This window comes from Tasmannia lanceolata, unplaced genomic scaffold (assembly GCF_043159265.1).
Source record: "Tasmannia lanceolata isolate RefF3 unplaced genomic scaffold, GAP_Taslan_0.1 ptg000008l, whole genome shotgun sequence".
In the NCBI taxonomy this organism is placed as follows: Eukaryota; Viridiplantae; Streptophyta; class Magnoliopsida; order Canellales; family Winteraceae; genus Tasmannia; species Tasmannia lanceolata.
In genome coordinates this window covers 39,885,380-39,957,468 of record NW_027518685.1, presented here as the reverse complement: position 1 = coordinate 39,957,468, position 72,089 = coordinate 39,885,380, and the positions used below count along the sequence as shown (strand labels likewise).

Sequence of the window (72,089 nt, the reverse complement as noted above, 5' to 3'; positions counted from 1 at the left end):
AGAGAGTAACAGAGTCGCCACCTAGATGAGGGATCTAGGACCCATAATTGACCAAAAATCTAGACTCATTACCTGGTTACGAGAATGGAAGGTATGGGGAGTTACCACCACATGCACTATTCCTATCCGATAATCGGTCTTCAATTCCAAAAGTTAACTCTTTTGAATTTCTTTTAAATGGCTCATTTAACTCTATATTAATGTGCAAACTACATGACATGCATCCTAAGATCTAATTTTAGTATAATTCCTAAATGTGTATCTTGATTTTCTTAATTTGTTTGAATTCAATCTAAGTGAAAGTTCTCCTAAAGTTCTAATTTCATAGAAAGTCCTAAGTGATTTAATTACTTTTAATTTAAGGATTAATGTACAAAACCCCACCACTTATGTGTGGAGCCGACTTGTGATTGGTATGCCATCAAGCATCCAAGCTGCCTACGTACCCAAGCCTCACTGGGATCAGAGTCGACATAGTTCGGTGCACCTAAGCTAAGCTACTTATGCCTAACTCATCTAAGACACCGATCTAGACTGAATTGACTGTTTCAACAGTTTTAAGAAAAGGTATTTAATTCAAGTTGAAGATTTTATTATCCTAGGACTTCATCTAAGATGCTATATGGTCTTATCTAAATGCAAGACACCTCCTAGACTAATGCAGGTGAACCTACATCCTTGGTAACTAGGCTTATCCTATGAGAAAAGAAGGTAACTAGTGTAACTAGATCTATGGCACGGTTGCTATCCGTAGCAAACGTCCGTGATGAGGCTGGACGCTTAACTCTAGGACTCCCTAAAACCTAGGACACGACATGACGTAAGTGTTCCTAAATGGGGCTCTAATGGGTCTTACGATGAAAAACGCAATCCAACGGTTCCGAAAGACACGAGGTAAACTGATTCAATTTGTTGAAGTTAAAGATTTTCAGATTTCAAGGATTTCCGATTTCTAAACCTCTATGGAATACCAAAGGCTCTATAGTTCGCAAGTTTTAGCCTTGAATCGCAACCATGGAAGGGAATCGTGCTCTCAACCCTCGTATAATTTAGCATGTAAGTTATGGTATCTTATTGCCTGGCATATTTCTCAGGATTTCCATGGACAGTGGACCTCGGAGCCAATAACATACTATAATTTACACACTCTAATTATGCTGGATTGATCGCAATTAGTATACGATTATGGTTACGATCTCGGCATCTAAATTATCCTAGCATGACCATTTTACAAAGGAAATCTAAGATTCCTAAGATTTCTGTTTCAGCGGCTTAAGAAATGAATACGTGACAGAAAATTAAAGTTCCCTAGAAGTTTTCATAATGATTTTGGTTAATTTTAATTTTTAATAGATTTTATCAATTTCAGATCACATGGATGATTTTACAAATGAACTCATTGTAAACGAATTCAAAATAAGTTGAAATTTCTACAGTAACAATATATGAATGAATATAGTCTACTGTAATAATTTCATGAATTTTAAATACGATTTAATATCAATTTCAGATTTTTAAAAGTTCAGATCAGATTATGAATTTACACAGTATCCCCTAGGAAACAAATTCCAAATCAATTGAAAATTTCACAGTAACATAATATTTGTAATATAAGACTACTGTAAAATGTTTGAAAATTTTAATTATGATTTGATATTAATAAAAAACCTCACAAAATCTGGTTGTTTCAAAAGAAAATATCAAACGATATACCAAATAGAATCCTAAAATCATTAAAATTCATGGCAGAATATATCAGCATCATATTATTTTACTACAAAATTGCATTAATTTTAGAACTTATTTGGTATATTTTCCATTTTTCTTCTTCAAAAAGATGTCTTTTAAGAGTTCTCTATTTTTTTAAACATGATTTTTGAGAAAATTATGACTTTGAAAGATGTCCTTTAACATTGCTCTGATATGATGAACATAAGAAAATTATAATATTCCAAGAAACAGATCATCCTAAGGTAGCTATTTTTTCCAATTTCCTAATATTCCGGTCATTATTTCAAATTAAATTTCAAACTTCATTCAAATTCTAGAAATCCATAGATCCAACGTTTGATCCAATCCGATAGTTCTTTTAGTCCCATTAAATAGATCATTGCATTAAATTTTGAGACGAATCGGACTTTGAAACACTCATGTATATCCGATTTTGAGCCAACCCATATATTATTGAATTAAATGAGCGTAAATACTAAAACCATGCAAAAATACGTAAAAAAAATACGGAATAATTCTAGAAAAATCAGAGAAGAATGAACCTACCTTTGGTCGCGTTCCTCGTCTCTAGGGTGCGTAAATCCGAGGTATACGCTTCGTTGCACCCTTTTATATGCTATAGAAAATCCGAATCGCCGGAAGAGATAAACCGCTTTGGTGACGATCCGATCCGCGTCCTAGAGAATTTACCGACACAGAGATAACCGCGAGGGAAGAGGAATAAAACTCGAGTTCGTCAATGGAAGAAAGAGAGATGATATAGAGAGAGAAATAGAGAGAGAGAGAGAGAGAGAGACTTGAGTTTGCCTTGGCTCTTGGGATGAAAGACCTGCCTCCTTTTTCTCTTGTTGCTCTTGAATGTACTTATAGGAAAAAGTAACCTCTAGGAAATAAGAACAAAGGAGTGTTGGGTCTATCAATTTGTTGAGAGAGGTCGGCAATAAAAACTGTAGTGAAATATCTTTCACCGAAGTGTTGGTATATGGGTTTCAAGAAGTCAACACCAAAAGAGATAAAGGATGAGAAGGATCTCCCATGAAACAAGTGAAGATGATTCTGTGTCTCTTTTTTCACCGAGTGGGCTGCTAGTCTCTCTTTTTTTTAACGTTATTTTTTTCACCCCCAGAGAAAGAACTTGCTCTCTCCTTTTTATTCCTTTAGCTGCTGCTATTTTTTTTTATCCCCCCAGTTGAGGCTTTCCAAATCGAAAAATATAGGATCGATTATTCTTTCCAAATCTAAGAGAAATTCCACACCATTTTAGAAACGTGAGATAAGGAGGAATCAAAGTTGCGCAAATCTCGTTTAGAAATAAGAGAGAGAGTGTGTCTGTTATATTTAGAGAGGGAGAGCAAGATTGCGACAAATCTAAGAATTGGAAGGATTCTAAAAGTGACCACCTACTTTGTTAACTTTTCATAGATTTTTTTCTTCTTAGAATCCTTCTATAGTTAGGACTAAAACAAATCACTTCAATGACCCTAGACTTTCTATCCAATGGTTGGATGAGAACCCTCTTACATTTTAGGATAACTCCAAAGTGGCTGCAAATAACCTTTTTGAAAGAAACTTCTAATTTGAGAATTAGAATTTGAGCAAAGGAAAGTTCCATTCCTATTTGAATCAATATACACCCCAAGTGGGTCCCACTAGTGTCACCACAATAGTAACCGGCCATGGGTCTCCCATTGTTTGTATGTTAAGAATCCCAAAAAACAACTCTGTTAGAGTAGGTTCTAGACAAAGAGACACATCAAAATTCACAAGTGGGTCCCACTAAAATTAATCACGCCCCCCTAGATGATCCAAAATGTCCAACTTGTGGCTTACAATGTAAATCAGCCACGCCTCACTAAATCCCCTCCATTGGATGGTCCTGAACCGCTTAATTGGATGGGCTATATTGTACATAGGATGTGAACCCAAATCATTTCCGTAATCAGTTCCATAGGGTGAGCCGATCTTATCCCTAAATCATCTTCATGGGATGATCCAAGCAGTTCATTGGATTGGGCTAAAACCAAATTGGTTATGCCCCAAATTATTTCCTTGGTTTGATCTGAATCGTCCATTGGATCAGCCATGGCATAAATAGATTGTACCTCTAGAAATTAACACCCTGTGACGATCCAATCCATCCAACTGATGGCCCATCGAGTGAGTGTCTTAGATCATCATAATGTGGGCCCCATTCTATGTTGGACGAACTTATTTTTTCTGTAGAATTTGATCTTTGACAACGATAGTGAACTTTACGGATGACTCGAATGCTTCTTACATGGGCCGACCTGCTCGGCCTAAATCTAATCAAAATGCTCAATGCGGGCCTACCAAATGGGTCCAAATTCTCTTTGGTTTCGATTATTACAAATAACCCTTCTCAACCCTTGGCGGAAAAATGCAAAACATGGCGAATGACCAAAAAGATTGTGAAAATGTAAGAGACGGACACGAAAATGGAAAACAGTAGAAAACCGATAGAAAAATACTAACTTCTTTGTTAATTAAAGGGGAGCAAAATGGGGTGTCTACAGTTCTACACTCACATTTCCACAGTTACAGGTTTGAAGCATGCTCCACAAAACCATAAGTACCCCAATTGATCCTCATTTTCATCGACCTATCATGACTATCCACTAACATAAACTAGGCATTCTACACATCATGCACCGAGACCAACACTACAAAGAGTCCCTGAATAAACAATTGTCCATGCCTACTTCTACACCATGTGGCCCCTACCATCAACAAAACAAAAATCTGATGATGATTTCAGATCATCATACAAACATATTCTCAGCTCAATATGGTTCAAATAAAACATTTGGCCTATAAAAGAAAAAAAAACTGCAAGGGTTTGTACTCTACATTATAAACGTCATCAGACATATTCATGTCCTGATTAATTTTCAAACCTTTCACCCCCTTTTCAACCCCCGCTCTAAGGTCAGAGCTACAGAAAATAAAGCAAAGCCTTTCACTTTGCACCTTCACTATAAGAAATTCAGATGAAGATGATAACATCAAAGTAGTAGGGGGCTGTACATATCAAAATGAGGTAGTTGCCGATATCAAATGAGAGTATGGGCTGCCAATATCCAAAGAAAGTGGGCTTTGCTAGGGAAATTTTCATGGGAGAGCATTTCACAGCCAACCCTTCACACAAGAGAGCAGCCATATAGACCACCCTCTAGTGGATTTTACCTTGTTCATTTAATTCATGTCATGTGATGTTTAGAATTTGGACATGAGTAACTTTTAATCATATACAGCCATGAGAGTTTAATTTCCTATAAGGATAAATGAAAATTTAGAAGATGACCATAGACCAAGCACAGCTTATGTACTAAGAATGCAGGCACATACAGGGATTTCCAAACATAGTAGAATTTAGACACTTTTCTTGTTAATAATGACTTAATTTCGAATGTCTGAATTTCTAAACTATGAACAGAAGCAAAAGACAACCGATTTCCTACCGAAATTCCATGGGAGGTAATCGTAGAAGCCCACTCACTCCCGGCTTGACTGACACTCTACTTTTAAATACGCCAAAACTGAAATAAGTATTTTTTTTTTGCAATTTCCAACTTTGAAATCAATGATACCATGGATTCTTAACCTGACCCTGACTTAGCAAAACCCATCTGTCAACCTTATGCCATGAACTTGTTAGTTCAAAATTGTCACAACAGACCATAGGCCCTGAAATACAAATGGACTAAAGACAAAGAAGCCATGCCATTTTAAAAAGAAAACATTTTATACAAATCATTCTAAGATCAACCTTACAGCATACAAACGAATAGATTCAGATTTTTCTCTTCGTCATAGCACTAAGCATGACTGAACCAAACAACCACCAAAATTATAGAATCTATAAAGGAAGGACTAAACTACTTTGAGCTATACTAAAACAGAGCTGAACCTGCACAACAACATGGCTGAGACAAGGATTGAACTAGAGACTAATATTATGCAAAAACTGGGCTGAAATAGGGACTAAAATAGAGATTTGATTGTAATAGTAAGGGCTGAATTGTGTCGAAAATAGGGAGCATAACCATTGACAGAATTGTGCCAAAACAGGGGCAGCAATGGGCGGAATTGTGCCAAACAAGGGGCTGAATTGTGTCAAACACAGGGAGCATAACCATTCAAAGAATTGTGCCAAAAATAGGGCAGCAATGGGCTGAATTGTGCAAGAACTGGGTTGAAATGTGCTTAAAAACAGGGGCTGACTTGTGCTTCAAACAAGGGCTGAAATGCATTGAATAGGCTGATTTGTTATCATGGAAGACATGGGCCGACCTGTAAGTGAATGGACTAATTTCGTAGCATGAAAAACATAACTGAATTGTGAGTGAATGGGCAGACTTTGTATTACACAAAATAGGAGACTAAATCAGGGACTTGCACTATGTGAAACAAGGACTGAATCACGTTTTGATACCACAATGAGAGCTGTTATGGAGAGGGCTGCTATGGACACATACATACACTCACATGTATACATTCACACATATGCTAAAATTTGAATGTACTGAGACCACGAGTCAATTTTATCATGGCAATAATATCACTACAGCCCTGTTTCTAACATTGAACCAACTCAACCTAACTTTTAATATTCAAAAGGGGTATCTAGACAACAGAACTTCATTGCTAAACTCATAGGGCCTGTAGGTGAATTCGAGGCCACAAACTCATCACATTGGAATTAAGTGAGCAAATCCTAATTTTTATTCTCCAAATGAACCCATTAAAGAAACAAATGATGCAATCAACAAGAAGTAAGATGATGGCTTTTACAACCATCTCATCCAAATGATATTCCACATATACATTATGTACAACTTCCCTTGTGGGAATTCATCTGTTATGCCATCAAGTAACAAATCATTCAAGTATCTCAACACATTTTTAAGTACAAGCCATTGAAATATAATTATGTTAACACCCTGAAACCAAGATTTGATATTCAGTCCTTGAAGAAATAAGCATTGGTGAAAACATGACCATAAAGGAAGTGACTACACAGTTTTGGTGTCTATATTAAAGCCAACTTGTCTTTTAATATTTGGATGACCCTTAAAGATTAAAAAAAAAACAAGGAAAAGCTATGATCATACATTCATACAACGTAACATATCAACAAAATGGACATACATACATACAACAAAATACCCTTGAGCTATTGTCATTTTCCTGAAAGATTGGGATAAATCATTTAGATAAAAATGATGAGAAGTGCAGAAATCCTCCTAGGCATTTAATCAAACGGATCACGGGCATATATAAAGCATTTACTTGTCACCTTATAGGATTGAAACAGAATAGTAATCACATCCAAACAAAAGCATGCAAGAGACTACAAGTATAAGAAAGAGAAACACCTGAAATGAGGTGAAATTGCCAAAGAGCTAAATCGGTCAAGAGTTGCAGGTGGGCTGTCGGATTCCAGCGAGGGAATGCCCGGAATCAATGGAGCTGTTGTTGGGGTTATGTTAGGGGATGAAAATGATGGTGGTGGAGTTAAAGAAGCTGGGACATGGAGAAAATGGGGATTATAGTGGCTGCAATAGAAGAGGTGGAAGATGGGGTAAATCCGGTAGGAGGTTGCAGTAGGTTTGGAAAAAGGGGTTAGAGAAGAAGAAGGTGGAAGTGGTCGGATGTGTTTTATATGAAAGAAGGTGAGATGGGTTTTGGGTTTCAATAAAAATAGGGTTTATAGATATGGGTTTGGAAGTGGTGAGCTTGGAGGTGGGGAAGTGGGCTTTCTGGGTTGGAAAATGATGGAGATGGAATGGGTTTAGGGAAATGGGAATGGGGTGGTAGCAGAGGTCGGCAATGGAGGTTTTGGTGGCTGAAAAATGGTGTTGGAGCTGAAAAAAAAGATTGATAGTGGCAAGGGCGGATGGGGTATTGACGGATTCCGGTTGGAGGTTGAGCCTCCCTCTCAAATTTCTTTTTCTTTTGTAAATGAGCCTCCCAAACCCTAAATCCATGGGGGTTTTGATAGGAAAAAAGATAGATTCGACCCCCCATCCTTTCTTTGGACAGCTCACTCTAGTGTATTTTTTAAAAAATTCTTATTCTACAAATGGGTGGCCCAAGTAGAAAAGGGAAATGATATATTCACAACTTCCATTCTTGTTCTAGACAACCCCCCTCTTAGTGTATTTTTTATAACTTTTAACCTATAGGGGGGGCCCAAGTAGAAAACAGGGGGAAAAAAATCTTTGCAAAATATCTTCTCTTTTTTTTTATCCCAACCCTTCAAATTGCCTTTATGAATAAAGAGTTGAGATCAAAAGCTTTTAAACCTCCAAGGAAGCTTCCAAGGAAGCTTCATAATATTCTTTCCCAACTAATCCTAGCTTTAAACTTCATTAGCCCATGATTAGGCCTAATTGCAAATTGGAAAGAAAGAAAAGAATCTTCCTATTTACCAAACTGCCCTGCTCTCTGATAATGCACCCCCTAATTATGATACACATTAATCTGCATGCCTGCATATCCTCTTGGACAGCCCATTGCAGCAAATTTGAACTGGCTTTCCAGGTTCAAGCGCTCCCTCTTTTCTGCTAAATCGCCACCCTTATTCCTACACTACAAACTTTGTTCGTTTGCTAGGCAAACCGCAACGGATTCGGACGAAATTTTACGGGGACCTAAATGAGACCCTAACCTGTTCTAAGAACAAATTGGGGACACTAAAACACTAGTTTGATAGGGCTTCTATCCCAACGACGCTATTATTAGGGTTCGGTCAAAATGGGGTGTCTACAGATGCCCCTCTTTGGCAAAGCGTGTGTAATGCGCGAATGCTAAAGCTGAACAGACTGCATTTTGGCTGACCCGAAAGCAAAGCAACTTTTTGGGTTTTGGGTTCTAAAATGGTAGTCACAAAGGTAAAACAACAAAATAACACTACGAGACTCAAAGACTGTAAACAAAATGGAGATAACCTCTCACTGACCTTTAACTTGGCAATTATGACACCTCAATGAGACAGCCTCTCTCTAATACTCACAACTCAACTATGTAAACCAATACGCAAAGACTCTATTAAAGTAAGCAAACACAAAACACAAACATACGCTTTTATCTTTAAAACAATATTTTATGAAAACGAACACAATGAAATTACTCAAAGAATGTAAACCATTATTCACTCAAATACAAATCAATCACTCAAACAAATGTGAACCAATCACATAAAGAATATCAAATCAATCACTCAAAGAGTCTGCAACACTCAGAGAGTCTCATATCAAATACTCAAAGAGTCTGTAACACTCAAAGAGTCTAAAACACACACAAAAACCTTTATACTCAAAGAGCCTCAACTACCCGAAGAGTCTGTAACACTCAAAGGGTCTCAACTACTCAAAGAGTCTCAAACACACACAAAAACCTTTGTAGTCAAAGAGCCTCAACTACCCGAAGAGTTTGTAACACTCAAAGGGTCTCAACTACTCAAAGAGTCTCAAACACACACAAAAACCTTTATACTCAGAAAGTCTCAACTACCCGAAGAGTCTGTAACACTCAAAGGGTCTCAACTACTCAAAGAGTATCAAACACACACAAAAACCTTTATACTCAAAGAGCCTCAACTACCCGAAGAATCTGTAACACTCAAAGGGTCTCAACTACTCAAAGAATCTCAAACACACACAAAAACCTTTATTGAAATAAAGGGTCTTTAGAACCAAGAGGGGGTGAATTGGTTTTATCAAAATTTATACCAATTTAAATTTTAAGTATTAATCCTAATTTGATTTATTCTTCTCTTGATTAGATTTTGGTTAATTCAAATAATATCAAATCAAAAAGGAAATGCCAAACCAAACAAAAATGAAAGTGCAAGACAAGGAAGGAACACACCGATATATAGTGGTTCGGGCAAAGCCCTACTCCACTCTTCTTGAGATCGTCCTCAAGGATTTCTACTATGTGAGACCTCCACGATGCCCGGCTCCGAGGCGATTACACTCTCAAGGGGTATTAAATGAGGATGCCCTTGACACCTTTACACCGACTCTCCTTCTACGCCGAGTTCTAAGCGTTACTCCTTAGGGTATTAAAAATGGGATCCCCTAGCCACATTTACAATGAATGGAAGATGACGATTGCTTGGCTTCTCTTGAAAGCTTGATGCACAATGAAGTTTCCTTGAGTGCTCTCCACAATAGGTTGCAAATGAAAGCCCTAAATCCAAACTCAAATGATTTGCAACTACAAGGCAAGTTTGGTGGAGAAGAAAAACAAAATCTCAAGCTAAAAGGGGTTTGCAAGTTCTTTGATTGCTTAAGGATGTTTTTTTAAAATATTCAAGAGAGGAAGATAATCCTTTTGAATGTGTATTTATAGCACCATGAGAAGATATGACCGTTTGGGGGTGTAAGTATCAAAAGACAAAAAAAAAAATTTAATTTTAAACCCAACGGCTCTTTTCTGTGCTGTCGCAACGTTCTCGGAGCTCCGAGACAAATTCTCGGAGTTTCGAGAGAATGGCCAGAAGTTGAAAAATACTACTGGACCATTTCTCGGAGTTCCGAGAGAATGGCCAGAAGTTGGAAAATACTACTGGACCATTTCTCGGAGTTCCGAGAAGCCTAAAATCAGCAGACTTTTCTGTTTTTGTTGCTATTTGACTTTGGGCTTTTGGAACTCAAATCTTATGATAATTTTGGAATGTTATGAGGGTCCCAACATGTTGGTCCACCACATAACCATTCACTTAACCAATTAATTTTAAGACAGGGGAGTGTGGTTAGTTTTGAAAAATACATTTGAAAGATTTTGCCTTGACTTAGATATCAAAGAGAGAGGATGAACAACAAGTCTAAATATGGTTACGCTCCTCTTTGATCTTGGTCTTCATAGATCTTCTATGGTGTGCTTGCATTGCTTGAGTGTGTTGAGTTGAGCTCCACATTGATTGTTCTTCCAAGGTGAGTTGTCTCATGTGCTCTCTAGCTCCTTTGACTCTTGTGTGGTACATCTTCAAGCATGACAAAGTGATGTGATGGTTCCTTCTATGATCACCCTACTTTATCACAATACTTCAAGGTAAATTGATTAGTATTCAAGAACATAATCAATTATGTTTAGAATCATCAAAACAAGATAGGAGAGTAGACCCTTGGGCTTACATTTATACTCAAAGAGCCTCAACTACCCAAAGAGTCTGTAACACTCAAAAGGTCTCAACTACTCAAAGAGTCTCAAACACACACAAAAACCTTTATACTCAGAGAGTCTCAACTACCCGAACAGTCTGTAACACTCAAAGGGTCTCAACTACTCAAAGAGTCTCAAACACACACAAAAACCTTTATACTCAAAGAGCCTCAACTACGCGAAGAGTCTGTAACACTCAAAGGGTCTCAACTACTCAAAGAGTCTCAAACACACACAAAAACCTTTATACTCAAAGAGCCTCAACTACCCGAAGAGTCTGTAACACTCAAAGGGTCTCAACTACTCAAAGAGTCTTAAACACACACGAAAACATTTATACTCAAAGAGTCTCAACTACCCGAAGAGTCTGTAACACTGAAAGGGTCTCAATTACTCAAAGAGTCTCAAACACACTAAGAAACCTTTATACTCAAAGAGCCTCAACCACCCGAAGAGTCTGTAACACTCAAAGGGTCTCAACTACTCAAAGAGTCTCAAACACACACAAAAACCTTTATACTCAAAGAGTCTCAACTACCCGAAGAGTCTGTAACACTCAAAGGGTCTGAACTACTCAAAGAATCTCAAACACACTAAGAAACCTTTATACTCAAAGAGTCTCAACAACCCGAAGAGTCTGTAACATTCAAAGGGTCTCAACTACTCAAAGAGTCTCAAACATACAAAGAAGCTGCTAAATTGTCCCATATGAACCCAGATTTATATGCCCGTGATGTAATACGGTTCCATATAAATTCAGATTTGTATGTCCGTCTTGCAACACGGATCCATACAAATCTCCTTGCAGATATGCCTGACTCCTAACTTGTTAGGTAGGGACACATTGCGGATACTCAAAGAGTCTGAAACACTTAGAGAGTCCCTAATCAATCACTCAAAGAGTCTGTAACACTCCATGAGTCTCCACCACTCCATGAGTCTGCAACACTCAAAGAGTCCCTCCTTTTTTAGAAATTGAGGCTTACCAAAGTGTGGACCCCGATCCGAAGGAGACAGCGAGGAAACGAGTTCCCCCTGTCGGTCCTTTGGGTTCATCTATGTGAAGGAGAGCTCTACCAAGGAACTCTCGAAACAAACAAAACTCAGAGTCGCCATCCATGGTATACGGCCATGGATCCTAAAAAAATATGCTCTGTATACCATGGATAATCAGAGATGAATGGGTTCATTCCTGATTACGAATGGGGAAGGTCTGAAGAGCACCCCCAATTCGTTCGAGTGCAAGCACTTGGTCTCTTATGCCATTTATTATTAGCTCCAAAGAATTTTGGGTAAAATCATATGAAATGGCAACAAATATCCCTGAGTGAACGTCTACCTAATCATGCATGACTCAGGGATGAAATAATAAGCATACATAAAGTTAGATAAAAGATGTGTCACCTAATGACAACTAGGTTGTGAGTGACATGCCTAACTGATGTCTAAGTTCTAGTGGACATACACATGCAAGCTACAGCTAAAGGTATAGGATCAGTACAAGAAAGTAAGAAAACACATTAAAACATACAATAACAACACAACAAATCCTAAGACTCTAAACAATTTGACCTGAGTCTTCGGATGGTCTGATGTTCATCCAAAGAAGCCTACGTATCTCCGCCTCCAGAAGAATCAGAGTCACGTAGTTCTTCGTGCCTATTCTAAGCTATGATGCCTAAGACACATAAACCTCTATCCTTGACTCAATCTAAAAGACCAGACTAGTTATTAAAGTTTCTTATACGATTATTTAAATTCCAGTGAATTGTGGATTTTAGGACACCCTATATGACCTAACTAAATGCAGGTTAACCCTAAGCTAATGCAGCTGATTCCTACAACCTATGTGTAGCTAGGCTGTGTGTCCTAAGGAAAACAATAGGATCACTAACGTATCCAAGATCTAGTCATCAGTCGGTGATGTGAATCACCAACTGACCTGACGGAGGCCTTCCTATAACTCTAGGACAGACCCCTAACTCTAAAACAAGCACACAACAATCAAACAATCAAACACCCTATCAAAAAGAAAAAACCTAACTCTAAAACTCTTTATCTAGGAAAAACTCCTAACTCTAGAGGAAAATCTTTTGAAAAAAAAGGTTTTAAAGGTTTTTAAAGAAGATTTAAAACAATATTTACAAAAAGTTTGGCTGGACTTGGGATATGGATCCCAAGGTGCACTGCGTACCTCGTGGGAGAGGATCAAGCCAACGTAGCTCGGAATATATTCCGAGATAAAGATGCTAGACAAGTAAACATGTATGATTCACAAACAAGTAAACAAGCGTGCTCATAAACAGGTACACCAGCGTGGTCACAAACAAGTAAACTAGCATGATCACAAACAAGTGAAACGTCAATCAGATAAAATATGTCTAAAGAAGGGGATACCCCTAAAACAAATGAGACAAAGCATGTCTCCTATGGCTGACTCTTTTAATGAGACAAAACTTGTCTCCTAATGTATGACCTCTCTAATGAGACAAAGCTTGTCTTTTTTTAAAAAAATTATTAACTCTCGTGAGACAAAGTATGTCCTCTATTGAGGGTTCCAACTATAACTACTCTCAAATATGAGAGATATAACCATCCCTAGCCGATTTGGTTATTATCAACATGACTTACACTATCCTTTAATAAAGACTTTAAAGCTATTAAATTTATTTAACTATCCTAAGGATTCCAATTTTAATATTTGGACAAAATATAGTACCAAACTGAATTCTTTTAATTATAACAGTTTCATAACATTGTAATGTTCGAATAAAATTTAAGATCTATGAATCACATATGATGGATTAAAATCAGATTCTACAAATTCCACTTAATCAACAGATTGTAAGTACATAATAGATAAAGATTCTAAACAAAAGACAAGGTCGTATTCAATAAATTCAAGTCCCAAAGTGAACAAATTATACATTTATGATAAATAAATAAAAAACTGATAAATTGTATATACATTGCTATATTTAATGCCATGTTCAATGAAGGATTAATAATCAACAACAAACAGGAATGAGTTCAAATTATAGATTTTTAAGAATTTTTTAATTATTTTACCAATCAGTTAACATATACAAGCTAGAATATATAGGAAAACTTAAGTTGTTAAACTAACCCTCATTTTCCAAAGAGCACTGACAAACCTGGATTCCCAAAGAACCAAAATCATATGAAACAACACAATAATACTGACTAAAATTTATTTTTCCTATGGTGTTCTTTGCTGGCAGGAATTCAAACGCAGTAACAAACATAACTAGTATAACCTAGATGAGACCAAAGAAATTAATACATTAATACTATTGAGTAAAGCTAAGTAGCGGAATTTAATCTTATACAATATAATGGTGTACATATCAAAATTAGTATAGCAAGGATAAAATAAGGTGAAACATTTAACTCATCCTACGTGTTATCAAGACACAAATTTAAAATTTAAAATAGAGACAAGGCTTGAATAGTAAGCTGGACAATATAAAGAACAAATGATACAAAACCACTAGGTATTAATATCAACTCCTGATAATGGTTATCTCCAAACACTTGCATTACAGTGTTTTTTTCTAAAAAAAAATGATCATTCTCCTCACATAACTATCACTGACTCATTCAATTAGAAGAGAATAGAATGTATTAATTTAAACCATAACCGAAGCCCAAATAAGAAAGCCATCTAATTTCTCCTAAATGAATTATATCTTTGAGATTTATAACATGAGACACGTTTAAATTAGTCCACGAGCACCTGAACAGGGAATTAAAAGAATCCTCTATTTATCTATTATGACATTAGACATTCTAAAGTCACGGCTCATTTAGCAACAACATGAAATGCAAGTGGATAAGCTGACTTTACAAAACATGGACTAAACCATTCACAAAACAGGAACAGAACTGAAAATAGATTTGTATTATGCAAAAACATAGTAAATCGTGGACTAGACTGTGCATAAAATAGGGGCTGAATTGTGCATAAAACAGGGGCTGTTTTGTGCAAAAAACTGGGGCTAAATTGTGGACTGAAATGTGCGTAAAACAGGGGCTGAATTGTGCAAAAAACTGGGGCTGTTTTGTGCAAAAAACTGGGGCTAAATTGTAGACTGAAATGTGCATAAAACAGGGGCTGAATTGTGCAAAAAACTGGGGCTGTCTTTTGGTTTTCTAAAGTACTGATAGTTACAGGAAATGCAGAGACAACACTAGTTATCAAAGGAAAGTCAAAATCTGACGAAAGAAAAATACTGATTACTGACTTTTGCAGGGGGGCTTGCTGGCAACCATGCCCTTTCATCTTAACTTAAACAGATGCTGAGACAAGTTAGGAAAGCTATGGATAATACCCAATCTGCTCAGACCGAAATCAGCAAGCAAAGTTTTGGCCTCAATATGATAGTGTCATAATATTGAATTCGACACACAAGAAGATGTTATGGGAAACTATCATACACTTATCTATATTTATTTCATGAACTTAATCAACCATCAGTATTTTCAAACATCAGCCCATATCATTTCTAAGTTATGCTAACCATCAAAAGCAATACAAGTTCATTCAATGGAATTATCAAGGTAAAAATAGTAAGTGTCACACACCTGTTAAAGAAATTATTATTTTTAACTTAATGGATGATATAAATCTTTTTTTTATAGTCTACAGAAAATATCTCATCAGATACTACAATGATATCCTCGACAAGTAAAGAACACGAAAAGGAAAGAGCTCTACATACAGTTCTTTTAAGCATTATATTGACAACCATTCAGGGTCTACTTCTAAGACCCCTTTATAAGGAATGCAATGTATAGTATATGACTCACGTAATGCAGTTACAGATTCATAAACATACATAATTTCAATAATTCCAAATATCAAATGAAAGTCCATGAGAGAAATAAAAGCATAAGCAGCAGCCCTAACTTGTTGTCCTTATGTTAAATCAAAATTATGTTTTCCTCCAATACTACAATAAGAGCATATGTCTGCAGGAAACATATTCCCATTTGTCTCCAACATTTTCATATATCAGCTACGATTCTTGAATTGAAAGAACAATGAAAAATAACTTGGCATTATGACATTGAGCGTCAGGATAAGGCAAAACACACATTATTTTTTTCAAGTTAAAATCATTTACCAAAATAAGCCTACTTCCATCATTAATAAAAATCTGCTTTGAGGACATAAACCATTATGCATACAGATACTGATGTCATCCTTACAAAGATGCCATGGTCAGTAGCTAGTGAAGTCCTCAATGACACCTCTCAAATATTTCAATGACACCTTCCAAATCTCTCTTTGTCAATTAAACATGATGATATATGATGCATGTAATACTGGCATAAATTTCCTATAATGACTAAATATAAATGAAGGTTCACGTAAAGCCATCATCAGCTATTCAATTTCTGGATTTCTACACAAAATTTTCTAACTGATTCTCACACATTCAAATATCAATTAAGGACAATGAGATCAATAGTAGACTACAACCAATGATGGACTGACTGCTATACTCATGATATTATTCAATCAACAAGGAAACGTACATATAGAATTTGTCACACACTAAAATTAATGTAGAAACTATCAAAACAGTAGTATAAATCAATAAGGCAACTCATGTTCTGAGGTTACTAAAATAAGTCAGTTTAACACATATTTCTAAAAATAAAAAATAAAAAAATATGTGTGCTTTCCACTACAAATCATCTATAACCAGAGCTTCATAAAAGGAGTCTTCCTCATTGACCTATTTTAATAAAATCCTACAGGACAGAGGCTTTGAACCAATCATGACACTATAAGATCAACCTTATAACTACAAGAGCATGATGATATTTTCAAGATAAACATTCCAGACTGTCTGCTACTAAAAGTTTCGGCAACTCTACTTCTTCTATTTTTTTCAAACAATATCCATAAAACCTTCATAAAAAGAAATTAAAAAAAATCTGTAGTTTCCTGTAGTTAGTTTTCTTTTGTAAAATTTAAGATCCAAACAAAACATGAGCGAAATATCACCATGACACTCCAACAGAAATCAAACAGAGCATATCAACGTAAAAGTCTTGTTCGAAAGCAATCATTCTAAAGTAAATCTACAGCTACTCTAGGTTAAACAAAGAGAACAAGACACACATTTAAACAAGTAATTTTTAGAAAGAAAAGAATATAAATGTACCTGAATTTAACAAATTGCCCTTGTTAATGATGAATAACAGAAGTAGAGCTTCAGATTTTGCCGAATTTTGTCTCTCTAGAACTTTCGCTGGATTTTGGGGGAAAATAAAAGCCCTAACTTCCTTGAGTTTTCTTCGATCTTTTATCCTAACTACAAACAAACTTCTTTTCCTTTTCTAATGTCCGTAATTATAACAGATGGAAGATCAAACAAATTGGAAAGCAGATCCAATTCCTTTTTTTTTATTTCACTATCCCTTCCAGCTTTCAAATCTTAAGAATATCACCGAATCCGTAGTTGGGCCACCAGAAACAATCGGATTTAAGATGAGATGGCCGGAGGTTTGGCCGGATTCTGATATGGCTCGCCAGAGAAAAAAGGAGTTGAGTTAGGGTTCTATTTTGTGTTGGATCTAGGTTTTTCCAGAGAAATGAATGGAAAAGAAAATAACAAAAGGTGAAACAATCACAAGGAGGAGCTCAATCGACACTCCTGTAGGACGGCCGGAGAAGAAAATCAGAGAAGAAGGCCGGAGAAAATGGAAACGAGCTAGGGTTTGAGGGATGAGATCTAGTTTCTCTCTCTATATTTTCTCTAACTCTCTCTCACTAAAAAAAGTTTAGAAAAACCTAATCCTCTAAAATGAGGGCCCTTGCCTTCTATTTATAGATGTTTAGCTTAATTTCTGCCCTTCTAAGCTACATGGACACCCTCTTTTAGAATTTTTCAACTTGGTTTAGTTTTGAATGGGGTGGTCCACAAAAAAATGGTGTAAGGAAAAATTAGAAAATAAATTCGTGCCCCTTTTAAATGTCCAGGGACACCCTCCTGCTGCTATTTAGACAACAAATTACTCTGACAAGATAGCCCCCAGACTGGATAAACTACCCCCCTTGTGCTACACTATTTTACACTAAGCTACCTACCTCGCTTGTTCGCTAAGCAAACCACGACGGATTTTTCTGAAATTTTAGAGGGACCTAAATGGGACCCTACCCTACCTTGAGGCACAATTTGGGACTCTAGAACACTTGTTCACTAGGGTTTCTAATCAACCAATGCTATTAGGGTTCGATCAAAATGGGGTGTCTACAGATGCCCCTCTTTGGCAAAGTGTGTTTATCGCGCAAATGCCAAAGCTGAACAGACAACACATTTTGGCCGACCCGAAAACAAGGTAAAACAGATTTTTGAGTTTTTGGGTTCTAAAATGGTATTCACAAAGATAAAATAGCAAATGACTTTGTAACAAAACTCAAACACCGCAAACGTTGGGAGATGGTATCTCTCTAATACCTTAATTGTGTAATCCCCAACATTTAACAAGAGCTTTTATTGAAAACAAATATGCACGAAACACTTCTCCCCTTTTTTTTTTACTGGTAAACCAAAAATCTGGTAAAACACAAATCGAATCACTCAAAGAATAGAGTCACACTACAACACACACTTGTATCGATGAATAAGGATTTTTGCTGACAATTAGACCAAATATCACTTGGTCCATTGCCAAAAATGATATCATTAAAAAGGATGAGCAAATCTTAACGATCAGACCAAATATTGCTTGGTCAGTCGTCAAAACTAACTCAAAACAAAAGGACGATAACTACACAGACCATTGCTGAAAATCCGTCTGTTTAGCCATCCAGATAATCCTGACTCCTCTCATTCAAGGTAGCGAGTCATCTAAGATTGATATGGTCCTGTGAAAAGGGTTCCATATAAATCCATCCAGATATACCTGACTCCCAATGTTAGTAGGTAGTGGTACATTGCGAAGTGACGATCAAACAGGCCAAAATTTGGCATTTCACTGCTAAGCGTCACGAGCGAAGAAGAAAAGACCAGACTCCAAACATACGGAGCTCAATTTCACTGGTAGTTTCTTCTTCTAAAAACTCTTCATGAGTAAGGAAAATCCCAGACTCCAAACATGCGGAGCTGTTTCACCGGCAATTCCCTTCTTTAAAAAAAAAAACCTTTGAAATGAATGAAGAAATAACCAGACTCCAAACACATAGAGCTACTGACAATTTCTTCTTAAAACCTTTTCAAATGATGAGAGAAAATGCCAAACTCCAAAACACAGAGCCATTGGCGATTTCTTTTGAAACTTTCTCAAATGGCGAAAGAAAGACCAAACTCCAAATCAATGAGCCATTGGCGGAAACAATTTTTAAATCTTTCAAATGGTGAAAGGAAAAGACCAATCTCCAAATCATGGAGCCATTGGCGGAAACAATTTTTAAAATCTTTCAAATGGTGAAAGAAAAGACCAATCTCCAAATCATGGAGCCGCTGGCAAAAGCATTTTTACAAAATGATGAAAGAAAATGCGAAACTCCAAATCATAGAGCCATTGGCAAAAACAATTTTTAAATCTTTCAAATGGTGAAAGAAAAGACCAATCTCCAAATCATGGAGCCGCTGGCGAAAACAATTTTTAAATCTTTCAGATGGTGAAAGAAAAATACCATACTCCAAATCACAGAGCCAACGGCAAACATTTATAAGATGATAAAAGAAAAATGCCAAACTCCAAATCACGGAGCCAATGGCGAACATTTATAAGATGATAAAAGAAAAATGCCAAACTCCAAATCACGGAGCCAATGGCAAAAATAAAATTCATTGAAATGATTGAAGAAATGACCAACTTTGATCGATTTCACCAGATGAATAAATCATTCCTGCCTGAGGATGATTGAAAATGCATGATCTTTCACTAAAGACAAACCTCAAGCAAGGATGAAGAAATTTTCGGGTATTGACCTTTAAAACTAATTGAAAAGAAATCTGCTGGAATTTGAAAATTGCAGGAGTGAATTCTAGACTCCGCTGGGAGTAAAGATTTTCTGAAAACTGGACTCAGAAAGAAAACAATTTGATTTGAAGAGCTTGAACCAGAAGAGTGTATTCAAGTTCCTCTATTCTCTATTTGATGAGAATTGCCATCTCAAATATCACTGTTTGATTGACATCTTTTATGACGCAAGTCATAAAAGATGCCCCTGCGTCATAAAAGATGCCCCTAGTATGATTGCTTCCATGACAAAATTCATTGGAGAGCAACAATAAAGGGATCAAAAGGATAACCAGAAAGCTTTTATTAATGAACTCTTGGGATTACAAAGTTTTTCTCAAGAACACATGGGTTTACCAAGCTTCTTTCAAGTATAAGAAACTGGTTCTACTAAGAAATTCTCTTCATCTCTACCAGCCATTGATACTTCAAATGGGTTTAAGAGCCTGCCACAATCTGAACTCTGCTCTGCTTTGCATTATAAACAAGAGGCATGGATTCTCTTCCTTCCCTTTCTTTTATCACCCTGGCTTTGGGAGGACATTGACTAACAAGACCTCAAAACTTGGACTCGACTCGACAAAAGAAAGCCTTTGACAAGCGACGAACGAGGATTTGACAAAACACATGACGTGAACACTAAGAGAGACTGAATTTGCTTCTTAGCCTGATAAAGTATTTTAAGATGGTAAAAGTCTACCACTCTTAAATTCTTTTGGTTACCGTGTTTAAAGGTGTTTCATTCATTTTTTCAGTATTTCCGTCATGATTATTATCCCTTTAGATTGCTTAGTTTCAACCTCCTTAACTCAAAAAGTACCAAAGGAAGCTTTACTGGCGCTTATTCAAACATTAGAGTGATGCCAAAGAAAATGAAAGTCTAACTGGCTCTTCAAAGCTCTGTCCTCTCTGCATGAAGTCACTGCCATGACCAAATCACCTTTCTAGCTTTTCGATTTGGCGGACCGTATGCCTTATATTTTGCTTGGACTGTCTGCCCCTGCAGATTTTCCATCCTGCAGGCTCAGCACCCTGATTTTTGCCTAAGCCGCCCTTTCGGGTTGTAAGCCCAATGGTTTCCACCTTGGCATTCCCATCTTATTTTGATGATTCCAATACACAAGTGATTTATGATCACTAATGTGTTTGATTGTCTAAGTTGTAGATCACATTGGTGCTAAGACAACATTGCTTGGATTGAGGCCATGAAGATCTCATTGGACCACATCATGAAGGCCAAAGACATCGTAGTCCAAGACATATGAAGACTTGAAGAATCCATTGAAGATCAAAGTCATATTTGAATGTATAAGATCCAATCTTAGTTTTAGATTTTAAGAGGCATAATGAAGTTAATCTCACACACCCTAAATGTATAAGATATTGTCCTTGTGGTGTTCCAACAATGTGGAACCCTCATAACAATCCTAACTTGGTGTAAAGTTGGAAGCCCAAAAATAAGAAGTGAAAATCTGCTTGACATAGGCTTCTCGGAGTTCCGAGCTCGGAACTCCGAGAGATTCCTCGGAGCTCCGAGAAATGGTCCAGTAATATTTTTCTCACTTCTGTTTGTATTCCCGGAACTCCGAGATTTTTTCTCAGAACTCCGAGAACACCATAACGGTCGGATTTTTAGCCGTTGGGAATTTTCCAGGAACTACCACAATGCCACTGAACGGTCATATTTTGGTTTTCCTAAATATATGGGCATTCTAAACTTTAAGACCATGAATCCTAACACTCTAAAACTTCATTTGAACATCCAAAGAGTGAATCAAACTTGATTATGCCTCTCATCCTCTAAAGATTAGGATTTGGATCATAGGCTCAATTTGTACATCTTCTACATTTTCTAAACCCTTGTGACGGATTGTTTTTTGTTCTTTCTTTCTTATCAAGAACTTTGTATCGGGCAACTATTCAGAGAAGCGTAGCCCACTCTCCGTGGTGAAGATTGCCACCAAGGTTAAAGGTAATCAGAATTGTAATCGGCACCGATCTTCGCCGAAGTTAAGAAGATCACATAGTGAAGCCATCAACGGGTTTGGTTGGTGGAGTGAAGTAGGCCTCGCGTTTTGAGGACCGAACCACTTTAAAGCTCGGGTGCACTTTCTCTTGAACTTTTTCTCTTTATTTGCATTGCACCTTTAGATTTAACTTGTGTGCTTGAATTTTATCTTGATCTCTTAATCTTCTAAATTTGGGTTGAAGTTTTCAAAAGATTAAAACTCGGTAGCAACCTAATTTCTCACTCCTCATTTGTTGCCAATTCGGGTACACCCTTGGAATTTCACTTGGTATCAGAGCCTTGGCTCTTAAAAGATTTTCATTTCTTAAAATCTTTGGTAAATTTTCTTTAAAAATTTTAACAAGGGAAAGATCATAAGATCTTTGGCAACTTTCTAATTGTGAAATGGCGGATAAAAATGGAACCAGACTTCCGGAGGGCCATTCCACAACTAGACCTCCCTTCTTTAATGGGTCCAACTATGGACATTGGAAGACTAGGATGCGCATCTATCTTCTTTCGATAGATGTGGAACTTTGGCATATCGTTGAAAATGGATACATTTTGCCTTCCACACCATTTGAAGAATGGAATACGGTAGAAAAAAGCCATGCAAATTTAAATTACAAAGCTATAAATTCCTTGTTTTGCGCCTTATCTACGGAGGAGTTTAATCGAGTTGCTCTTTTTGATTCCGCCAAGATTATTTGGGATACACTTGCCGTTACTCATGAGGGAACATCACAAGTTAAAGATTCCAAAATAAACTTGTTAAAGAGAAAATATGAAATGTTTAGAATGGATCAACATGAAAGTATTTCCGAAATGTATACTCGATTTTCTAAAATTTCTAATGAATTAGCCAATCTTGGTAAATCTTATCCTACTGATGAGCTTGTGAGTAAGTTGCTTAGGTCTCTTCCTCCATATTGGGATCCAAAGGTAACCGCCATACAAGAATCAAAGAATCTCAAGACGCTAACCATGGAGGAGCTTGTAGGATCTCTCATCAGCCATGAGATGCTCCTCACTAGCCGAGAAGAGGAGAAGAAGCCGAAAGAGAAAGAAAAAGAGAGTCGATCTCTAGCTCTAAAAGCTTCCAAAGCGAACTCATCATCCTCTAGCGAGGCGGATAGCGATGAAGAATAAGCTTTAAGAAAATTTAAAAGCTTATGGAGAAAGAAACATAAAAAGGATAAAAAGAAGAAGAAAGAAGAAAGTGAAGTTGAGGGAGCTTTAAGATTCTACAATTCAAGAAGATTGGACAGAAAAGACCGGATTGTCCACTTCTCAAGTCGTCTTCCTCAAAGTACAAGGGAAAGAAGGATTGGAAGAAGCACAAGGCTCTTGCCGCCGGTTGGGATGCTTTGAGCACCTCGGGACGAAGCTCAAGTGAAAGGGAAGAAAAGAAGGATGATCTTTGCCTCATGGCATTCTCCCATGAAGTTGAGGTAAATTCTAACCCCTCTTGTTATTCATCTAGTAGTGATAGTGAAAAAATATCATATGATGAATTATGCTCAACCTTGCACTCTCAAATTTCTAAAAATAAAGTTCAATAGAAATCTATTTCAAAATTAGAAAATGAACTTAATTTTTTGAGAAATGAATCTTCTTCCAAATCTCAAGCTGAACTTGAAAATTTTAAACTTGAGATTGAAACCCTTAAGGGTTGTTTGGATGAGAAAACTTGCCAAATTGCAAAACTCCAAGATGTGGCAAGCTCTTCCAAATCTTATGAAGATGAATTTAAAGATTTTCTAAATCAAATAACTCATCTTCATAATGAAAATGAAAGGTTAAGATTATGTCTCCATGAATTCTTAAATGGTGACAAAATTATTGACATAATCTAAAAAAAGACTAGTCAAAGACCTAAACATGCATGTTATGATAGGACTAGCGTATCTAACCCTCATGTTAGATGCCATTATTGTGGAATAAATGGTCATTACCAATTCCAATGTGCATATAAGATTAGGGATAGCGGTGGATCCAAGAAAGCTTGGGTTCCCAAAGCCCCCATATGATTTTCATCATATGTGCTTACATTAGGGGCTTGCTCTAAAATTGAATATCTTTCTATGAATAATTAAAATATCCCCTCTTATGTTGAATAAAAATTCTAAATAGGGGGAGTTCTAGGTTTTTTATTTTTTCCTTGAAAAATGGGGAGTCTTAAATTTGAATATTTCATCCCTTTGTTTCTCTTTTACCCCAATCTTTTTTATTGATGCCAAAGGGGGAGAGAATTCTAGTGTAAGGAAAATATGTATGCTTATATTTGAAAATCTCTTGTGCTTGTCATCATAAAAAAGGGGGAGATTGTAAGCCCAATGGTTTCCACCTTGGCATTCCCATCTTATTTTGATGATTCCAATACACAAGTGATTTATGATCACTAATGTGTTTGATTGTCTAAGTTGTAGATCACATTGGTGCTAAGACAACATTGCTTGGATTGAGGCCAAGAAGATCTCATTGGACCACATCATGAAGGCCAAAGACATCGTAGTCCAAGGCATATGAAGACTTGAAGAATCCATTTAAGATCAAAGTCATATTTGAATGCATAAGATCCAATCTTAGTTTTAGATTTTAAGAGGCATAATTAAATTAATCTCACACACCCTAAATATATAAGAGATTGTCCTTGTGGTGTTCCAACAATGTGGAACCCTCACAACAATCCTAACTTGGTGTAAAGTTGGAAGCCCAAAAACAAGAAGTGAAAATCTGCATGACATAGGCTTCTCGGAACTCCGAGAGAATTCTCGGAGCTCGGAACTCCGAGAGATTCCTCGGAGCTCCGAGAAATGGTCCAGTAACATTTTTCTCACTTCTGTTTGTATTCCCGGAACTCCGAGATTTTTTCCCGGAACTCCGAGATTTTTTCCCGGAACTCCGAGATTTTTTCCCGGAACTCCGAGAACACCATAACGGTCGGATTTTTAGCCGTTGGGAATTTCCAGGAATTACCACAATGCCACTGAACGGTCATATTTTGGTTTTCCTATATATATGGGCATTCTAAACTTCAAGACCATGAATCCTAACACTCTTAAACTTCATTTGAACATCCAAAGAGTGAATCAAACTTGATTATGCCTCTCATCCTCTAGAAATTAGGATTTGGATCATAGGCTCAATTTGTACATCTTCTACATTTCTAAACCCTTGTGATGGATTATTTTTTGTTCTTTCTTTCTTATCAAGAACTTTGTATCGGGCGAGTGTTCGGAGAAGCGTAGCCCACTCTCCTTGGTGAAGATTGCCACCAAGGTTAAAGGTAATCAAAATTGTAATCGGCACCGAACTTCGCCGAAGTTAAGAAGATCACATAGTGAAGCCATCAACGGGTTTGGTTGGTGGAGTGGAGTAGGCCTCGCATTTTGAGGACCGAACCACTTTAAATCTCGGGTGCACTCTCTCTTGAACTTTTGCTCTTTATTTGCATTGCATCTTTAGATTTAACTTCTGTGCTTGAATTTTATCTTGATCTCTTAATCTTCTAAATTTGGGTTGAAGTTTTCAAAAGATTAAAACTCGGTAGCAACCTAATTTCTCACTCCTCATTTGTTGCCAATTTGGGACCACCCTTGGAATTTCACTTGGTTTCAGAGCCTTGGCTCTTAAAAGATTTTCATTTCTTAAAATCTTTGGTAAATTTTCTTTAAAAATTTCAACAAGGGAAAGATCATAAGATCTTTGGCAACTTTCTAATTGTGAAATGGCGGATAGAAATGGAACCAGACTTCTGGAGGGCCATTCCACAACTAGACCTCCCTTCTTTAATGGGTCCAACTATGGACATTGGAAGACAAGGATGCGCATCTATCTTCTTTCGATAGATGTGGAACTTTGGCATATCGTTGAAAATGGATACATTTTGCCTTCCACACCATTTGAAGAATGGAATACGGTAGAAAAAAGGCATGCAAATTTAAATTACAAAGCTATAAATTCCTTGTTTTGCGCCTTATCTACGGAGGAGTTTAATCGAGTTGCTCTTTTTGATTCCACCAAGATTATTTGGGATACACTTGCCGTTACCCATGAGGGAACATCACAAGTTAAGGATTCCAAAATAAACTTGTTTAAGAGCAAATATGAAATGTTTAGAATGGATCAACATGAAAGTATTTCCGAAATGTATACTCGATTTTCTAAAATTTCTAATGAATTAGCCAATCTTGGTAAATCTTATCTTACTGATGAGCTTGTGAGTAAGTTGCTTAGGTCTCTTCCTCCATATTGGGATCCAAAGGTAACCGCCATACAAGAATCAAAGAATCTCAAGACGCTAGCCATGGAGGAGCTTGTAGGATCTCTCATCAGCCATGAGATGCTCCTCACTAGCCGAGAAGAGGAGAAGAAGCCGAAAGAAAAAGAAAGAGAGAGTCGATCTCTAGCTCTAAAAGCTTCCAAAGCGAACTCATCATCCTCTAGCGAGGCGGATAGCGATGAAAAAGAAGCTTTAAGAAAATTTAAAAGCTTATGGAGAAAGAAACATAAAAAGGATAAAAAGAAGAAGAAAGAAGAAAGTGAAGTTGAGGGAGCTTTAAGATTCTACAATTGCAAGAAGATTGGACACAAAAGACCGGATTGTCCACTTCTCAAGTCGTCTTCCTCAAAGTACAAGGGAAAGAAGGATTGGAAGAAGCACAAGGCTCTTGCCGCCGGTTGGGATGCTTTGAGCACCTCGGGACGAAGCTCAAGTGAAGGGGAAGAAAAGAAGGATGATCTTTGCCTCATGTCACTCTCCCATGAAGTTGAGGTAAATTCTAACCCCTCTTGTTATTCATCTAGTAGTGATAGTGAAAAAATATCATATGATGAATTGTGCTCAACCTTGCACTCTCAAATTTCTAAAAATAAAGTTCAAAAGAAATCTATTTCAAAATTAGAAAATGAACTTAATTTTTTGAGAAATGAATCTTCTTCCAAATTTCAAGCTCAACTTGAAAATTTTAAACTTGAGATTGAAACCCTTAAGGGTTGTTTGGATGAGAAAACTTGCCAAATTGCAAAACTCCAAGATGTGGCAAGCTCTTCCAAATCTTATGAAGATGAATTTAATGATTTTCTAAATCTAATAACCCATCTTCATAATGAAAATGAAAGGTTAAGATTATCTCTCCATGGATTCTTAAATGGTGATAAAATTATTAACATAATCTTAAAGAAGACTAGTCAAAGACCTAAACATGCATGTTATAATAGGACTAGCGTCTCTAACCCTCATGTTAGATGCCATTATTGTGGAATAAATTGTCATTACCAATTCCAATGTGCATCTAAGATTAGAGATAGCGGTGGATCCAAGAAAGCTTGGGTTCCCAAAGCCCACATATGATTTTCATCATATGTGCTTAGATTAGGGGCTTGCTCTAAAATTGAATATCTTTCTATGGATAATTAAAATATCCCCTCTTATGTTGAATAAAAATTGTAAATAGGGGGAGTTCTAGGTTTGTTTTTTTCCTTGAAAAATGGGGAGTCTTAAATTGAATATTTCATCCTTTTGTTTATCTTTTACCCCAATCTTCTTGATTGATGCCATAGGGGGAGAGAATTCTAGTATAAGGAAATATGTATGCTTTAATTGGAAAATCTCTTGTGCTTGTCATCATAAAAAAGGGGGAGATTGTAAGCCCAATGGTTTCCACCTTGGCATTCCCATCTCATTTTGATGATTCCAATACACAAGTGATTTATGATCACTAATGTGTTTGATTGTCTAAGTTGTAGATTACATTGGTGCTAAGACAACATTGCTTGGATTGAGGCCAAGAAGATCTCATTGGACCCCATCATGAAGGCTAAAGACATCGTAGTCCAAGACATATGAAGACTTGAAGAATCCATTGAAGATCAAAGTCATAATTGAATGTATAAGATCCAATCTTAGTTTTAGATTTTAAGAGGCATAATTAAGTTAATCTCACACACCCTAAGTGTGTAAGAGATTGTCCTTGTTGTGTTCCAACAATGTGGAACCCTCATAACAATCCTAACTTGGTGTAAAGTTGGAAGCCCAAAAACAAGAAGTGAATATCTGCTTGACATAGGCTTATCGGAACTCCGAGAGATTCCTCGGAGCTACGAGAAATGGTCCAGTAACATTTTTCTCAGTTCTGTTTGTATTCCCGAAACTCCGAGATTTTTTCTCGGAACTCCGAGAAATATTCTCGGAACTCCGAGAACACCATAACGGTCGGATTTTTAGCCGTTGGGAATTTTCCAGGAATTACCACAATGCCACTGAACGGTCATATTTTGGTTTTCCTATATATATGGGCATTCTAAACTTCAAGGCCATGAATCCTAACACTCTAAAACTTCATTTGAACATCCAAAGAGTGAATCAAACTTGATTATGCCTCTCATCCTCTAAAGATTAGGATTTGGATCATAGGCTCAATTTGTACATCTTCTACATTTTGTAAACCCTTGTGAGGGATTATTTTTTGTTCTTTCTTTCTTATCAAGAACTTTGTATCGGGCGAGTGTTCGGAGAAGCGTAGCCCACTCTCCGTGGTGAAGATTGCCACCAAGGTTAAAGGTAATCGGAATTATAATCGGCACCGATCTTCGCCGAAGTTAAGAAGATCACATAGTGAAGCCATCAACTGGTTTGGTTGGTGGAGTGGAGTAGGCCTCGCGTTTTGAGGACCGAACCACTTTAAATCTCGGGTGCACTCTCTCTTGAACTTTTGCTATTTATTTGCATTGCACCTTTAGATTTAACTTGTGTGCTTGAATTTTATCTTGATCTCTTAATCTTCTAAATTTGGGTTGAAGTTTTCAAAAGATTAAAACTCGGTAGCAACCTAATTTCTCACTCCTCATTTGTTGCCAATTCGGGACCACCCTTGGAATTTCACGGGTTTTCAGCTTAGCGGGTGAATGACCCTAACTTTTTCCTAGACTGCCCTTGCGGGTTTTCAGTTTAGCGGGTCTAAGACTCCATCATTTTTCTTTCTTTCTGTTTCTCTACAAACCTGGGCCTAAAATACACGAGAAGGACTTTAAGGTAGGCTTAGGTTCAAGCAGGATAAACCTTGGTTTGGTTGCATGTATTTTAAACCGAATCTGGACCCTCCAGACTGCCTACGTATCCCTGAAGAAATGGGAATCAGGTTTGCGTAGTTCGCCCTTTTGGGGTTTCAAAGGATTTTTGTTGTTGTTTTTTCTTTTTCACTAAAAAAAAATGCCCCTAGTTTGGGTTTATCAAAGAAAAAGATTTTATATATATATTTTTTAGGCCCAAAGGGTTTGCAAATGGTTTAAAATATTTTGGATAATGGTTTGAAGCTCAAATCGTCCAAGGATGGCCTTCTGGTGTATTTAAGCGTAATACTTCTTTAATTGATCCAGGTTTGTAGGTTCATTTAATTTTTCTCCACTTTCATCGAGGAGTCTTACGGCTTTTCCAGGCAGGACTTCATCAACGATGTAAGGACCAGACCAGTTTGGCCTGAATTTCCCTCGAGGATCAAATACCGGCGCCCTGTAAGATTTTAAGACGATATCTCCTGGTTTCAAGTCTTGAACCTTGACCTTCTTGTTAAAGGCTCTTTCGATTCTCCTTTGATATCCTTGGATGTGATACAAGGCTCTCAACCTCTTTTCGTCTATCATCTGTAGCTCATGGTATCTGGCTTTTGCCCATTCAGACTCTGGCAAGTCAGCTCCCACCATCACTCTTAAGGATGGGATTCTCAGCTCAACAGGGAGGACTGCTTCCATTCCGTATACTAAAGAATACGGAGTTACACCTGTCGAAGACCTGATCGTTGTCCGATAAGCCCACAAAGCATATGGCAGCTTATTCGACCAATCTTTATAAGTCTCAGTCATCTTACTGATAATGACTTTGATATTTTTGTTCGCTGCCTCTACAGCACCATTTGTTTGAGGTCTGTAAGGAGATGACTTGTGATGTCTTATCTTGAATTCTTCACACAGGTGTAACACCTCTTTCTTGAATTGCGACCCATTATCTGAAATCAACTCGTGAGGCACTCCGTATCTGCAAATAATATTGGTGCGGATAAACTTCACAACTGTATTCGAAGTGATGGAAGCATATGAAGCGGCTTCAATCCATTTCGTAAAATAGTCAATCGCGACCAGAATGTACTCATGCCCGCTTGAAGACCTCGAATAAACTTTTCCAATGATATTAGTCCCCCACACTGAAAACGGCCACGGCGAAGTCAAAGAATGCAACTCCGACGGAGGAACATGAATAAGATTCGCATAAACTTGGCACTTATGGCATTTCTTTACAAAGGCAAAGCAGTCTGCTTCCATTGTGGGTCAATAAAATCCAAGTCTTAAAATCTTTCTAGATAACATCTTGCCATTCATATGCGGTCCACAAACTCCCTCATGAGTCTGCTCAATAAGCTCCACAGCTTTGTCCTCATCAACACATAAGAGTTGGATTCCGTCAAAAGATCGCCTATACAGCTCTTCACCACAAATGATGAAGTTAGTAGCTAGCCTCTGAAGAGTTTTTCTCTCTTTGCTTGAAGCTTCAGGAGGGTGCCCTTTGCCAGAAATGAAGTTCTTGATATCCATATACCATGGTTTCCCATCCGGACATCTCGCCAATATTTCTATCGCATTCACATGTGCGGGAGCCCACTGTCATCTGACAGCTAATGGCTGAACCTCCATAGTTGTAAAGATGTCTAGCATTGAAGCCAAAGTTGCCAAAGCATCAGCAAAATGGTTTCTGGTTCTTGACAAGTGAGTAAAAGTAATATTCTTAAATTTTTTAACCAGAGATTCTAAATATATGTTATAAGAGATCAATTTATCCTCCCGAGTTTTCCATTGCCCATTGATTTGACAAATAATGAGCATTGAGTCCCCAAACACATCTATGTCTTGAACTTGAAGAGCTAAAGCTGCCTCGAGTCCTGCTATATAAGCTTCATATTCTGCCATGTTGTTCGTGCACTCAAACTGCAACTTAATGGATATAGGGATATACTCTTTCTTTGGAGATATCAACACTGCACCCACTCCTTGACCTTGGTTATTGACTGCTCCGTCAAAATACATCAACCATTTGGTACTTGTAGTGTCTTCTTCAATATCCATTATCTCTTCATCAGGAAACTCAGTTTTCAGGAAAGCATTCTCCTCTGTAGGAGAATCAGCCAGCTGCTCAGCTATATCCCTCCCTTTGATGGACTTCTGAGTGACATAAATGATGTCAAACTCAGATAACAATAACAACCACCTTGCAGTCCTTCCAGTAAGGGCGGGTTTCTCAAACAAGTACTTCAACGGATCCATCCGTGAAAGTAAAAGAACCTTGTTCAACAACAGATAGTGTCTAAGCCTTTGAGTAGCCCAAACCAATGCTAGACAAGTTTTCTCCAAAACGGAGTACTTTATCTCATATTCCAGCATCTTCTTACTGATATAATAGATAGGCTTTTCCCACTTAGACTCTGGATCTTTCTGAGCAAGCATACAACCCATTACAGTGTTTGTAATCGACAAATACATCAACAAGGGTTGGCCCTGAATGACGGGTGATAAGACAGGAGGCAAAGATAAACATTGCTTAACTTTTTCAAACGCTTCATGACATTCATCATTCCACTTCTTCGAGGAATTCTTCTTTAAAAGCTTGAAAATTGGTTCACATGTCATAGTTAAATGAGATATGAACCTTCTCAAGTATTGAACTTCCCCAAGAAAACCTCTGATCTGCTTTTCTGTCTTAGGCGGTTCGATTTCCTGGATTGCCTTGATCTTTTGAGGATCAACCTCAATTCCTCTTTCACTCACCATGAATCCTAAGAGTTTTCCTGATGTAACTCCAAATACACACTTATTTGGATTCAGGCGAAGCTGATATTTCCTAATCCTCTCAAAGAATTTTCTCAAGGCAACTGTATGCTCTGGTCTAGTCTTCGCCTTTATAATCATATCATCTACATAGACTTCAACCTCTTTATGAATCATATCATGAAGAAGAGTAGTTGCAGCCCTCTGATATGTAGCACCAGCATTCTTTAGCCCAAATGGCATTACTCTGTAACAATATGTACCCCATTGAGTAATGAATGCTGTTTTCATCATGTCCTCAGGTGCCATCTTGATCTGGTTATATCCCGAGAACCCATCCATAAAGGATAACAGAGCCTCCAGCAGTATTATCCACCAAGAGATCAATGTTCGGCAATGGGAAATCGTCTTTTGGACTTGCTTTGTTCAGGTCCCGAAAATCAACGCACATTCGAACCTTCCCATCCTTTTTGGGCACTAGTACTATATTAGCGAACCATTCAGGGTATTCAACCACATGGATGAATTTCACCTCTAGAAGTTTCTTGACTTCTTCATAAACTTTCAACTCCCATTCTGTCTTGAGTTTTCAGAGTTTCTGCTTCTTTTGCTTGATGCCAGGGATTAAAGGTAATCAATGCTGAATAATCTCCTCATTCAACCCCGGCATGTCATCGTAAGACCAAGCGAAAACCTCCTTGAACTCTTTAAGTAAGGCGATTAATTCTTCGCGCTCTTCAGGAGATAAAGTTTTGCCAATCTTTATTTCCCGAATCAAAGTTTCATCACCTATATTCACGGTTTCAACTTCCTCTTCGAGTGGTTTTGCTAGGCGACTCCCCTCCTGTTGAATCAGATGTTTGATTTCAAGGGGAGGTTCGTCGGCATCCTCATCAGAGGGGGAGTCATGATTATTATTATTATTATCAGATTTTAAAGCAGATTCAGTAGAAGAAATAGAAACAGGAAAGTACAATGAAGAGTCTTTTATTTCATTGAAAGTTGAATTGAATACATCAGATGATGAATAGCCCACATCAGGCTTTACAGACTCTGGAATTGTATTTACAAACTTAGAAACAGACATGTTGACATCAGTGTCAACATACTCAGAAATATGTACATGAGAAACATCAAGTACATCAGCAGAAATATCTTCAAACTCGACCTCACTAGCAGGAGACACATCACCGACTCCACGGATTGACTTGACCTCTACAGTACCTGCATCAAAAGAAGAGTTAGAAATGACAGACTCTGTACCTGACTTGGAAACAGACTCATACTTAGACCTTACTGACTCTTTTGAAGAAGTATGACCATACTAAAAGGTAACCTGAGGTAGGACCTGAGAGGTCCAGTTAATCAAAGGTCCCTCCGTCGGGGTGATAAGATGTGTCGGGTTCAGAATTACTGTGCTCTTGTCAATAACGGCTACAATCTGTGTCCCGTCCTCAAAAAGTGAGTTCAGAAATTCTGGCACCATGTAGTCAGCCCAATCTGTCTCTGACTCTATCTCTGCAATCCGGCTTATCATTTGGTAGCTTGAGGTCGAAGAAAATTTCAAACCCTGGTAACCTCTGCCTAGTCGACTCATCAACCCAGGCCTCAGCGAAACCGCAGAATGGAACATCTGCTCCCTCCTTGCGAAAATGACCATTCATTGTCAAATTCAGAGGTCCCATAGGCAAGTCTAAGCCACGGCGACGACATTCGGCCCACTTTAGCATATAACGCTTCATCTCCATGATCTCCTTCTTGGTGGGTTTGTATCCTAACCCAAACAGGCCATTGAAGGTCTTGAGCATTGGGAACTCAATCATACCTTGATGATATTTGCCCAACCCGGCACCTGGTATATATCCTTGTTTGCGAATCATCTTGACAACTTTGGAATGGGTGCTACTTAAGAAGAAGATCTCTTCATTTATCGCCTCCTCCATAGTGATAGCAGTCACCTCTAGCGAAAAGCCAGTTAAGCTTATATCATCTGCTTTGCCAACAACCAACTCCTAGGAAATCTCGCCTATTTCCAAATCAGGGTCGCCTTTAACAGTGACCACCCTGTTATTTCGAATAAACTTCAGCTTCTGATGCAGCGTGGACGGTATGACCCCAACCTTGTGCAACCATGGGCGACCAAGCAGCAACAAGAAAGATGCTTTGATATCAAGGGCCTGGAATTCTATTTCAAATTCCTCACCGCCTATTTGGATTTCTGTCACCGAAGTCCCGATGACATCACGAAGGGTTCCATCATAGGCTAGAATGCCTTGCTCAGAGGGGACAAAGTTCTCTGGCCTGAATCCAAGGGTAGTTGCTGCGCTCAATGGGCAAACATTCAGAGCAGACCCATTGTCTACTAATACCTCTGGAACTTTCTTCTTATTGCAAATTAAGGTGATTTTGAGGGGTTTAGTATGGTCTCTACCCTCAGGAGGAAGGTCTTCATCTGTGAAGGACAAAACCTTAGATGTTCTAGCCGGGGTGACCAAGCTCACCAACTCATCGGGTGTAACATCAACAGATACTTGTGCGGCATTTAACTCCCTGAGTATTACTTTCCTATGCTTGGAAGAAGACATGAGCAGGCCACATATGGAAACATGAGCAGGCCCCATATGGAAATATTCGCTTGGGTCTTCTTTAACTGCTTTAACAAATTATCCTCCTCCTCCTCCGCAACGGGCTTATTCAGCCTCTGATTCCCTGCAGCCCTTGCTATTTCTGGTGGGTTCTCTGCACTCAACTCTGGAGGCTTGAATACACGACCACCCCTTGTGACGTGTTGAAGCTCATCACACTGGTCATTAAGGAACAACAAATCATCATCCTCGATTTTCAGTACATATGGTGTTTTGTTCATCTGCTCTTCTTCAACGTCTTCACAACGAAGTATATAAGATCGAGAAGAAGACTCTGCAAAATCACCATCAGCTAGGGAAAGGACATAAGGCTTTTCCCTCGTCAATTCTTCGATCTCCTCATCATCCAACCTCAGCACATAGGGTTTATCGGATGTTATAGTACAAGTGAGAGTCGAAGGGTCAAGAAGAGATTCATTGACAAAAATAGCATTGGTAACAGGCGGAGGAATAGTACGATGATTTGGGAGGGGGTTTTGAGTAGTACTTGGTCGCTCCACTTCCAAATTTTTATTATCTATCATTTTCTGAATAGCATACTTCAGAGCTAGGCATCTTTCTGTCAGATGACCCGAATTCCGATGATATTCGCAGTATTGGTCTAATCTCCAATACTTAGGCAATGGATCTGGTACTGGCCTGATATCAGGAAGCTTTATCTTCTTATCCCTAATTAGTTTCTTCAAAATAACAGGGTAGGGATAAGGAAGCGGATCAAATTGCTTAGGTGCCTGCCTCTCTACCGGTCTTGACACCTCAGTTACTGCTCTTGCCACTGGTCTGACATAGTTCACACTATTCACCTCCTTCTGTATAACCATCGGCCGCTTGCCTTCTCTGACATCAGATGATGATGGTCTCGGCCTCAAACCTTTGCCGATGGCATCCTCAGTTTGCGTTCCTGTTTGAATCAAATGATCGTAATTAGGATAATGTTGGAGCAAATTTGATCCTTTTCTGATAACCTCTGATTTAACTGGGCAGATTTGCTCCTCCAGCGCCTGATAAATGAGGTAAAGGTCTCTCAAATTTTTCATACATTTCCTTCTCCCTATTGATCCTAGGGATACAATACTCTTCGGCATATTGTTCATCATCCATGTCAACTTCTAACGGTGAAATAGTAGGTCTGTTCAACTCTGGAGATGCAACACGAGGAGGTTGATGAAATGTTAGTAAGCTGGACAATATAAAGAACAAAGGATACAAAACCACTAGGCATTAATATCAACTCCTGATAATGGTTATATCAATAATAACCACCAAACACTTGCATTACAGTTTTTTTTTCTTAAAAAAAACGATCATTCTCCTCACATAACTATCACTGACTCATTCAATTAGAAGAGAATAGAATGTATTAAGTTAAACCATAACCGAAGCCCAAATAAGAAAGCCATCTGATTTCTCCTAAATGAATTATATCTTTGAGATTTATAACATGAGACACGTTTAAATTAGTCCACGAGCACCTGAACAGGGAATTAAAAGAATCCTCTTTTTATCTATTATGACATTAGACATTCTAAAGTCACGGCTCATTTAGCAACAACATGAAATGTAAGTGGATAAGCTGACTTTACAAAACATGGACTAAACCATTCACAAAACAGGAACAGAACTGAAAATAGATTTGTATTATGCAAAAACATAGTAAATCGTGGACTGAATTGTGCATAAAACAGGGGCTGAATTGTGCATAAAACAGGGGCTGTTTTGTGCGAAAAACTGGGGCTAAATTGTGGACTGAAATGTGCATAAAACAGGGGCTGAATTGTGCAAAAAACTGGGGCTAAATTGTGGACTGAAATGTGCATAAAACAGGGGCTGAATTGTGCAAAAAACTGGGGCTGTCTTTTGGTTTTCTAAAGTACTGATAGTTACAGGAAATGCAGAGACAACACTAGTTATCAAAGGAAAGTCAAAATCTGACGAGAGGAAAATACTGATTGCTGACTTTTGCAGGGGGGCTTGCTGGCAACCATGCCCTTTCATCTTAACTTAAACAGATGCGGAGACAAGTTAGGAAAGCTACGGATAATACCCAATCTGCTCAGACCGAAATCAGCAAGCAAAGTTTTGCCCTCAATATGATAGTGTCATAATATTGAATTCGACACACAAGAAGATGTTATGGGAAACTATCATACACTTATCTATATTTATTTCATGAACTTAATCAACCATCAGTATTTTCAAACATCGGCCCATATCATTTCTAAGTTATGCTAACCATCAAAAGCAATACAAGTTCATTCAATGGAATTATCAAGGTAAAAATAGTAAGTGTCACACACCTGTTAAAGAAATTTTTTTTTTAACTTAATGAATGATATAAATCTTTTTTTTTTATAGTCTATAGAAAATATCTCATCAGATACTACAATGATATCCTCGACAAGTAAACAACACGAAAAGGAAAGAGCTCTACATACAGTTCTTTCAAGCATTATATTGACAACCATTCAGGGTCTACTTCTAAGACCCCTTTATAAGGAATGTAATGTATAGTATATGACTCACGTAATGCAGTTACAGATTCATAAACATACATAATTTCAAGAATTCTAAATATCAAATGAAAGTCCATGAGAGAAATAAAAGCATAAGCAGCAGCCCTAACTTGTTGTCCTTATGTTAAATCAAAATTTTGTTTTCCTCCAATACTACAATAAGAGCATATGTCTGCAGCAAACATATTCCCATTTGTCTCCAACATTTTCATATATCACCTATGATTCTTGAATTGAAAGAACTATGAAAAATAACTTGGCATTATGACATTGAGCGTCAGGATAAGGCAAAACACACATTATTTTTTTCAAGTTAAAATCATTTACCAAAGTAAGCCTACTTCCATCATTAATAAAAATCTGCTTTGAGGACATAAACCATTATGCATACAGATATTGATGTCATCCTTACAAAGATGCCATGGTCAGTAGTTAGTGAAGTCCTCAACAAAAAAAAAATCATATTTTTCAAGAAACCTCTCAAATATTTCAATGACACCTTCCAAATCTCTCTTTGTCAATTAAACATGATGATATATGATGCATGTAATACTGGCATAAATTTCCTATAATGACTAAATATAAATGAAGGTTCACGTAAAGCCATCATCAGCTATTCAATTTTCGGATTTTTCTACACAAAATTTTCTAACTGATTCTCACACATTCAAATATCAATTAAGGACAATGAGATCAATAGTAGACTACAACCAATGATGGACTGACTGCTATACTCATGATATTATTCAATCAACAAGGAAACGTACATATAGAATTTGTCACACACTAAAATTAATGTAGAAACTATCAAAACAGTAGTATAAATCAATAAGGCTACTCATGTTCTCAGGTTACTAAAATAAGTCAATTTAACACATATTTCTAAAAAAAATAAAAATAAAACTATGTGTGCTTTCCACTACAAATCATCTATAACCAGAGCTTCATAAAAGGAGTCTTCCTCATTGACCTATTTTAATAAAATCCTACAGGACAGAGGCTTTGAACCAATCATGACACTATAAGATCAACCTTATAACTACAAGAGCATGATGATATTTTCAAGATTAACATTCCAGACTATCTGCTACTAAAAGTTTCGGCAACTCTACTTCTTCTATTTTTTTCAAACACTATCCATAAAACCTTCATAAAAAGAACTAAAAAAAATCTGTAGTTTCCTGTAGTTAGTTTTCTTTTGTAAAATTCAAGATCCAAACAAAACATGAGCGAAATATCACCATGACACTCCAACAGAAATAAAACAGAGCATATCAAAGTAAAAGTCTTGTTCGAAAGCAATCATTCTAAAGTAAATCTACAGCTACTATAGGTTAAACAAAGAGAACAAGACACATTTAAACAAGTAATTTTCAGAAAGAAAAGAATATAAATTTACCTGGATTTAACAAATTGCCCTTGTTAATGATGAATAACCGAAGTAGAGCTTCAGATTTTGCCGAATTTTGTCTCTCTAGAACTTTCTCTGGATTTTGGGGGAAAATAAAAGCTCTAACTTCCTTGAGTTTTCTTCGATCTTTTATCATAACCACAAACAAACTTCTTTGCCTTTTCTAATGTCCGTAATTATCACCGATGGAAGATCAAACAAATTGAAAAGCAGATCCAATTCCTCTTTTTTTTATTTCACTATCCCTTCCAGTTTTCAAATCTTAAGAATATCACCGAATCCGTAGTTGAGCCACCAGAGACAATCGGATTTAAGATGAGATGGCCAGAGGTTTGGCCGGATTCTGATATGGCTCGCCAGAGAAAAAGGGAGTTGAGTTAGGGTTCTATTTTGTGTTGGATCTAGGTTTTTCCAGAGAAATGAATGGAAAAGAAAATAACAAAAGGTGAAACAATCACAAGGAGGAGCTCAATCGACACTCCTGTAGGACGGCCGGAGAAGAAAACCAGAGAAGAAGGGCGGAGAAAATGGAAACGAGCTAGGGTTTGAGGGATGAGATCTAGTTTCTCTCTCTATATTTTCTCTAACTCTCTCACTAAAAAAAAGTTTAGAAAAACCTAATCCTCTAAAATGAGGGCCCTTGCCTTCTATTTATAGATGTTTAGCTTAATTTCTGCCCCTCCAAGCTACATGGACACCCTCTTTTAGAATATTTCAACTTGGTTTAGTTTTGAATGGGGTGGTCCATAAAAAAATGTTGTAAGGAAAAATTAGAAAATAAATTCGTGCCCCTTTTAAATGTCCGGACACCCTCCTGCTGCTATTTAGACAACAAATTACTCTGACAAAACATCCCCCAGGCTGGATAAACTACCCCCCTTCTGCTACACTATTTTACACTAAGCTACCTACCTCGCTTGTTCGCTAAGCAAACCGCGACGGATTTTTCTGAAATTTTAGAGGGACCTAAATGGGACCCTAACCTACCTTGAGGCACAATTTGGGACTCTAGAACACTTGTTCACTAGGGTTTCTAATCAACCAATGCTATTAGGGTTCAGTCAAAATGGGGTGTCTAGACAAAGCGACAGTAACCAATTACTCAAAGAGTAAGAATCAAACAAGTACACTAATCAATCAAAAGCTCTTCTTTTCAGATGGCACCATGAATCATAGAATCTAGCAACTTCTTCATTTAATAAAAACAACTCAAAATGGTTGAGTCATATCAATTTCACCGATGGAAGAATCATTTCTCAAAGAGAATAACGAGAATGCATGATCTTTACCAAAGACCAGACTCAAGTAATTTTAACAGAATTTTTCAGGGTTGTAACCCTTTTTCAAAAGATGTAAAACACTCTACGGAGTTTTGAAGATGGCAGAAGTGAGTTTTAGTCTCCGCCGGGGATAAGATTTTTGAAAACTTAACTACAAAAGAAAACAACTCGACGGGGGAGCTTGAACTAAAAGATTGTGTTCAAACTTCTCTAGTCTCTATTTGAGGAGAATCCATCTCAAATATCAATGAGTATTTGACATCTTTTATGACGTAAGTCATAAAAGATGCCCCTAGTATTATTACTTCCATAGCAAAATTCATTAGAGAGCAACACAAGAAAAAAAATAGGCCAAAGGCTTTCATTAATGCACACTTGGGGTTACAAAGCTTTTCAAAAGCACAAGAACCATGGTTCTGCTGAAAATCTTCTGCTTCATTTCTAACATCTGTTGATACTGGAACTGGGCTAAAAGCCTATCAACCTCTGAACTCTACTCTGCTTTGCCTTTGTCCATAGGAGCCACAAATTCTCTGCTTCTCTGAGTTGTTTTTTTTTCCACTTGTCACCGAGGCTTCGGGAGGAATATTAACTAAACAGGATTCTGAAAACTGACCTTGACTCAACAAGGAAAGACTTTGACAAACCACGAACAAGACAATGACGAACACACGACTCGAACACTAAGAGAGACTGGAATATGCTTCTTAGTCTGATAGATGTTTTAAAATGGTAAAAGTCAACCACTCTTAGAGTCTTTTGACTACCGTGTTCAAAGGCGCTTCAACCCCTTTTCGGTATTTCCGTCATGGTTATTATCCCTTGAGATTGCTCGGTTTCAACCTCTCTAACTAAAAGAGTACCAAAAGAAGTCTTGATGGCGTTTACTCAGACTTTGAGAAGGCGCCAAAGGAAACTGAAAGTTTAGTTGGCTCTTTAAAGCTCTGTCCTCTCTGCATGAAGTCACTGCCATGACCAAATTGCCTTTTCAGGTTTTCGATTCGGTGAACCACATGCCTTATATTTTGCCTGAACTGTCTGCCCTTGCAGATTTTCCATCCAGCAGGCTTCGCACCCTGATTTTTGCCTAAGTTGCCCTTTCGGGTTTTCAGCTTAGCGGGTGAATGACCCTAACTTTTGCCTAGACCGTCCTTTCGGGTTTTTAGTCTAGCGGGTCTAAGACTCCATCATTTTTTCTTTCTTTCTGTTTTTCTACAAACCGGGGCCCAAAATATACCAGAAGGACTTTCAGGTAGGCTTAGGTTCAAACAGGTTAGACTTTGGTATGTTTGCATGTAATTGGACCGAATTTGGACCCTCCAGACTGCCTACGTATCCCCAAAGAAATTAGGAATCAGGTCACACGTAGTTCGGGTTTAAAATCTTTTATGACGAAAGTCATAAAAGATGCCCCTGGTTTAAGTTTGACAAAGAAACTTCGATTTTGCTTTTGGCTCAAAGGTACTTTTAGCAGAAAGGGTTTTTATCATTCATTTTTTTTAGGCCCAAAGGGGTTGCAAATAGTTTAAAACATTTGGGATATTGGCTTGAAGCTCAAATCGTCCAAGGATGGTCTACTGGTGTACTTAAGCATAATATTTCTTTAATTAATCCAGGTTTGTAGGTTCATTTAATTTTTCTCTATTTTCATTGAGGAGTCTTACGGCTTTTCCAGGTAGGACTTCATCAACAATGTAAGGACCAGACCAGTTTGGCCTGAACTTTCCTCTCTGATAAAAAATCGGTGCCCTGTAGGACTTCAAAACAAGATCTCCAGGCTTCAAACCTCGGACACGAACTTTCTTGTTGAAAGCTCTCTAAATCCGTCTCTGATATCCCTGGATATGTGTGGACCCCGATCCGAGGACGGTGAGGGAGCGAGTCCCTCACACCCTCTCTGGATCATCCACGTGAACGGAGAGCTCTACCAAGGAACTCTCAAAACGGATGCCACCCTCATAGCATAGCACGAGTGGCGATATAAAAAGAAAGAGATATGTCTTGATCCGGAGCCAAGGCTCGAAATCGAGACATACCTAAAATAAACTCAGAGTCGCCATCCATGGATATGCCATGGAACCCTAAGATCAAATCCTCTGTGCAATGGATAACCAAAAATATATATGGGTTCGTGCCTGGTTATGAATGGAGAAGGTCTGAAGAGCACCCCCAATTCGTCCGAGTGCAAGCACTTGGTCTCTTATGCCATTTTCATTAACTCCAAAGAAGTTTGGGTAAAAATCATGTGAAATAGGAGCAATCCTCGGGAGTGGTCTACCTAAGCATGCATTTCTTGAGGATAAAGATAATAAGCACACATAAAATAAAATGAAAGATGTGTCACCTAAGCATAGCTAGGTTATGAGTGACATGCCTAATGGGTATCTAAGTTCTGATGTGCAAACACATGCAAGCTATAGCTAAAGGTATAGGATCAGTACGAGAAAGTAAGAAAACACATCAAAACATATAATAACAACACAATAAATTCTAAGACTCTAAAATATTAGCCCGAGTCCTCGGATGGTCTGGTATTCATCCAAAGAAGCCTACGTATTACCGCCTCCACGAGAATCAAGGCAACGTAGTTCTTCGTGCCTATTCTAAACTATGATGCCTAAGACACCTAGACCTCTATCCTAGACTCGATCTAAAAAACCGGACCAATTATTAAAGTTTCTTGTAAGATTATTTAAATTCCAGTGAATTGTGGATTTTAGGACACCCTATATGCCCTAACTAAATGCAGATTAGCCCTAAGCTAATGCAGGTGGTTCCTACAACCTATGTGTAACTAGGCTGTGTTTCCTAAGGAAAACCAAGGGTGGACTAGCGTATCCTACTCTAGTCATCACTAGGCGATGTGGATCGCCAACTGATCGGACGGAGGCGTTCCTATAACTCTAGGACAGACCCCTAACTCTAAAACAAGCACACAACAAACAAACAAACAACCTATCAAAAGAAACTCCTAACTCTATATGGATTAAAGCAAGCTCCTAGAGCTTGGTATGAGAGGCTTTGCACTTTCTTAGTGGAAAAAGGATTTGAGATGGGAAAGGTGGATAAGACATTATTTATCAAAAGAGAAAATCAAGATATCCTCCTTGTCCAAATCTATGTGGATGACACCATCTGTGGCTCAACTAATCAAAAAATGTGTGATGAATTTGCAACTCTAATGAAAAATGAATTTGAAATGAGCATGATGGGTGAGTTAACCTACTTCTTAGGACTCCAAATTAAACAATATCAAAATGGGATATTTTTAAATCAAGAAAAATATACAAAGGAGTTATTAAAGAAGTATGGCATGGATAGCAGTAAGACATCAAGAATTCCCATGAGTACAACTGCTAAGCTAGAAAAGGATGAATTTGGCAAATCAATAGATCAAAAGATGTATAGGGATATGATAAGCTCTATTTGACAGCCAGCAGACCAGACATTATGTTTACTGTCTGTCTCTGTGCTCGATTTCAATCGGATCCAAAGGTGTCTCACCTATCGGCAGTCAAGAAGATCTTCAAGTACTTAAGAGGAACCCAAAGCCTAGGACTATGGTATGAAAGATCATCTGCCTTCACTCTCATTGGATATTCAGATGCAGACTTTGCTGGATGTAGAGTGGATAGGAAAAGCACTAGTGGGACTTGTCAATTCTTGGGAAAATCACTTGTTTCATGGTTTAGCAAGAAACAAAATTCAGTAGCTCTGTCCACAACAGAAGCAGAATATGTGGTAGCTGGAGCTTGCTGTGCACAAGTCATATGGATGAAAAGCACATTGATGGACTATGCAATTAAAATGGAAAATATTCTCATCCAATGTGACAATACTAGTGCTATAAGTTTGACAAAGAACCCCATAGAACACTCTAGAACAAAACATATTGAGATTAGGCACCACTTCATTAGAGATCACTCACAAAAAGGGGATATTTGCTTAAAATATATCAACACTGAGGATCAATTGGCGGATATCTTTACAAAACCCCTTAGTGATGATAGAATTTGTTATATCCGAAGTGCCTTAAACATTTGGAGTGCTGATCAAGTCAAAGAAATTGCCAAATAAATACTTTGTGCCTTTCACCAGCTTATCTATATAGTATTTATATATATCATCCTTGTTTGGTAGTATCTGCATGAATGAGATGTCAAATATTAATCTTAAAAATCACTCAATTGGTACTCTTAGCCTTCTTAGTTTTTCTAAGTTGAAGAGGTACCTTCACTTTAATTAAAAATACTTAACAATTTGACTTATGTCAACATCTCGATCATGAACAGGTATATGTGCATTACTTGGCTAAATATTTTTATACCATAAGCATTGATTTAGGGGGAGTACCTAACTCAATTCTCATTTACTCCTAAATTTCTATATATTTTAATTCACCCTTTCTATCGATGACAAAAGGGGGAGAAGTTTGAAATTGATTATCTATTCAATTGACTATATGCACCATATGCTTTTAATTGTTATAATTTATCTGTGTGCATATATTGAGGGGGAGTTCCAGCAATCACTTGCCTACTATGTCACTCCACACACACCTCATAATCAATTTTGTTTGTCATCATCAAAAAGGGGGCGATTGTAAGCCCAAGGGTCTACTCTCCTATCTTGTTTTGATGATTTTAAACATAATTGATTGTGTTAATGAATACTAATCAATTTACCTTGAAGTGTTGTGTTTAAGATATGATTGATCATTGAAGAAACCAACACACTACATGGTCATGCTTGAAGATGTACCAACACAAGAGTCAAAGGAGCTAAGTGGAGCTCACATCATCTCTCAAGCAAGCATACAAAAGATGGAAGATCAATTGGAGACCAAGACTAAAGAGAAATTGAAGGTTACATAGGTATCATTATACATCCTTTCTCTTTAGATTTCCAAGAGAAGGCAAAGTGTTTTTTAAAAGAGTTTTTCAAACACACTTAAGAACTTAAAATGGATTAGTGAATGGTTATGTGGTGGACCAACATGTTGGGACCCTCATAAACATTCCAAAATTATCATAGGAGTTGAGTTCCAAAAGCCAAAAATCAAACAAGCAATAAAAACACAAAATCTGCTGATTTTTAGGCTTCTCGGAACTCCGAGATTTTTCTCGGAGCTCCGAGCTCGGAACTCCGAGAGTTCCCTCGGAACTCTGAGAAATGGTCCAGTAGCTTCTGGCTATTTTCTCGGAACTCTGAGAAATGATCCAGTAGAATATTTTCTTCTTCTGGCCGTTCTCTCAGAACTCCGAGAATTTCTCGGAGCTCCGAGAACCTCGCGACAGACCAAAAAAGAGCCGTTGGGATTTGAATTAATTTGTGATTTTTGTTATCTACACCCCCAAACGGTCATATTTTGTAAGGAAGCTATATATACAACATCAAGAGGATTATTTCCTCTCTCTTGAACATTTGAAAAACCTCCTTAAGCATTCAAGAATACTTGCAACCCATTTGAGCTTAAGATTTTATTTTTCTTCCCAAACTTGCCTTGCAACTTGCAAATCTATTGAGTTGGGATTTAGGGCTTTCACTTGCAACCATTATTCAAGAGCAATCAAGGGACTACAAAGTGCATCAAGCTTTCAAGAGAAGCCAAGCTATTCAACTTCCATTTCTTGTAAAGGTGGCTAGGGCATCCTATCTTAATACCATAGGGAGCATCGCTTAGAACTCGGCGAAGAAGGAGAGTCGGTGTAAAGGTGTAAGGGCATCCTTATTTAATATCCCTTGGAAATGTAATCGCCTCGAAGCCGGGCATCGTGGAGGTCTCCAATAGTGGAAAACCTTAAGGACGATCTTAAGAAGAGTGGAGTACAGCTTTGCCCGAACCACTATATATCGGTGTGTTCTTTTCTTTTCTTGCATCTTCATTCTTGTTTTTGGTTTGGTATTTCTTTTATTTTTAATCTTACTTGCACTAACCAAGAATCTAATCTAAAGAAGAAAATTCAAACTAGGTTCACTACTTAAATTTTCAAAAGGGATAATTTAGTGTTTAAACTCAATTCACCCCCCTCTTGTTTATTTCATATAGTGAGGGGGAGCTATGCTCTATTGTATATATCATATCATGCCTATTCATCTATTTGTTTGATATATCCTTCCTCCCTAATCAATTTGTTTACCATCATAAAAAATGGGGAGAATGTAAGCCCAAGGGTTCCCATGGGTTAGTCATTCACCTTACCTTCTTGTTTTGATGCTAGCAAACTAAATTGATTAGCTTTTATGGACTAATGTGTTGCCTTGAGGTATTGTGTCATATACAGGAATTTCATGTCATAATCACCATTACACAGCTCAACTCAACACATAACTTGTGGATCAAGAAAGCAAGGAGCAAAGAGCTTGCACCTACATTGGAGTCATCGTCATTTGGAGATGATCAAGTCAAAAAGCTCAACATGAAGATCCCACAAGTTCCCCAGCTGTGGACCCCGATCAGAGAGAGGCGGGGGACGAGCCCCCGAAAGTCTCTAGATCATCCACGTGAAGGAGAGCTTTACCAAGGAACTCTCAAAAGATGTACCCCTCACAGCATGAGTGGCGATGTAAAGTGAGATATCTCTCGATTCAGGGAGTAGCCCGAATTCGAGACGTACCTTAAACAAAGAAGAGTCGCCATCTCGGAGATGGATAATAATCACACACAAAAGAAATGAAAGAAATGTCACCTAAGAATAGCAATGTTATGAGTGTCGTACCTAATTGGTGTCTAAGTTCTGATGAACAAACACATGCATGCTACAGCTAAAGGTGTAAGGTATGTACATGAAAGTAAGAAAGCACAACGAAACACACAGCACAACTCGACTCCTGTGGACCCCGATCCGGGAGAGAGGTGGGGGACGAGCCCCCAACGGCCTCTAGGATCATCCACGTTTGAAGGAGAGCTCTACCAAGGAACTCTCGAAGCGGATGCCACCCTCATAGCATAGCACGAGTGGCGATATAAAAGAGATACCTCTCGATTCGGGAACAAGTCCGGATTCGAAACGTATCTAAACAAAATCAGAGTCGCCATCCATGGTATACGGCCATGGATCCTTAAACAAAATAGGCTCCGTATACCATGGATAACCAGAAATATATATGGGTTCGTGCCTGATTACGAATGGAGAAGGTCTGAGAGCACCCCCAATTCGTCCGAGTGCAAGCACTTGGTCTCTTATGCCATTTATTATTAACTTCGAAGAATTTCGGGCGAGAATCAGATGAAATAGGAACAATTCTCAGGAATTGTCTACCTAAGCATGCATTTTCTGAAGATAAAGAAATAAGCATATACAAAATAAAATGGAAAATGTGTCACCTAAACAAAGCTAGGTTATGAGTAACATGTCTAATGGGTGTCTAAGTTCTGGTGGACATACACATGCATGCTACAGCTAAAGGTATAGTATCAGTACAAGAAAGTAAGAAAACACATCAAAACACACAACACAAATAAACTCTATACACAACAGGACAAGACAAATCCTAAAAACTCTAATGCAGAACTTGACTCGGACCAGAATGGCCATCCACCCTAGCTGCGCTACGTATCCCGGCCTCGGGAAGAATCGGAGTCAACGTAGTTCGATGTCCTATTCTAAACTACGATGCCTAACCGTCTAGAACCGCTATCCTAGACTCGATCCACTAGACTCGACTGGTTTTTAAAGCTTTTTGCACGATTATTTAAGTTCAAGTAAATTGTAATTTTTAGGACTCTCTATATGCCCTAACTAATGCAAGTTGGTTAGCCTTAAGCTAATGTAGGTGGGCCCTACATCTTATTTGTATCTAGGTTGTGCAACCTAATGAAAATCATGGGCTGACTATATGCTTCCTAGTCTAGCCATCGGTTTGACTAAATGTCTAACCGATCGACTCGAGGCCTCCTAACTCTAGGGACACTCACACGACAGGACGCACCATATCAATACAAATCAGGACAGCCTCCTAACTCTAAAACCAACCCAAACAACTAGGACAGACTCCTAACTCTAGGGGAAGATCTTTTGAAAAGGTTTTGAAGAAGCTTTGTATTTTTTTAAAGGTTTGACAAATTTATTTTTAAAGGTTTGGCTGGACCTGGGATATGAATCCCAAGCTGCACTACGTACCTCGTGGAAGAGGATCAAGCCAACGTAGTTCGAAACAGAATTTTCTAACTACCAATAAAAAAAACTTAACACTCCAAATGATTTAAAGCTTTTGATATTTTTTAAAGTTTTCATATGTTTTTGAATTTTAAGATATTTTAAATGTTTTTGTTTTGAATTTTAAAGTGTTCAAGTGTTTTTTAGATTTTTAAAATGTTTTCACCCTTTTGGTCAAAGACCTAAAGGGAACACACAAAAGCAATAAACTAGGGCAAAACCCTAAAGCTACGGGGAAACCCCGAACAACAAAACTAGTGTCAAAGACACTTGAACTAAATCACAAACGAGTAACTGAAATCTAAAGTAAAAGAGAAAGGATAAGGTTCCTAACAAGTCAAACCCGAACAAGACTAAGCTTGTCTCTAAGGATAAACCTCTAAACCAAACAAAACTAAAGAGGGGTTACAAATTGAGGTACAAGTAGGGGAGGTTCTATAAATGAGACCATGTATGCCTCCTATGGGTATCTCTCTATTAAACCAAGGTACACTCCCTAAGGGTAAATTTTAAATGAGGATTATCTCCAAATGAGAACTACCTAATGAGACATAGTGTGTCTCCTAATGAGGGCTCTACTATCTAAGAGGTGTCTACAAGACTGTGTTAGTCTACTAAATAAAGAGGGGAGCATTACTTGGACTGAGCAAGTCCCCTAAGGATGGGCTTGGGCTAGCGCCTTCATCACCCTCTTCATAACATGAAGAAACTAAAGTCTAAGAATATTGTCACAGGGACTAGGTAAATCTTATAAAAAAATAGATGTCATATAAAAATAAAAATAAAAATAAAAAAATAGATGAGATGCTGTACTCATCATTAACCTCCTTGTAAAAAAAAAAATGTTCATTTGTCAAAAGGAAAACAATAATAATTCCATTTCAATCATTACCATCACACAACTGTTGACAAAACAATATGCAACATATGCCATTCCTTCAATTTATATTAGCAATTAATGCTAAACAAAATGCCAAAACAAAATCTTGTAAGCACGATAAATCATTTTCTAATGGTTATGTAAGCCTGATGCTCACCTATTCAGAGTTTAATTCGTATATCAACAAGATAACAATTCTCCTTATCATCAAAATTTGAAAATCTCATTAAATGATGAAAATAAAATAAGGCCCTAACTATGTCTAATGCTTAAACTATTTTAACAACATATTTCAAATAGAAACTAAACATCTATCCAAAATCATTTCTCCTAAACATGAAATTCTCTTAGTCACATAGTTACTCAAGGACCACACGATTTCCTCTTTATAATCATAACAGATTGCATTTTATTTTTAATCTCCTTACACTCCAAGTTTTATACTGTGATCAACAAAAGTGAGCGGTTACCTATGTAAGCATATATTAATAAATTGGGCATAAAGGTGCAAGATATAGAAGGACTTAAAGTATCTTTATGTTTTCCAAATAATTTTACAAAGTAGACTAAAGAAAAGTAGCTATAAAAATTTGATCATATACTAGCTAATGTACACATATATCGAAATCATTTCCAACTAACCTATTAAACAAGTAAGCTCATCTTAAACAACATGAAATAAGTCACGGGGGATTCAAGAGAAGATTATTAATACAAGCATCACCATTTTTAACTCAAATATGCGTGAACAAGGGTTATATAAATGTCCACTGTACTCATATCGACTTACCATACCATTATTAGGATAAAATGCCATTAATAACCTCTTTGTCAAGATTCAGAGATTTATTCCGCAAGAGGGACATGGGATATCCAATGCTAACAGAAATAAAAGAAGAGTAAGAAAACATGATAAAATTCAAGTTTGCAATATTCTCTGTATATAGACATACTTTAGTTTCTATTCTTACTACCTAAACATACTAGTAGCCATTTTCACAAGTATAATAACAGTGAAGGGACTCAAATGACGATTCATAAATCCTTGTGGACATAGAAATGAGATTTGGGAATTAAAAATTATGCCTATAAAGTTTTAGAACACATAACATAAACCTGAAATTAAAATTGAAATTGGATCAAAACAGAAGAGAAACAGGGTACCAAGGCGTCATACTCATGCTCTTTTGATAACACACAGTGTTAGTTGAAAATACCAATGCGAGCATGATATTAGAAGATAAAATAAGTTACCTAATCAATGAAATAAAAAAAAACTAAATAGGAATTGTCCTAGCCTCCGAAGTCACCAATGAATGCCAATGAATTAATAACTAGTGCTCTCTAACCAAGGTCAAAATGTGGCTGTGAAATTCAAACTCTACAGCCATCAAAATAAAATAAAATAAAATAATAATAATAATAATAATTGGGCAAAACTACAACAAACGCTGGTAATGAATAGTGAGAGAAAAATAAATAAAATGATCATATGAAAATTATTTAAAGCCATGACCAAACTTACTATAAAACAATTAAAGGAAAATATACAAGTTTGAATCTCAGTGCCATCATTTCACATACATGCACATGGTCAAAGATGACTACCATGCTTACGCTCAAAATCCAATGAACTCTATAGTCATCACAGAAATCTCAACAAATTACTCAACTTTAGCATGCACTGATATCTATTAATCAAAGAAGAATAATGAAAAACATACACCCTCTGATAAAAACATATGAAGAGCAAACCAATATCCATAAACACATACACAGTTACATTCACACATATTCACAAACCAACTACATATAGACACAGATACCCATATGCATACAGCATATGCACATGTACACAATACACACACACATACATATACGCACATATCAAACACACACTCATACACATTTATTCTAATAGAAAAATAAAGTCCAACGGTTTAGACCAAAACATTAAATATGCGATCACAGGAGGTATCTTTCTTAGCTGAACTGCTGAGGTTAATGATACAGTTCTAACTATATTCTCATTACAATAAGATTTTTGGGACCTAATCAAAATCTTTTAAACAGACAAGGTAAATTTAAATCTTGAACCATTAAAATCCATTTGTAATTATAGTACATTACCAGCTCAACTAGGATCGCAATAAAATCAATTTATGACTCAAGGGACATCAAAACCTTTTACAATCAATAACATCAAAGCATAGTATATAGCTCTCTTATCATTATAAGCAAAACATATAGCTCGAAACAGAGACCAAACTAAAGCCAAATTGATTCTGCCTACACTACAACTCATGGAAAGGATTTCAATCCTTTTTCATTAATTGAAGAAACTATATGTAGAGAAAATACAGTAATAGCAAAACATGTTATCTCTAAGGAAATCAACATTTAATATCCACAAATTTCATGCAAGAATATTTCTCTAAAAAAAATCTAGAGTTTTTTTTTTATGCATATTTTCAGAAAAAAAAAATCAAGAGCAGAAACAACTACCTGAACAATTTCAACCTCTAAAATACCTCTAAAATTTCAATCAGAGCTTGAAGAAATAACAGCAATAATAATGATTAAAATCTGAAGCTTGCTTGCTAGAGAGAAACTCGATCAAAACAATTGAATCTGAAACTTATGCCCTAGAATAAGGTAAATCTGAAGAATCATGTTTGGATCTTCTTTTTACAAATCATATCAAAACAGAGTACAATGATAATTAAATCAACGTCACAATTTACAGCTAAATGTCATAAACTTCAATTGAGAATAGAATTTATAGGAAATCTAAGCTCACAAAATAGCATATAATCATGAATATATTCGCACACATTTAGACAAATAAAAATACCTTTGGTTTAGCTTCCTTTTTCCTTCTTTTCTTTTATTTGTAGTCTTCAAAGATGATAATGTTTGCTGAAATTTTATCCGATTTGAATTCTTCTCCTCCTTCTTCAACTAATTCTCTTTCCTTCCTTTTTATTCTTTGAACAACAAATTTTTACGTAACTCTCCTGCTCTTTTTAACAGATCCAGCTCCTGATTCTCTTGTCACTTGCCTTTTCAACCTTCTAATAACCTCAGTGGCAAACAATCACGGAGCTCAAGATCTTGCCGGAATTTTGGTCGAAGAAGAAAGCAAATGAGTTAGGGTTTCAAATTTGGGAAAAACAGAATGTTTTATACAAGGAGATCAACACAGCAACTTGGAGGAGAATTAACGTCCAAGACTTGACCCGAAGATTGCAGAATATGGCCGTAAAACTCGAATTTTCCGACAATCTTATCGGAGAAGAAAGCTAGATCTGGTTTCTCTCAGTAGGAATCTCAGAGTTTCTTTCTCTAAAGGAAAAACGAAAGTCTTTTTTTTTAAATGAGGTAAAGTTGTATTTATATGAAAAACAAGGAGTAGATATTGGCACTACCGATTTTGATGAGCACGCGGATGCGCGGAAATTTTGATAAGCGTGCAAACGAATCGTGTCTTATTCGGATTTAGATCGCACCGCTCCAGGATAAATTCGTCCCCCTCTCAGGATAAACTCACACTCCTTTTCTGGTTTACACTACGGTTCCCATTTGGCTCGTTCGCTAGGCAAACGTGCCCGAATTTTGATGAAATTTTGCAGGGACTTTGGTGGGACCTTAAGCTAGCCTAGGGTGAAGTTTGGAACCCTAATGGACTGATTTGGTTGGATTTTGATTAAACAAGAGAGATTTAGGGCACGGTCAAAATGGGGTGTCTACAACTCCACACACGACTCGACACGACAAACCCTAGACTCTAATGTGATACTTGACTCGGACCAAGATGGCCATCCATCCCGGCTGCTTTACGTATCCCGGCCTCGGGAAAAATCAAAGTCAACGTAGTTCGGTGACCTATTTTAAACTACGATGCCTAACCATCTAAGACCGCTATCCTAGACTCGATCAACTAAACCTGACTAGTTTTTAAAGCTTCTTGTACGATTGCTTTAGTTTAAGTGAATTGTAATTTTAAGACTCCCTATATGCCCTAACTAATGCAAGTTGGTTAGCCTTAAGCTAATGCAGGTGGTTCCTATATACTAGGTGTAACTAGGCTGTGTGTCCTAAGGAAAACCATGGGTTAACTAAGTGTTTCCTAGTCTAGCCATCGGCTAACTCTAAGACACAAAGCATCAACATAACCATGACAGACTCTTAACTCTAAGACACCCCAAACATCTAGGACAAACTCCTAACTCTCGGGGAAGATCTTTTTGAAAATATTTTGAAGAATTTTTGTAGTTTTGGAAGGTTTGAAATGCTTATTTTGAAAGGTTTGACTGAACTTGGGATAAGAATCCCAAGCTGCCTACGTACCTCGTGGAAGAGGATCAAGCCAACGTAGTTCGGAACAGATTCTCCTAACTACACTCCTAATGACTCAAGACTTTTGAGATTTTAAGTTTTTTAGATGTTTTTTATGTTTTTGATTCAAGAGGACAGAATCCTATCATCATAAAGGTAGGACAGACTCTTGATATCTCGCAAAGGTTGGACAGAATCCTATACTTTGTGAGGGCGTAGACAGAATGACGACTCTGCAAGGGTTGGACAGAATCATATGCCTTGAAAGGATTGGGTAAAATCACATGACTTGATGAGAGGTTGGACAGAATCCTAACCCTTATGATGGTAGGACTGACTCCTGAAATTAAAGGACTGACTCCTAACACTAGAAGATAGACTCTTATCTAATGGACGGACTCTCTGGCTAAGGACTGACTCCTATGCGAGTGGACTGACTCTCAAACTGGTAACCCTAAGAGATGGTGCTATCTAGTCAAAGCACGTCTTCTAGAAGAAGAGGAGACAGAGAAGAATGTTAGTGAGACTAGGCAAGTCTCATAGACACAAAGGTGGGCTCCAAGTATCCTTGTCATTGCCCATGCAATGACAAATAAGGTAAAATGTCTAACAGACCAAGTTGGTCCTTAACCTAAAGGAGGCTCTCTACTTGAGACTTGGATAGTCTCTTATGGGCAGACTCACTAATGAGAAAAGGCATGTCTCCAAAGGGTATGACTTTTCTACTGAGACAATGTATGTCTCCAAAAAGGAAAGGCTCCGGATAGCTCCATCAAAGCCTTAAACCTTTCCTAAATCATCTCGATCAAGAAAATAATACCAAGACCTGAATGTTATATTGCATTGTCTTGATAAACATATGTGAGGCCCGAAACCAATAAATTTTGAGCTGAAGAAGACAAGGATCAACAAATATAATCTTGGTTTATGACCCAAATTCTTACCCCTAAACCATGCAGAGTACGATCCGAATGAGTAACACTGTATTAAAGCCTAAGGACTCAGGTGAGTCAACAAAACAAGACCTAAGAATCCTTATATTTTAGCAACTGATCAACGTAAAGCACATATTGAGTGAGGAATATAAGACTAAACCTCATGAGCTGCAAAAACTTATGAGCATTTGGAGCATAACAGATACAAAAAAAAGCTAACGGTCATTCAAGATTTATTAGACATAAAGATCATCAATGAAGTGCTAAAACTAGTATCGATGCTCTAACTTTGAGAGACAAATCCCAAGAAATACTAAGATCTAAATGAAATTCTTAAAAGCCTAGAATACACATATGACTGATCATCAAACATAAATAATAAAGGAGTTAGAAAGGGAATCTACTCAAGAAGTACCACTACCAAAGCATGGCTGAATTGGTATTATATGCCCAACAATCTGATGACAGGGGAATATAATTTTGTACATACCCAACAATCTGATGACAAGGGAAAAGGTAGTTATAGAGGTTACTAGAATCAACATGGAGCTCTTAGCCAAGTTTTGAGATGAGGATTAGATGGTATTGAATCTTAGATTTAGTTGATCAGAGATGAAGATTGTAAAAATAGAAAGCTTTTTATTTTAGAAACTTTATAAATCATCCATATTTTAGCCATAGGAAACCTTAGAGATGATGTAAGCGAGCTTTTACCCAAGTTTTGAGATGGGGATGAGATGGTATTGAATCTTAGATTAAGTTGATATATGATGGACATTGAAAAAATAGAAAGTTTCTTATTTTAGAAATTTTATAAAACATCCATCTTTTAGACGTAGGAAACTCTATCGATGGTGTCAAGGAGCTTCTAGCCAAGTTTTGAGATGAGGATAAGATGGTAAAGAATCTTAGATTTAGTGAATGAATGGTGGAAATTGAAAAAATAGAAAGTTTCTTTCTTTAGAAGCTTTATCAAACATCCATCTTTCAGACATAGGAAACCTTAGAGATGATGTCAACGTGCATTTAGCCAAGTTTTGGGATGATAATGAGAGGGCATTGACTTAGATTTAGTTGATGAAGAATGAAGATAAAAGAAACATAAAGTTTCGAATTTTAGAAACTCTATAAAACATCCATCTTTTATTGTATTGAAACCCCAGAGATGATTTCAACGACTTTTTAGCCAAGTTATAAGACTAGAATGAGAGGGTATTAAATCTTACATTTAGTTGATGAAGGATGGAGATTGAAAAAATATAAAGTTTTTTAGTTTAGAAACTTTATAAAACATCCATCTTTTAGACATATGAAACCTTAGAAATGGTGTTAAGGAACTTTTAGCAAAGTTTTGAGATGAGGATGATATGATATTGAATCTTAGATTTTGTTGATGAATGATGGAGATTGAAAATATAGAAGGTTTCTTATTTAAGAAACTTTAAAAAATATCCATCTTTCAAACATAGGAAACCCTAGAGATGGTGTCAATGAGCTTTTAGCCAAGTTTTGGGATGAGAATGAGGGGGTATTGAATCTTAGATTTACTTGATTAATGATGGAGATTGAAAAAATAGAAAGTTTCTTATTTTAGAAACCTTATAAAATATCCATCTTTTAGACATAAGAAACTCTAGAAATGATGTCAATGAGCTTTTAGCCAACTTTTGAGATGAGGATTAGATGATATTGAATCCTAGATTTAGTTGATCAAGGATAGAGATTGAAAAAATACAATTTTTCTTATTTAGAAACTTTATAAGACATCCATCTTTTATGGTATTGAAACCCTAGAGATGATGTTAACGAGCGTTTAGCCTAGTTTGGGGATTAGAATGCCAAGATATTGAAACTTAGATTTAGTTGATGAAGGATGAAGATTGAATAAATTTAAAGTTTCTTACTTTAGAAACTTTATGTAACATCAATCTTTTAGACATAGGAAACCTTAGAGATGGTGTGAAGGAGCTTTTAGCCAAGTTTTGAGACGAAGATTAGATGGTATTGAATCTTAGATTTAGTTGATGAATGATGGAGATTGAAAAAATTGAAAGTTTTTTATTTTAGAAACTTTATGAAACATCAATCTTTTAGACATAAGAAACATTAGAGATAATGTCAACGAGTTTTTAACTAAGTTTTGGGATGAGAATGAGATAATTTTGAATCTTAGATTTAGTTTTTGAAGGAAGAAGATTGAAAAAATAGAAAGTTTCTTATTTTAGAAACTTTATAAAACATCAATCTTTTACACATATGAAACCCTAAAGATTGTATCAAGGAGCTTTGAGTCAAGTTTTGAGATGAGGATCAGATGGTATTGAATCTTACATTTAGTTGATCAAGGATGGAGATTGAAAAAATAGAAAGTTTCTTACTTTAAAACATCCATCTTTTAGGTATAAGAAACCCTATAGATGATGTCAACGAGCATTTAGCCAAGTTTTGAGATAGGATGCGATGGTATTGATTCTTATATTTAGTTGATAAATGATAGAGATTGGAAAAATAGAAAGTTTCTTATTTTAAAAACTTTATAAAACATCCATGTTTTAGTGAAATAAAGGGTCTTTAGTACCAAGAGGGGGGTGAATTGGTTTTATCAAAATTTATACCAATTTAAATTTTAAGTATTAATCCTAATTTGATTTATTCTTCTCTTGATTAGATTTTGGTTAGTTCAAATAATATCAAATAAAAAAGGAAATGCCAAACCAAACAAAAGTGAAAGTGCAAGACAAGGAAGGAACACACCGATATATAGTGGTTCGGGCAAAGCCCTACTCCACTCTTCTTGAGATCGTCCTCAAGGATTTCCACTATGTGAGACCTCCACGATGCCCAGCTCCGAGGCGATTACACTCTCAAGGGGTATTAAATGAGGATGCCCTTGACACCTTTACACCGACTCTCCTTCTACGCCGAGTTCTAAGCGTTACTCCTTAGGGTATTAAAAATGGGATGCCCTAGCCACCTTTACAATGAATGGAAGATGAAGATTGCTTGGCTTCTCTTGAAAGCTTGATGCACAATGAAGTTCCCTTGAGTGCTCTCCACAATAGGTCGCAAATGAAAGCCCTAAATCCAAACTCAAATGATTTGCAAGTGCAAGGCAAGTTTGGTGGAGAAGAAAAATAAAATCTCAAGCTAAAAGGGGTTTGCAAGTTCTTTGAATGCTTAAGGATGTTTTTTCAAAATATTCAAGAGAGGAAGATAATCCTCTTGAATGTGTATTTATAGCACCTTGAGAAGATATGACCATTTGGGGGTGTAAGTATCAAAAGACACCAAAAAAATAATTTTCAATTTTAAACCCAATGGCTCTTTTCTATGCTGTCACGACGTTCTCGGAGTTCCGAGACAAATTCTCAGAGTTCCGAGAGAATGGTCAGAAGTTGAAAAATACTACTGGACCATTTCTCGGAGTTCCGAGAGAATGGCCAGAAGTTGGAAAATACTACTAGACCATTTCTCGGAGTTCTGAGGGAACTCTCGGAGTTCCGAGAAGCCTAAAATTAGCAGACTTTTCTATTTTTGTTGCTATTTGACTTTGGGCTTTTGGAACTCAAATCTTATGATAATTTTGGAATGTTATGAGGGTCCCAACATGTTGGTCCACCACATAACCATTCACTTAACCAATTAATTTTAAGACAGGGGAGTGTGGTTAGTTTTGAAAAATACATTTGAAAGATTTTGCCTTGACTTAGAAATCAAAGAGAGAGGATGAACAACAAGTCTAAATATGGTTACGCTCCTCTTTAGTATTGGTCTTCATAGATCTTCTATGGTGTGCTTGCATTGCTTGAGTGTGTTGAGTTGAGCTCCACATTGATTGTTCTTCCAAGGTGAGTTGTCTCATGTGATCTCTAGCTCCTTTGACTCTTGTATGGTACATCTTCAAGCATGACCAAGTGATGTGATGGTTCCTTCTATGATCACCCTATTTTATCACAATACTTCAAGGCAAATTGATTAGTATTCAAGAACATAATCAATTATGTTTAGAATCATCAAAATAAGATAGGAGAGTAGACCCTTGGGCTTACAATCTCTCCCTTTTTATGATGACAAACAAAATTGATTATGAGGTGTGTGTGGAGTGACATAATAGGCAAGTGAATGCAGGAACCCCCCCTCAATATATGCACAATGATAAACGATAACAAGTAAAAGCATATAGTGCATATAGGCAAGTGAATAGATAATCAATTTCCAAACTTCTCCCCCTTTTGTCATCGATAGAAAGGGCGAACTTAATCAAGGTTTAAGCGCATACATGAACAAAGTGATATTCGAGAAGTAGTTCATGTTGATTAGTTATAAAACTCCCCCTTAAACTTTCAAATGAGACAAATTAAGATGTATAGCAAATATGAGTGAATGATGATTGAGTTAGGTACTCCTCCTAAATCAATGCTATGGTATAAAATATGTAGTCAAGTAATGCACATATACTTGTTCATGATCGAGATGTTGACATATTGTCAAATTGTTAGGTATTTTAATTAAGGTGAAGGTACCTCTCCATCTTAGAGAACTAAGAAGGCTAAGAGTACCAATTGAGTGATTTTTCAGATTAAGGTTTGACATCTCATTCATGCAGATAGTACCAAACAGGGATGATATATATATACTATATAGATAAGCTGGTGAAAGGCAAAAAGTATTTATCTGGCAATTTCTTTGACTTGATCCGCACTCCAAATGTTTAAGGCACTTCGGATATAACATATTCTATCATCACTAAGGGGTTTTGTAAAGATATCAGCCAATTATTCCTCAGTTTTGATATATTTTAAGCAAATGTCCCCTTTTTGTGAGTGATCTCTAATGAAGTGATGCCTAATCTCAATATGTTTTGTTTTAGAGTGTTGTATGGGGTTCTTTGTCAAGTTTATAGCACTAGTATTGTCACATTGAATGGGAATATTTTCCAATTTAATTCCATAGTCCATCAATGTGCTTTTCATCCATAGGACTTGTGCACAGCAAGCTCCAGTTGCCACATATTCTGCTTCTGTTGTGGATAGAGCTACTGAATTTTGTTTCTTGCTAAACCATGAAACAAGTGATTTTTTCAAGAATTGACAAGTCCCACTAGTGCTTTTCCTATCCACTCTACATCCAGCAAAGTCTGCATCTGAATATCCAATGAGAGTGAAGGCAGTAGATCTTTCATACCATAGTCCCAGACTTTGGGTTCCTCTTAAGTACTTGAAGATCTTCTTGACTGCGGATAGGTGAGACTCCTTTGGATCCGATTGAAATCAAGCACAGAGACAGACAGTAAACATAATGTCTGGTCTGCTGTCTGTCAAATAGAGTAGGCTACCTATCATACCCTTATACATCTTTTGGTCCACAGATTTGCCAAATTCATCCTTTTCTAACTTAGCAGTTGTACTCATGGGAATTCTTGATGTCTTGCTACTATCCATACCATACTTCTTTAATAACTCCTTTGTATATTTTTCTTGATTTATAAATATCTCATTTTGGTATTGTTTGATTTAGAGTCCTAAGAAGTAGGTTAACTCACCCATCATGCTCATTTCAAATTCATGTTTCATTAGAGTTGCAAATTCATCACACATTTTTTGATTAGTCGAGCCACAGATGGTGTCATCCACATAAAGCTGGACAAGGAGGATATCTTGATTTTCTCTTTTGATAAATAATGTTTTATCCATCTTTCCCATCTCAAAACCTTTTTCTACTAGGAAGGTGCAAAGCCTCTCATACCAAGCTCTAGGAGCTTGTTTCAAACCATATAAAGCCTTATCAAGCTTGAAGACATGATTTGGATGTTTGTAGTCTTCAAAACCTGGAGGTTGCTCAACATACACTTCCTATTGGATATAGCCATTTAGGAAGGCACTTTTGACATCCATTTGATATAATTTAAATCCTTTATGAGATGCATATGCCAAGAGTATCCTAATAGCTTCCATACGGGCAACAGGAGCAAATGTCTCATCATAGTCTATTCCTTCCTCCTGATTGTACCCTTGGGCTACAAGCCTAGCTTTATTTCTAGTGATAATTTTATTTTCATCCATTTTGTTTCTATACACCCATCTTGTGCCAATGACTGGATGATCATTTTGGTTAAAAAGATTTTCATTTTGGCTCTCCACATTTGGTAATCTTGGGTTAAAAAGATTTTCATTTTGGTTTTCCAAAATCCATAATTTGTTCCATCAAAATAAGGTGGCCTAGTATTTGAGTATCCTTCATGGTGTTGAGGGTAGTTTGCCATTTTTAGAATCTTTTCTCTAGACCGGTTAGAGTTTTAAACAAAGTAGAGACGAGGCTCTGATACCAATTGTTTCAAAAGAAGAGAAGGCAAGAAAGGAATGACCGCCACATGAGATGAGGACAATGATAGTGAAGGTGAACCAAATGATGGAGAAGATTGCTTGATAGCAAAAAATGTATGCTTCATGGCTTCAACAAATGACAATCAAGAGGTAAGCACTTTAAATGATGTCATTATTTTAAAAGAAGTTCTTGATTCCTTGCAAAGTGCACATGATGAACTTGAAATTAAACTCGATAAAAATGCATCTCTTGAAAATTCTCTTTCTAGCATAACAAAAGAATTTGGTTGGTTAAAGAAAGATCATGAGTTTTTAGATGATGAAAATAAAAATCGTAAAGTTGAAATTCATGATTTAAATGCTACCATCAAGATTTTAAATGAAAATCGACAAGAACTATCTATTGAAACAACAAACTAAAGCATGAAAATAGTAAACTATCTCATGAGTATGATGAATTAAAGAAACTTTTTGCAAAGATTTGAAAATAGTTCACTAAAATTGGATAGGCTTGTTAATATTCAAAGATTGTCGCATGATAAGAGTGGACTTGGACATAAATGGGATACTACAATGTCAAACTATAAGAATAAATTTGTGAAGGCTTCTTCTAGTGGTATTAAAACTTATTTTTATTGTGGTCTAGAAGGACATTGTAAGGTTGCTTGCATGTATGCTAAACAAGATAAAATCAAATTGAATGCAAAAGCAAAAATAAATGAACTTAGCAAGATTAGGAAGATTTGGGTACCTAAGGGATCTCACTTGCCTATTCATATGTAGGTATGCCTTAAAAGCCACAACAAGAAGAACACATGGTACCTTGATAGTGGATGCTCTAGACACATGACCGGAGACCTCACTCAATTTGCATCCCTATCACTCAAGGATGGTGGAGATGTTACCTTTGGAGATGATAAGAAAGGAAAAGTTAAAGGAGAAGGCACCATAGGTAACTCTACATCTCCCATACATGATGTACTGTATGTTGATGGCTTATCACATAATCTTATGGGAAAGGTGTGCGTACTCGGTCGAGTAGATAAGCTTATCTACTCGGTCGGGTTAAAAACAGTGGGGGCCCACATTTTTGGGGTGATCCAAACCATTCATTTGAAAGGCCCTTACCTAGATAGGGTGTCCACAAAAAATCAGCCCCATAGGATCATCTTAACCCATCCAACAGTGGAGGGAAAAATGGGCAGATTTGTGGACAAGCTGTGTTTGTCCATTTTTCCCTCCACTGTTGCATGGGTTAGGATGATCCTATGGGGCTGATTTTTTGTGGACACCCTATCTAGGTAAGGGCCTTTCAAATGAATGGTTTGGATCACCCCAAAAATGTGGGCCCCCACTGTTTTTAACCCGACCGAGTAGATAAGCTTATCTACTCGACCGAGTACACACACATTTCCCTAATCTTATTAGCATTAGTCAATTGTGTGACAATGGTTTTGAAGTAGTCTTCAACTCTGACAAATGCATTGTTAAGAATAAGATAGATGGAAAAGTACAATTCATCGGTTCTAGAGACAATAACGTTTACACTATTGGGCTAGATGATCTAAGACTCCAAAATGTAACTTGTCTTAATGCCATTAGTGAAGATTCTTGGTTATGGCATAGGAGGTTGAGTCATGCCGGAATGGATCTCATTTCAACCCTCTTCTCAAAAGGCATTGTTAGAGGGTTGCCTAAGTTCAAGTACACCAAAGATCACATTTGTAGAACTTGTCAATTAGACAAACAATTGAAGAGCTCATTTGCCCCTAAAAATATGATCTCGACCACTTACCCCTTGCAACTACTTCATATGGATCTTTTTGGACCAATGAAGACAAGTAGCCTAGGTGGAAAGAGGTATGTGTTTGTTGTTGTGGATGACTTCTCACGATTTACATGGGTCATATTTTTAGCACATAAAGATGAAACCTAAGAAAATTTTCTTAAGTTGTGTAATTAAGTCCAAAATGAGAAAGGTATTGCCATATCTTACATTAGGAGTGACCATGGAAAGAAATTTGAAAATATACACTTTGACACTTATTGTAATGAACATGGCATCAAACACAACTTTTCGGCACCTAGGACACCTCAACAAAATGGGGTTGTAGAAAGAAAGAACCGAACCCTCCAAGATATGGCTAGAACCATTTTACATGAGAACGATCTCCCTAGATACTTTTGGGCGGAGGCGGTTAGCACCGCTTGCTATATCATAAATAGGGTGTATATGAGGCCAATTTCTAAGAAAACACCTTATGAGCTTTGGAAAAACTTGAAACCAAATATAAGCGGTATTCTTTTGACATTGGGTTCTGATTTTGGGATTTAATCGGCCAAAGGAGGCCTTCCGATGTTCAGATTGGGAATCGATCTAGGTTACTAGAGTCCCTCTGGTACTGATTATTTATTTCTTCTCTTTTTTTTTCTTTTTTTTTCGGAGTTTGACGGCACTTCCAGGTAAGAGATAATGGATCTTCTTCTTTCAAGATTCTAATATGTGCTTTCGACTTTCATAGAGCAAAACGTGTTCTTTGACATCCTCTATCTATAGATTTGTAACTCTTGATATTTGATGATCACTTTTCAATACTTGGTCTTGAACTTCTTATCTTGAATTTGTTGGCTTCATGTTATGAATTCGAGAACCGAGGTCATTGATTGGAAATATGAAAGTTGTTTCCGCTCTATGCCCCTTGTATAGCATGTCTTTCACTTTCTTCATTCTCTTGAGCTTTCTATCTATGTCTTGCCCTTGGTATCGGTTGTAGCTTTTCCAGACAATCTTCTTATTCTTGAAATAAGTTTTTCAATTCTTCACACTCTTCAGAGGGTAATGTACTTTTAATCGGCATTCACTGAATCAAAGTTTCAGTACCAATGTTTACCACTTCAATTTCATCTTTGAAAGGCTGGGATTGACACTCCTTCTTTTGTTCAAGTAATTGCTGTGACTCAAGTGGAGTTTCGTCAATTTTGTCCTCATTTGAGGAGGGAGTCTTACTTTAAGATCAGAAGCATACTTAAGAAACAGACACAAGTGAACTATTGGAACTGAAATTTTTATTTAAAGAAAAAGCTATTACATCTGACGACCTATCCTGAACATGCTCAGGATTCACAACTTTGAATAAAGAGAAAAGCAAAAGATAACTTGCATGGACTAGGCATTAACCTTGAACTGTAAAACTGGACTCAACAATTGTACTGACCATGATGACTGACTTCAACATAAAATAGTAAACGACTAAAACTTTAACTGCCGCAACTGTCTAGCTTCGGAGGCTCGGCGAAGGCTGGTTCATATCGGGATAGCAGCTACTAGAACATCTTCACTGTCTGTATCTTCTTCTTCTTCAAAAGGTTCCGACCCAGACGTTTCAAAGGTAGGTTCTAAGGCACAGATAAGAGTGAGAGGATCAAATTTTGGGTCCCCTATGGTTATAGCACTGACAGCAGCAGCAGAGTTTGCATGACCAGGTAATGGGTTATCGGGTTTTGGCTCGAACACAAGATCTTTGTTGTCGAGCAACCTCTGGATCCTGAATTTTAGGGCAATGCAATTATCTGTGAGATGGCCGGAATTTCTATGGTATTCGCAGTGTTGATCTGTTCGCCAATTTGCTGGTAAAGGATTAGGAAGAGCCCTAATGTCGGGCAGGATTATGCGACTTGAGCCTAGACACTCCTTGAGTATCTCAGATGGTGGAAGAGGGAGAGGGGTAAATTTTGTCTGGGCCTGTGGTCGAGGTGCGACAGCAGGTTGGGTATAGTCCATCACCATGGGGTTCTGAGGTTTTGAAGGCTGAGGCTTGGAGCGGGAAAGGTTATTAATTTCAGTTGATGGAGACTTCCTGAATTCTCTGGTGTTCGGGTTACTTTGGTTGAATACACCTTGAGCCATAGCCTCCTCTATTTGGGTGCCTGCCACGATAAAGTGTTTGAAGTCCGGATAATACTGCAACGACATGTGATACTGGAGTTGGGGAGAAATATTTTTCATGATTATCTGGACCTGCTCTTCCTCAGAAGGGCGCTCCATCATCTGGGCTGCTAGTCTTCTCCATCTCTTCACAAAAATTAGAAAGGACTCCCTCGAGTCTTGCTTGGTTCTTTCTAAATCCTTTCTGGTGATTTCTGTCCCATCATCATATTTGAACTGCCTGATGAATTGCTCACTGATATCCGTCCATGTCCTATAACGAGTCTTGTCTAGGACCATGAACCACCTTCTAGCGACCTTGGTTAGAGAAACTGGGAACAATTGAGCCATTTGCTCAGGAGATAAGCCTTGAGGCTGACACATGATGGTAAACATCTGTAAATGGGTGATTGGACAACCCACACCATCATATTTGTCGAAATCTGGCATTTGAAAATTGGCAGGGAGGCGGATTTCGGGAGACAGTGTAAGATCACTTGGATTGAAACCACCCTGGTCTTGAAACTGGATGTCTTGTACCTTCCTGGTAAGAGTTTCTAATTTCTCCATAACAGTTTTATCAACCATGGACTGAGAAGGCCTACTGCGATCCTTGTTGTACTGCTCTTTTTCCAAATCTTCTTCAGTTTTGTCAGGGATAGGGATGAACACTGGCTGGGCAGGCGCTGCTGAAGTAGCTGCTTGGTGCATGGGCCCTTTATGTTTGGACAACGACGGTCCCAACTTCTCAGAAAGCTGAGCCTTGATAACTCAGTTCTCTTCTTTGAGTTCTTGAAGCTGCTGGAGAATCAAGGTAAGAGTATCGGTAATAGCAGCAGGTGGAAGGCCATCTTGGTTATCTGCCATTGGTGAGGATGAGAAAGAAGGAGATGCTGGGGTTCTCAGAGAGGGTGGTGGAGAGACAGAATTCCTCTCCAATCGTGAAGAGACCCGAACCCAAGGAGTAATGGGGTTAGCTATGGTGTTTACTGCCCTGTAATATTTGAAAGACATATTTTAAAATCAGAAAGAAGAATAGACGATGATGCACACATAGGCAAAGATAATGAAAGAGAATGATGGACTTTATTGATCAATCATTAAAACCTGAGTACAGGGTTCATTCCTTCAAAGATAAACGGATAAGATTAAACATGGAACTAAGCATTCTTTTTAGACTTCTTCTTTGGACGACAATCTTGCTCAACTGACTCTTTTAGAGGTTTGATGATCCTGACATCCCAAGCAGATGAAACGGCTTTGACAACCTTGGGCTTGAGATCCTCAGGCGGATAAAAATGACGACGGGGAGGCGCAATAGATTGCTCCCTTCCATACTGACGCAAGATCCTGGCAGGAACATAAAAGGAAATCTTTTTGAGTCCAAGAAGGTGAACGTAGTTAGCTTCTCCAGTGTTGAAGACGGCTTCTTGGATTCCAGGGATTTGCCAATAAATCTGATCTTCTTGGCGAGAATTTAACCATTCAACCCAATCGTTTTTGTGATCGAAAGAAACATCATGACGCCATTCACTGAAGGTGTATAACGTATGATCGAAATGCACAGGAGCTGCGATTTTTAGCTTGTGGCACAACCACACCTGAAGTAAAGCAGGACATCCTGAGAAAGAACCAACGAAGGAGCGAACATAAGAGCCTGGACCTGAGCTGGCACGAAGACGAGCCATATCATCCAATCCATTGAAGGTTTCTGCAAGCATAGTAGGAATTGGATTGGCGCCACGATCCATTTGATCAACGAGGTCCAGAAGAACAGCTGACGAAAAGCGAGAAGGCTGGACACTGAGGAACCTAGCAAAGGAGCAGAATCTCAAAGCGCGCCGTCGGGCTTTTTGAATATCAACAGCACCAATGTGTCCAATAGGAGGGTAAATGTCAATCAGTTGTTGCATGGACACTTCTTGGCCTTTCATGAAAGAGTTCATGGATTCATCTGGATTATTCATCAAGCGAAGGAACAAAGGACGATAATCTGGAACACAGGATGGCTTCACTAGAGGGCCATCCACAGGATATTCCAATAAGGCACACCATTCTTCAAAGGTGGGACACATTTCTTGGTTGTCAAAACGGAAGACATGTTGATCGGGATCCCAACATTCTGATGCGGCATAAAGTAATCCCCAATCGAGCTTAATGGTCGCCATATAGCCGAAGAGATTTTTCTCTTGCTCGCTTATGGCATAGATGTGGGATTCTCTTAATGTACCACGGATCCAATCAAGAATTGTACGAGTAGACATGGTGCCTGTAAGCCAAGAGAAAGGATACAAGAATGATCAGGGTTATATGAACACGAGATTGGGATAAGTTCCTGCCAGTAAAAGAAAGTATGAATACATGATCGAATCACATGATGGAAGATTGACAGACGTACGATCAAGAGATGAGATGAGATGGCATAAGATTGCTTTTAACGGATAGATCATGAATGACTAATCCTATGAGATCTTTGGAAATGATGGGATTATATCCTAACCCCAAAGGGAAAGTTTTTAATCTTCGCACATTTTAACAGTGTTACCTGAAGACATCAAACCCCAATCCTAATCTAGCGGAGTAGAGAGAGGATCTCGACTCATGACTTTGTTTGTGTACCTAAAGACCGATCGTAGCAATTGGAAGATGGACTACGACCTAATCTAGACACAAGTGGGTAGGATGTCCTAAGCTAGGCTCACACACGTGATGCACAAGTGTTCGTATACTACATGCATGTGTGGGTTAATCTAGGGGTAAGGCCAAGAGTTCCCTTAGCACGAATCCATGTTCGATATACTGTACCAGTGTCCGGCGTATCAGTACGTGAACAAGAGATCCGTTTACGCACCATAAAGGTGCTAGGCAAAGGGTGGAATGCTTCTCTAGCACAGAGGCATCAGGTGATGAAATCCCAGTCAACCATGCTAGATAACACTCCGGGTTCCTAAAACAGGACGTGTGTGCATGTAAGATGCAAGGGTTTAGATGCAAGTGATGCAAGTGTGTGCAATAAGTTTGCGCAATCTATGATGCCTTCAGGTTTTGGTAGATTAAGTTCGAGTAAAATGTGATGAGAAAATAAAGCATACAAACTAATCTAACAAGTATATAAGAGATAGAGTTTTTATGAGCCAGTTAAATTAAATTCAAATGAGTTATCCTTTGAAGTTTTGATGAAGTTAGGTGATCCCCAGCAGAGTCGCCAAACTGTGGGACCCGATCCCGCGAGAGGGGTGCTGCGCGAGCCGCCCCGCTCCCTCTCTTGGTCTCTCGTACCCACGCGATTGGCGTGTGCCTTTTAGTATTGATTTTAATTTATCTTTTATGTGAACTTGGGATCACTAAGGCAATCCGAATTCCACACAAGAGAGACTGACAGAGTCGCCACCTAGATGTGGGATCTAGGACCCATAATTAACCAGAAATCTAGACTCACTACCTGGTTACAAGAATGGAAGGTATGAGGAGTTATCCACCACATGCACCATTCCTGCCCGATAATAGGTCTTCGATTCCAAAAGCTAACTCTTTTAAATTTATTTTTAATGGCTCATCAACTCTCTGTTAATGTGCGAACTAAGTGACATGCATCCTATGATCTAATTTCAATGTAGATCCTAAGTGTGTATCTTGATTCCTTTATTTGTCTGAGTTCAATCTAAGTGAAAGTTCTCCTAAAATTCTAATTTCGTGGAAGGTCCTAAATGATTTAATTAAGAATTTACAAGAAAATTAATATACAAAACCCCCCAATTTGTTGTGGAGCCGACTCGTGATTGGTATGCCATCAAGCATCCAACCTACCTACGTACCCAAGCCTCACTGGGATCAGAGTCGACGCAGTTCGGTGCACCTAAGCTAAGCTACTTATGCCTAACTCAACTAAGACACCGATCTAGACTGATTTGACTGTTTCAACAGTTTTAAGAGGAGTTATTTAATTCAAGTTGAGGATTTTATTATCCTAGAATTTCATCTAAGATGCTATATGATTCTTATCTAAATGCAAGTTGTTCCTTAGACTAATGCAGGTTAGCCTACATCCTAGTTTACTAGGCTTCTCCTAGGGAAAGATTGGGTGACTAGTGTAACTAGACCTATGGCACGGTTGCTATTCATAGCAAACGTACGTGATGAGGCTGGACTCCTAACTCTACGACTTCCTAAAATCTAAGACTCCCTAAAACTTAGGACAAGACACGACACCAGTGTTCCTAAATTGGGCTCTAAGGGTTCTTATGACAGAAACCGCGATCCAACGGTTCCGAAAGACACAAGACAAATCGATTTAAATTCTCGAGGGTAATGAATTTCAGATTTCAAGGATTTTCAGTTTCTGGACATTCAAGGATTACTAATGGTTCTAGGGTTCACCAATTTCGGCCCAGAATAGCATCCAAGGAAGGGAATCGTGCGCTCTTTCCTTGCGCAATTTAATACTTAAGTTATAACACCTTATTGCCTGGCATATCTCAGGATTTCCGTGGACAGTAACCTCGGAGCCAACAACGTGCTATAGCTTAAATATTCAAATTGTCAAAGATCGGTTGTAATTGGGATACGATTATGGATGCACTGGCCATTTTTCCAGGGAAATCTAAAGATCCTAAGATTTCTGCTTCAATGGATTAAGGAATTAATATGTGACAGAATTTTAAGGATCTTTAGAAACTTTGTGATGATTTTTAATTAATTTCAATATTTTAATGGATTTTATCAATTTTAAACCATATGAGTGATTTTACAAGTGAAACTATTGCAAACGAATTCGAAATGAGTTGAAACTTCTACAGCAGCAAGATATGATAAGATGTAGCTTACTGGAAGATTTTTACAGATTTTTACATTAAGCTCATATTTAATTTTGATTTAACAATTAATTGACCAGATTGCAAAAAATAACACAGAAACTACTAGAAATAGAAATATAAATTCAATGAAATTTCTACAGTAGTAAGAAATAAGTAAAAATAGCATGCTGTGAGATTTTCATGAATTTTAGGAATTATTTATTATCAATTTTGGATTTTTCAATTTTCAGACCAGATTATGAATTAACACTACATCCCATACGAAACAAGATCCAAATCACTTAAAAATTTTACAGGAACAATAAATATGGAATATAAGACTATTGTAAAAATTTTGAGAATTTTATCTGTGATCTGATGTCAGTAACAAGTCCCCCAAAATCTGATAATTTTCAAAGAAAGCATAAAATAATATACCAAAAAAATTCCAAAAATTCTCAAACATTCATGGTAGAATGTATCAGTATCATATTATTGTTCCACAAAATTTCATTAATTTTGGAATCTGTTTAGTATATATTTTATTTTTCTTCGTCGAAAAGATATTTTTGAAGAGTTTTCTATTTTTAAAACACGATTTTCAAGAAAATTACGACTCCGGAAAACATCCTTTAATCTTGTTCTCATATGATGAACACAAGAAAATTTTTAAATTCCAAAAAAAAGATCATCCTGAGATGGCTATTTTTTCGAATTTTGTAATTTCTCAGCCATTATTTTAAATAAAATTCCACTCTTCACTCAAATTCTAAAAAACCTTTGATCTAATGTCCGATCCGATCTGATGGTTATCTTACTCTAATTAGATAGATCGTTGTATTAAATTTGGGGACGAAACGGAATTGAAACACCCATGCATATCATGATTTTAAGCACACACATATAATACTCAATTAAATTCAATTAAATGTTAAAAATCATGCAAAAATATAAAAAAAATACCAAATCATCCGGGAAAAATCTGAGAATAGTGCACCTACCTGTTATAGAGTTCCACGCCGAATCCGAGAGCCGAAGGATCCGAAAAAACCTCGCCAACGCTCGACCCGATGTCCCTTCTTCCCTTTCTTTCTTTGTTTTTTTTTTTCTTTTTTTCTTCACCACTGCTGATGGAGAATGATAGATAGATAATGAGAGGTAGGCAGAGAGAGAAAGAGAGAGAACGAGAGGGAATGAGAGAAACAGAGAGGGTGTGAGAGTGAGAGAGAGTGAGAGAGACAGAGAGGGAATGAGAGAAACAGAGAGGGATTAACGATGAGAGAGACACCTAACAGAGAGTGCTGTGGAGAGCTTGAGAGAGGGAGTAGTGTGGAGAGCTTGAGAGAGAGAGTGAGAGAGAGAGAGGGAGAGAGAGAGAACGAGAGAGAGATAGAGAGAGAGAGAACGAGAGAGAGAGTACGAGAGAAAAAAACAGAGTATAAGATACTCTGTTTTTTTCTTTCACGTTTTTTTTTTTTATGTTTTGGTTTTTTGTTTTTTTTTTGATTTGGCTTCAGTTTTTGTTGGGTTGTGTAGGGTGAGAGAGATAATGAGATGAGGAAGATGGAGAGATAAGGAGTGAACAAGGGTGTGGACCCCGATCCCGAGGACGAATGGGCGAGGGACACGAGATCCCGCGTCGGTCCTCTAAGATCTCCACAATGTGAAGGAGAGCTCTACCAAGGAACTCTCGAAATGGTGCCGCTCACAGCATGGGTGGCAATATAAATGAGATACCTCTCGATTCAAGGACTAGCCCGGAACCAAGATGTACCTATAACAAAGAAGAGTTGCCATCCAGGGAAGTAGGCCCTGGATCCCATGAAATACTCTGTTGCAACGGATAACCAGAGATACAAAAGTCCGTGCCTGATGACGAATTGGGAAGGTGTTAAGCGCCCCCAATTCGCCCAAGTGCAAGCACATGGTCTCTTATGCCATTTTTAATTAATTTTGAAGAGTTTTGGGCTAAAATCATGTGAAATGGGAACGAGTATCCCCGAGAAAACGTCTATCTAAGCATGCATGACCCGGGGATGGGCAAAAGAAAATAAACATCCAAATCCTAACTCACCGCATCTAATCCTAACACATCACATCTAGGAAAGCAGTAACATCCACACGCATAGCTACAGCTAATCAGATAATGAAGATAAGATGAATAAATGTTACAACTAAGCAGGTGAGAGGACAAATAAGCACAGCAGTAAACTACCAAAGCAATAGAATAAACACACTAGCATGCAAGCCTATGTAAGAGATAATGCTGAGAAAATAATAATCAATCTCCTGCTAGGAGAGTAAGCAAGCTAACAATAGCACATAAGAAGTCAAAGATAAACACACAATGAGCTAAAAGATACAGGGAAAGAAATGAATAGGAAAATCAACAGTACATGAGGACCGAGAATGTCAGGGAAAAGAAAAGGGAGCGTACGATAGGCTCAGGGAGCGATTCTAATGAATCAAGCTCAGCGATCCTAATCTGCTAAAGATCAGATAAGTCTCACGATCGTCATAGCCTATCATTGGGCTCGGCGAGGACAATCCCTGTAAAGGGGCCACGCTACGTCGTCGCCCGTCCCAAAACCCGATAAAACGTCGGAAAACCAATAAAACCGGCAAACCACTATCAAAATTGAAAATGAAATGAAAGGAAGGCTCCGAGTGACCTGGCGATCACCATCCTTGCCCATTTTGGTTTTTTGTATTTTTGAGAAAAGCTTGAAAGATATTTTCAGATGCTAAAATGATTTTTTTGAAGGGTTTAAAGGATTTTATTAAAAAGTTTGACTGAACTTGGGATGAAGATCCCAAGCTGCCTATGTACCCTGTGAAAAGGGATCAAGCCAACGTAGTTCGAAACAGCTTTTCAAAAAACGCTTTTGTGTTTTTTGGATTTTTGTTATTTGATTTTTATGTATTTTTATCCCTTTTGATCGAAAGGGGGTTTTGGCTCAAGAGGTTGCCGTCCGTCATCGCCTAAACCCGACAAAGTTCTTGAAAATCAATGGAAAAACCACACGCTAGCGACGATCTGGATTGAGACACATATATTTTGCCAAAACATATAGATATCAAGCATCTTGACATTATCTCCGGATTGAGATACAGGGTGAGACTCTTATCATAATGCT

At 37.5% G+C, this 72,089-nt stretch overlaps 2 protein-coding genes across 2 annotated transcripts; both read right to left on the bottom strand.

Annotated features, from left to right (window-relative positions):
- Positions 1–32,729: 32,729 nt before the first annotated feature.
- Positions 32,730–35,533, bottom strand: LOC143883617 (uncharacterized). Its single transcript, XM_077386960.1, has 2 exons — positions 33,087–35,533; positions 32,730–32,974 (listed from the first exon to the last, which is right to left on the bottom strand). Exon 1 carries the CDS (start codon positions 35,490–35,492, stop codon positions 34,308–34,310), a length of 1,185 nt encoding a protein of 394 aa, XP_077243075.1. The 5' UTR covers positions 35,493–35,533; the 3' UTR covers positions 32,730–32,974; positions 33,087–34,307.
- Positions 33,763–34,259, bottom strand: LOC143882971 (uncharacterized). The gene is made up of 2 exons (XM_077386344.1): positions 34,256–34,259; positions 33,763–34,202 (listed from the first exon to the last, which is right to left on the bottom strand). The coding sequence occupies exons 1-2, from the start codon at positions 34,257–34,259 to the stop codon at positions 33,763–33,765; spliced, it is 444 nt and encodes a 147-aa protein (XP_077242459.1).
- Positions 35,534–72,089: the final 36,556 nt, after the last annotated feature.

Excerpts from the sequence above, each read along its gene's own strand:
- LOC143883617 (XM_077386960.1), bottom strand. The coding sequence starts at position 35,492 with ATGATGAACAATATGCCGAAGAGTATTGTATCCCTAGGATCAATAGGG.